The 72089-nt window shown below is 34.2% G+C and overlaps 5 protein-coding genes, 2 long non-coding RNA genes and 1 pseudogene across 15 annotated transcripts; 6 read left to right on the plus strand and 2 right to left on the minus strand.

Annotated features, from left to right (window-relative positions):
* Positions 1–7643: 7643 nt before the first annotated feature.
* Positions 7644–16447, minus strand: LOC147396015 (epoxide hydrolase 1-like). The gene is made up of 4 exons (XM_086450550.1): positions 16109–16447; positions 15240–15422; positions 9820–10058; positions 7644–8131 (listed from the first exon to the last, which is right to left on the minus strand). Exons 1-4 carry the CDS (start codon positions 16388–16390, stop codon positions 7885–7887), a joined length of 951 nt encoding a protein of 316 aa, XP_086306676.1. The 5' UTR covers positions 16391–16447; the 3' UTR covers positions 7644–7884.
* Positions 16448–26019: 9572 nt separating this feature from the next.
* On the plus strand, positions 26020–36758 carry LOC147396016 (uncharacterized). 5 transcript variants are annotated; one of them, XM_086451452.1, is made up of 11 exons: positions 29322–31583; positions 31662–31946; positions 32033–32760; positions 32850–32982; positions 33066–33235; positions 33331–33627; positions 33702–33776; positions 35577–35651; positions 35777–36013; positions 36092–36370; positions 36577–36758. In XM_086451452.1, exons 8-10 carry the CDS (start codon positions 35592–35594, stop codon positions 36362–36364), a joined length of 570 nt encoding a protein of 189 aa, XP_086307578.1. In that variant the 5' UTR covers positions 29322–31583; positions 31662–31946; positions 32033–32760; positions 32850–32982; positions 33066–33235; positions 33331–33627; positions 33702–33776; positions 35577–35591; the 3' UTR covers positions 36365–36370; positions 36577–36758. The 5 variants fall into 5 exon arrangements, 4 of the variants coding, with proteins under 4 accessions (XP_086307579.1, XP_086307580.1, XP_086307581.1 ...); XM_086451454.1 differs by lacking the exons at positions 29322–31583; positions 31662–31946; positions 32033–32760 and adding exons at positions 26021–26154; positions 29101–29198; XM_086451453.1 differs by lacking the exons at positions 29322–31583; positions 31662–31946; positions 32033–32760 and adding an exon at positions 26020–26154.
* LOC147396017 (uncharacterized) lies at positions 29174–30871 on the plus strand. Its single transcript, XM_086449759.1, has one exon. The coding sequence runs from the start codon at positions 29174–29176 to the stop codon at positions 30869–30871; it is 1698 nt and encodes a 565-aa protein (XP_086305885.1).
* Positions 36759–39276: 2518 nt separating the features above from the next.
* LOC147396018 (uncharacterized) lies at positions 39277–47373 on the plus strand. Its single transcript, XM_086451961.1, has 3 exons — positions 39277–41466; positions 46762–47019; positions 47123–47373. The coding sequence occupies exons 2-3, from the start codon at positions 46762–46764 to the stop codon at positions 47168–47170; spliced, it is 306 nt and encodes a 101-aa protein (XP_086308087.1). The 5' UTR covers positions 39277–41466; the 3' UTR covers positions 47171–47373.
* LOC147396019 (uncharacterized) lies at positions 43173–45876 on the minus strand. Of its 2 annotated transcripts, XR_015180688.1 has the most exons (6): positions 45110–45876; positions 44934–45011; positions 43891–44160; positions 43596–43799; positions 43392–43484; positions 43173–43286 (listed from the first exon to the last, which is right to left on the minus strand). It is a non-coding gene; the product is annotated as an uncharacterized LOC147396019 (long non-coding RNA). The 2 variants fall into 2 exon arrangements; XR_015180687.1 differs by having other exon boundaries at positions 43596–44160.
* Positions 47374–57224: 9851 nt separating the features above from the next.
* On the plus strand, positions 57225–58781 carry LOC147396020 (uncharacterized). Of its 3 annotated transcripts, XR_015180709.1 has the most exons (7): positions 57225–57264; positions 57457–57533; positions 57619–57672; positions 57766–57846; positions 57942–58053; positions 58504–58590; positions 58692–58781. It is a non-coding gene; the product is annotated as an uncharacterized LOC147396020 (long non-coding RNA). The 3 variants fall into 3 exon arrangements; XR_015180708.1 differs by lacking the exon at positions 57225–57264 and having other exon boundaries at positions 57338–57533; XR_015180710.1 differs by lacking the exon at positions 57225–57264 and having other exon boundaries at positions 57339–57533; positions 57659–57672.
* A 32-nt stretch (positions 58782–58813) lies between these two features.
* On the plus strand, positions 58814–60085 carry LOC147396021 (cytochrome b561 and DOMON domain-containing protein At4g12980-like; annotated as a pseudogene). Its single transcript, XR_015180640.1, has 3 exons — positions 58814–59063; positions 59170–59424; positions 59521–60085. The product of XR_015180640.1 is annotated as a cytochrome b561 and DOMON domain-containing protein At4g12980-like (transcript).
* Positions 60086–65447: 5362 nt separating this feature from the next.
* On the plus strand, positions 65448–67110 carry LOC147396022 (auxin transport protein BIG-like). Its single transcript, XM_086451947.1, has 2 exons — positions 65448–66354; positions 66626–67110. Exons 1-2 carry the CDS (start codon positions 66205–66207, stop codon positions 66953–66955), a joined length of 480 nt encoding a protein of 159 aa, XP_086308073.1. The 5' UTR covers positions 65448–66204; the 3' UTR covers positions 66956–67110.
* The last annotated feature ends 4979 nt before the right edge of the window (positions 67111–72089 follow it).

Raw genomic sequence — 72089 nt, forward strand, 5'->3', positions numbered from 1 at the left:
TCAAAGGATTGTATATCATATATTTATAGACTATCAAGTAATAATATGGATATGACCATATGTTATGAATGTTCATTGCATCAAGTAATAATGTGTATTTTCATTATATATATATATATATATATATATATATATATATATATATATATATATATATATATATATATATATATATATATATGGGAGCGGTTCAACAGCCCCTTATGGTGCCATGCATTTTTTGTAAATCACTTTTGATGGGGTTACAAGTTTTGGAATAGGCTGATTTTTTGTGAGGATGATCTCTACGGTGAAGAGATCATCCTCACAAAACATCAGTTCATTTTGAAACTTCTAACCCTAGTTTACAAGTTGAAGAATCATGGACCGTCCAATTTTTGTAATTCACTTTTGACGGGGTTAGAAGTTTTGGAATGAGCTGATTTTTTGTGAGGATGATCTCTATGATGTAGAGATCATCCTCACAAAAAATCAGCTCATTCCAAAGCCTGTAACCCATGTTTTGAAAAATGCATGGCACCATATGGGGCACCGTAATGGGGCTGCTGAACCGCTCCCTATATATATATATATATATATAATTTTTCACTTTATCAGTGTGTTGTCCTATCTATGCCATTCATAATTGTTTTTGTTTTGTTTTGTTGAGAAGGTAACCATATGGTGATGTTACCATTGCTTTTAGCACAATGTTAAGTCTTTTTTTTTTGGTGGTACTAGTAGTTGCATTGAATACAACTTTAATATTTCGTACTTCGTTGTTGATTCTTGGTGGAGATTTATATTGAAGGAATGAATTATATAAAGATTTGAAGGTAGAAACCATAGTATATGAGAAATTTTAGTTTCTTTAATGTAAAAACCCATTACTTGATGTAAGGAAGAAGGAATTTGATATTGTAAGATAAAAAAGCTATGTAAATTTATATATTTTAGTTTTTAAAATGTAAGGTTCTTTGTGTTCCACCTCCATTTTCATCTCATTTCAAATTATTTTTTTCCAATAAAGAAGATATGGGATCGGATTTGGGACCAATCTGATAATCCAATACCAAATACAGATACATCAAATATCAAATCATATTTGTGTTGAAACATAAAACATTTGATGTAATCAATCAATGATAGCATGAACTTGCCTATCAAGATAATAAGTTTTAGAAATTGAGCGAATTTTAAGTAAGTTAGTTAATTATTTAAATTAAAAAAAAGTGCATGCAGCCCTATATGATTTAACTCTAATAAATCATAATGGTAGACATCCCGATTTGAACAAGCCCCCACACGAGAAGGGCTCAAAAGAATGTATTTTTATAAAAAAAAATCATCAATGGGTCTAAGGGCCCAAAACCCTAGAAACAACGATTTTCTTCCAAATAATGAGCTAAGGCTCTTTTATCTGGCCCATGAGCTAAGAATGGACCACCTCTCACCGTAAACCTATACCTTCACCACCTCACCTCTCAACCCAACCCAATCCTATACATACCCTAACGTAATCAAAATCAACCTAACTCAAAACCACTATCTTATCTTAAGCCCAATTCTCAACCCAAGCTCAATGATCACCACTAATTACCACAATGATCCAAGATCATTACAATGAGACACATGTCACCACCACCATCTACCTCCTTAATCCATCTACTAACCCCATCACCTTTCTCTAAAAAATTAATCTACCCACATCTTAACCCACATCTATGTCATAATCTACCTCCATCATTCTTTTCAAATCCCTTAGCACAAGTTACTCCCATACCTCTTCTCCCTAATCAACTCACTTAACACACACCCCCAACACTCTTTGATACATGTCATTATCTTCTTCACCCTCCCAAAAAATCAACAACCACTCTCTTACATTACCATTCTTCTAATCAAAATCCACCTCATTTAACTCACATAACACTTAACCCAAATGGGTTGAGAGATCCTACCTATTTGTATCAAAAGAAACCTAGTTATACCCACTTCCACATATACCCTCCCATAACCTCAAATTTCATATGTCCCAATTATAAATCCCATGCCATTCTACATCTTCCCACACTTTCATCCCATTTACCTCTAAAAGTCCTCTCCAAAGTCTTATAAAACCCTTTACTCTCAACACAGTAGTCTTGAAATTCCTATAAAGTTTCAACCCCCAAGACTTAAACTCTTTATCAAACTTCACTCACTCTCAACTTTCAACTCTCTTTTTCATAATCTCCACCTACCCCTCTATTATTACTAATCCTACATATCTCACACATCAAGACTAAACTCATCACTTGAAGATCAAGAAGAAAGCAAAGAGGAAGAAGAACAATGTAGGAATGACTAAAATAAAAGAAAAGAAAATAATTCCCCCATCTCTCTCCCCTCCATAATTCTCCCTCCTACTTCCCCCATCTTATTCTTTTATTTTTATTTTTCTTTCTTTAGAACAATCTTAAGATGTAGTGTGAACCCTCATCTACTTCCAATAGATTGGGCTTCAGCTCGGTTGAAAGGGTAGATATTGAAAAACATTTAAAAAAATATTTCTTAAAAAAAATCCCTCCACTAATGCATTTACCACAAAACATTTTCAAGACTAAGGCCTTGAACCCTTTCTTTAAAAGTCTACATTTTCAAAATTGCCCAAAGTTATGGACCATAGAAGGGGCCCCTTCTTAGATAAGGAAGATTTCAATGATTCAAACCATAATCAAAGTCTCTCGCACTCAAGATTACAAACTGATTTTTCAACTTTTATTTTATTTTACAAAAATTGACTAAATTTGAGGTTACCACCAATGGTGTAGGGAGAAGGGTGCCTAGGTCCTTTCCTATCCCCTAATATAGACCTCTTTATCTAGATCTTGGGTGGGCCAATGGCCCTTATTTGTACAAGAGTCACTATTAATAAAACGATTTTTCAAAACTACTTTCAAGGTGCCATTCACACCATTTTATTTCAAAAAAAGGTGATCACTTCAAATCCAAATAGTAGAGATCTTTAGACTTGAAAATCTCATGTCTATAATAATAATAAATATAACATAATAAACGTCTAATGATGATACTACTTGTCTCGATTACAATCACTGTTCAATAACTCTCGAGCAATTTTTTTAGGTACGTTTTTTTATGGGTTACGCTTAGGTAAATCAATACCCAAATTCTTAGTAGGTGGAGACTAAAATGACTCAACAGACACAAATGATGGGTGCATAACATAATGGGGAGTCTGCAACTATTGCGTGTGATATCCATATATAGGTTGATATGACTCTACAGGAGAAAATTGTGAGTGCAATATCATAATGGAGAGTTTGTGGGTACTGTATATGATGTCCATGTGAGGATTCAACTGTGTGTGAAATATTATAAGGGGGATCCAACAAAGATGAAAAATAACTTGTCCCGAGATTTTCACGTATCATATCCTAATCCTGGTTAACGTGCACTGAAATATAATTACCCTGATTGGCTTAGACATGATCAGGCTCATCATCCTGCTGCTTATAATACTCATTACCCCCTCCTCATAAACAAACTCATTTTTTTCCTCATACACAAGCTTAGGTCGACAACGTCGATGTTGTGAAATTGTGTAGACTGGCTTACTCGGTCCAAGTATCCGAAGAGGCAATAGTGGTAGCAATCTCAAGTATATGACAACAACTTCTAATTGATCTATGACTCGTCCATGAATATTCATCTCACAGATCTAAGAACTCAAAACACCAATAATAGAGACTTGAAAAATAAATAAATATATTAAATATATATTTATGTTTCTAAGAATTTTAAAATTAACTAAAATAAATAGTACAACTTAACGTATTATAACATCTACTCCTGTATAACGCATACAAGTCATCCGTATAACCACGAGGTTATATCGTAGCTCAACAAAGTATAGTGCCGGATTATACATCCAAGGGCAACCATACCATCTCTAAAACACCTCGAATGGCCAATCAACTCAAATTTAAAAAAAATATTATTTATATTAGTTTATACAAAAATTTGATAAATTGAAATTCAATATTCAAAATTATCTCGTAAATTTGACATAATTGGCCATGTACATGAAATCTAACAAATCTTTCATTTTAATCTCTTATCATTGTAGTTTGTATTATTCCTCTCCTCCCACATACTGCGATAAGACTTGAGATAATCTGTTGTAAATTGAATTGTCTCATTCATTGATTTATAGAATGATAAAATACATTGTGCATAAAAATAATACAAGATCAGTGTAGGCTCAAATTATGGGTTATGTGCATAATCTCCATATTATCTATAATAAGAAGATGTGAGGTCCACACAACCTAAAAAAAGAAAAAAAGATATTTTAGTTAAATATAAAAGATAATAATAATAATAATAATATCTAAATTTTTTGTTAAACATATATAAATAAAAAGTGCTTATATTTATCATAAAAAGAAGAAGAAAATCTAGCTTGATCCAGTAAGATAGTATGTTATGATATGAATATCCAATATAGATTCTATTACGTGTCATCCACCAATAGGATATAAGGAATATATGATCCTGACTCGTAAGTATGGGTCTCCTTATTGTCAATCGTTCATGTGCCCATACTTGTAATAACGTCATATATTTAAGAAGCATCGATATTCAATTTCGCTCATTCCTTACAAATTTACCGAGAAAATAATAAAATTATTCTAGAATAACAGTACCTCAAACATAACAAGATACATAAAATAAATTCTAAAGAAATATAGTAAACTGGTATCAATAGTCTTACCCAATCCATCTAAAAATAATATAGCTCCACCTAGTGTCAATAAATTGGCATAAGTATAACGTTGTGTCTAATATAAAGGTAAAATATTAATAAATAATATCAAATTTATATGTATAAATATTTTAATAATAATAAATAATTAAATTTTACTTCATTCATAGACATCTGTCTATTTGACAATCTCCTAATATATCACATACTCGTGCAAAGCTAATAAAATTGAAGTAAGACTTTCTATCAACCTGAGGTAGAATTTCAAGACAGTTATAAATGAGATTGTGATAATTTTCTCTCATCTTATGTGACACAATAACAGGGTACTCGTCAATCCTCAGTCTTAAACAATGAATAGTGTCCTCAGAGTGATAGTCATCTCTTTAAATGGAAGGTGGAACATACAAGTTTATAACCAAAATCTCTCAACTAAATCATAACACATACATGGATCATGATGTAGCTATCTGATGCGTTGATATTGTTTAAAACCAATATGACATTAATGGCCACTCACGGATCACTAATGTTCCAATTTCTAAAAAATTACGAATGATATCGTACTCGTAGAGGATACTCATAATAGACCTATATTATTATAAAATTAACTATTAAAAAATCATAGAATTCTAATCAATTTGCATTATTAAATTTTAAATATAGAATTCTAACATGTCCCATCCAAATATCACTCGATATGTGACCTTGACGATTGTTTATAATATCGACTATCATCGAACCTATGGGAATACGTCCGTCACTAATTACCATTCGATACAACAAAAATAATTATATAAACACATTATTCAAATATTTAAAATTTTTTACTTATTAAATTATTTATTACAGCCCAATCATGATCTTGATGATCTCGTCCTCATTGAATTATGATTTTTTTCATCAAGATCAAGATTTTGATCATCAAAGAAAATATTACCATCAAAACAGATCCAACCAAGCAATCAATTAAATTTATGTAATCGATATATATTCAAATCTGTCATTTTCTTTTGTTGAGATGTAAAACATGTACAAAAACCTCTAGAAATAAAAATAAGTGATTTTTTGACTCCCCCACTAACACATGCCCCCATATGCCCCTAACGTGGCATGGGTTAGAACCATATATTGTTTTCCCTTAGGATACACAACTGTACATCCCTATAAATATGTGCAGTATTGTATTCTGAGGGAAAGAATCTACAGTTCTAGCACATACCATGTCATGGGCGCCACAAAATCATTATTCCTAGAAATATTCATTGAATCAATGGTAAACATACAAGAAAATTTTTGTGCCATTTTCCAACTTCTTGAGTTGTTTCTTTTGCTTTGTATTTATTTTATATTAATGTGAACGCTACAAGGAAAAAGTCTACCCAACTACGATGGTACCTCAAATTTAATTGGCTCATATGATTTCACGTGAAGCTGTGTTTTTGGATCACATTCCTATGGTTCCCATCACCATGGCATCGCAAGGAAAATGTAACTTTATTTTTTACAAAGTGTAAAAAAAGATGAAGATAAAGGATCCCACAGTAGCCAACCTTTTAATTCTTGCTTGATGGTTGATATTAAGGATTCTTCTTCTTCTTCTGCATCTTCAATCAAGTATGCAGAATGTGCCGTCTAAAATGTGTTGCAGGTTGCATTGAATGAGAAATGATATAAAGTCACACAAAGATGCATATTAGCTAGAGAGATGAAAAACAGATGATTTAATTGAACTAAACACGAAAAAATAAGTGGATCTATGTCTGAATTCTTATGCAACCTACAGCACACGAGACTCGAGGCTTATTATATATAGGGTGGCATTCGGCAGCCAAAGTTACGGAGCCAACATTGTCCTATATGACTTAAAAGTTTTGGATTAAGCTGAATTTTTGTGAGGAATTTTTGTAAGGATCATCCTCACAAAAATTCAGCCTAATCTGAGACTTCTAAATCCATCAAAAGTGGTTTACAAATTTTTAGTAAAAACTCGATGGCTTACAATTTTTAAACCATTTTTTATGGGTTTAGAAGTTTTGTTGTGAATGATGAATGGAGAATGATATACTTTTAATTTTAAATATTTAGGTGTATTTTTTATATATTTATTTTAATGATTTATAAAATATAAAAATAAAGAATGAAATTGAAATTCTAATTTTTTTGAAGATTTCATTGTAATTTTTGATCCAATTGTCCATTTCACAACTATAATATATCCTTTCTAGGTATTTCGAGAAGAACTATTCACTATCGTAGTCTAAAAAATGGGAAGGAAAAATGAAAAAATATAGATCACATTTACAGTGTCGAGTTTACCATTTTTATTGTTGAGTTCAAAATTTTTGAAAAATTGTCAAATTGAACAATAAAAAATATCGAGCTCGGCAATAAAACTGGTGAACTCGACACTAAATAAATCTTTTGAAATATATCTCGACTTCATTCTTCAATTTTTTATTATAAATCGTCGAAATAAATCAAAAAATACATCTAAATGTGCAAATTTAGAAGTATATCATTTCCATTCATCATTCAAGATTAAAAAAAAAAAAAAAATCATTAGAAATGATTGCAATCCCTGTTGAAAAACCGAAGTACGTGAAAGATGAGAAAAATGATGGCTTGGGTATTTCAAAAACATTATAACGTGAAAGAGGTTGAGGGACCATTAAGAAATAAAAAATTTACTAAATGGAATATCAAGCTATCCCCCAAAACTTAGGGATTATTGAGAAAGAAACCCCTCTGCCAGGGTCCTAGCCTTCAAATAAAATTTTCAATAATATATATATGCAGAATGTGTCGGCTAAAATATGAAATGTAACATTTTCTTAACTGTCGCAAATTTGAATAAGAAATGATACACAGACACGCACGGATGCATAGAGCAAGAGAGATGCGAAACAGGTCACATAATTGCACTAAAAATGAAAAACAAGAGGATCCATGTCTGAATATTCTTTTGCAACTTACAATCAAACTTATCATGAATTAAGGTGACAATAGTCTTAAGGGAAGTAACTGAAACGCTGCTGGTAGAAGAGATGAACACTCTGAGACTTGATAATAAGGGGGGGTTGTAAATGTCCCAATAGGACTATAGTGATGCTCCCAGAATGGACAAACAAAGAAGATCAAAACTTCTTGATGAAGTCGTAAATATGTGTGCTGATTTCATCAGCCTTTTCTTGCTGGATGAAGTGAGCAACTCCTTCCATTACAACTACTTCCTTCAGGAGCGGCACGTCTTTCTTGAATCCATCTCCATTTACATATTCTTTCATACCCGGGATACCATACATCAGGTCCAAGTCCCCTACAATGAACTTAGTTGGTACTTTTACTTGTGCCCCGGTCCATGGTGCTGTGTGCTCCCAAGTTCTGACAAAAGAAAAAAATATTACTATTCAAGTCGAGCTTATCAGCCCGCAACAAATACTCTAAAATGAAAGGAATAGTGCATAAAATAGAAATTGGATCTAGATTAAGCATAGAACAATTACATCAATAATATTAAATCACAAGAAACAGAACAAAGTTTTGGGGTTTATTCTTGGTCATTTTTTTGTTATGAGAAAAACGGTGCAAATGAAGATCTGAAGGATATAATAAAAATGGAAGGAAAAATAGAGCAATCACACAAGACAAAGATTTACGTGGTTTGGCAACAGAGCTTTCTTCTTCACTAAGATAGGGTGAAAATAATGTACACAGGTGTTTATAATATACTCCACACTCAATCTCTCACCAAATCCCACAATTTGGCTACCCAGCTGGAATAATGAATTAAAGATCACTACCCACAATACCCAAATTTATAATGAGGAAGACTACGATTAACTAAGATTCAAATTATAGGTGAAGTGAAACTCTAAGCATAGTGGCTGGTAGTAGAACTAGAAAATCACTTCGACAAGAAATCCAATCATAATATAATAAGAGTGCTGATTTTTGAACTCAACCTGACAGGGGGACTCAAAACTCACTGATGTGGCATGGGCAAAGAACCGTAGATTCTCTCTCAGGATAGACAACCGACTTGCCATCTGCAGTTGTGCATCCCGAGGTTACAATTGCTTATCCCGAGCAAAAAAATATACGGTTCTTTGCACATGACATGTCGGTGAGTTTTTGAGTCTAACTGTCAGGTTGAGTTCAAAAATCATTAGTCAAATAATAATAAGAGTTAGGATCCAAAACTATGTCCCGTTCCCATAATAAGGGTAAGGTGTCTGCATGACACATTTTTGTTGGAGTTTAGAACACCAATGGCTCTTAACCAAGGTTGTAGCCCAATGTGTTTGACCTCCAATAAAAATGTGTCACATAGACACCTAATGGTGTCATAGGAATTAGGAATGGGACACTATTTTGGATCGCAACTCTAATAATAATAGATTAGGGATCCAGTCAAGTGTCCCATTCTTAACCAAGGTCAAGTGGCCCCCCATTTTATGCCACATCATTTTTCGGGACCCACTGACCGTATGGAAATGTGGTTCATTCCTTGGTGAACCTATGTACCGAAAATCGAAGTGTTTGATAATCAACATTTTAAATTAGACAATGGATTCACATCACCAATTCTTGAAAAAAGAATTTAAATCCAATGATTATAATTCATTCTTAAGACAATGGATTCACATCACCAATCAAACTGATTTTTTGGGTGTAGATTTACCGGGGGATGGACCACATATCCATACGATTAGTGGGTACGGGAGACCTGACTGGATCATGGTTTTAAAACTCGGTTTCACATCTGGTCTTGTCCATGCCAAATACTGAGTCGTCTCGGACGAGTTTTTCGATACTTTTGAGACATCTCGTTCAACAATGAGAAAAATGAACGTGGGGTTTTAAATCTGGTCCAACACATTGACTTGTCCGTCTGTCTCGTCTATGCCTAATACTGAGACGACTCGGGCGATAAGCCACAGTTTCGGTCTCGGACCAGTTTTGAAACAATGGACTGAATCCCTACTCATAATAATAACCCATTCCCACTGTACAACATTTTTTCTTTTCCTTAAAGTAGGGATTTAAGCCAATCTTTGTAGCAAACATACATGTCCATAGCTCGGTAGTAATTTAATCCTCCAGTGAAGCCGCTTTGTTCAAAGTTGCTAGCGAAATAAGCAATGTCTTCTTCAGACAACCAAGAAGGCAAGGAAATTGGAGTAGTGAGTACTTCAAGTCCTGTTTCTTTGGGTATTATGAGTGGACTTGGATCACGCAAGGTTAGAAATTTCTTCACTACTGTTGCAGCACCAACACGAGCGAACTCCGCTTCCATCTCACCAGGCTCCTACAACAGCAGATTTAAGCAAAATATACTTAGTTATCATGAGCTGAGTATCACACTCATGTAAGGATTGGATGATGAGTAATCATTGAAGCAGCGAAAACATTTAACCAATTGGAGTTATAAAATAGTTCATGGAGTCATCACAACTTTAAAAAAAAAAAAAAAAAAAAAAATCGATTAAACCTGCAATATGAAAACTGAAGTCCAATTACAGTCCATGTAAAAATCAATGTCATCAATTTTATAGAATTGACGGTTCAACAATGGTTACAAATCTACCGATAAAATAAAAATCCATGATTTCAAATCTAGGTTAGGTTCCCTTGATTCATGGAAAAAATACATTATCCCTGCCATTTAAACACAAAATCCAATGGATGAGATTTATGGTATCTCCAAGATCCTATTTTATATTTAGAAAATAAATGTTTAAATCCTTAAAAATAATTATTTTAATAAAAATTACAAAACCTTTTTACTAACTCAACCAAGATTTTCAAAATATCATATGAGTCCTCCTGATTGTCAAACAAGACAACAAGTGAGAAAACTCAAAATGAATATCCGTATCGTCATGGAAGGATGCCGAGATGACTTGGGTCTTACTCTCAGACGAGATTGGATTATTTTGGACCAAAAAATTAAAATATCTCGATTCACGACCTTATAATCACATTAATTTATAAAATTACATAATCTTTTTTGACTGATGATAAAATGACGCGCTGAAACATACGTGGCTGATGTGGTAAGTGCACAGAGTCGTAGATCTTTTTTCCTTGTATATCCAGAAGAAAAATATATATGGTTTTGTTCCCTTGCCATGTCAGCTGCGTACATTTCAACACGTCCATTTATCACAACTCATCTTTTTATTTTTATGTTGTCTTCAAATTCTTCATAATCAACATTTTAAATTAAACAGTATAATAAATCGACATGGCAAAACATATGCAGTGTCGTGGCTGATGTGGTAAGGGCACATAACCGTTGATCTTTTTTTCTTTCTATATCCTTAAGAAAAAGATTTATGGTTTTGTGCCCTTGCCACGTCAACCACATACAGATCATGTATGTTTTGCCATGTCGATTTATCACTAATCTTTAAATTACAAAAGAGTTGTGATAAATGGATGCCCTAAAGCATACACAGTTTGAACGTGACGGACATGGCAAGTGCACAGAACCATAGATCTTTTTCTTCGGGATACACAAGAAACATGATCTACAATTATATGCATTTGCCATGTCAGCCACATACAGATGGCGTATATTTTAATACGTTGTTTTATATTAGTCCTTATAAATGGGCCTTCCTGATACGTTGGCACGTGCCACCCACTCATTTCATCAATGAGATCCTTTAATAACCAAGAATGCTGATAATATGAGGCGGTTTTGGCACACACACTTGACGCATTTGCTCACAACCCAATAAGTGTTTGACATGTAGCACGAATGACATCATTAATTGAGAGATTCTCTCTCTTGCTGGCTGCCTATATATTTATTTTTTAGATTTCAAATCATAAAAAAGTTGTTGGCCCACAGTGATTATCACATTACAATCCAACAACACATAGTCTTGGATGAGATTTAAAACCATGGCTGAAAATGACCGAAAGGCCCTCAATTTCATCCTCTTGCAACACAGACACTTTGAAGGAGAGGTGGAACGTTGAGTTCAAGATTAGGGTGCAATTTTTAAGGTAAGAAAAAATACTTCGGCAGATATTGAAAATAAGGGACGAATCGTCCAATACATCTCACTATCATCAATGAACGAGACGGATAGACAAGTCAAATGTATGACAAGATTTAAAATTACAGCTCATTTTTTCTCATTGTTGAATGAGACAACTCAAACATATCAGAAAACTCTTCCAAGACGACTCGGTCTCGTTCATGGATGATAGGATGAGACAACACGTCAAAAATGAGTTTTTAAACCATGCTTTCAGCTGGTTTCTCACGGAATAAGGCATTAAATGCATGTTGTTAGTGTCAGGTTATTGAATTTTGATGATATGACACAGTTTGTTGCTAACCACTTAACGCCATTTTCTCTCTCTTGCGCATAGTGAAATAAAGAAAACTTTCTAATCTGATCACCTCGTGACATTAAAAACATGATTTGATGCAATACACTTGTAGATGAAAAAAATATATGAACTTAAAAAAAATATATATATTATTTTTCACTGTGGACTTTTATTTTTAAATTTGGGTGTTCATTGGTTGTCCATTTTCGACACCTTAGATCAAGCTCAAAAAATAATATTATTTAATTTTTTTGTTTGAATATGAATATTTTCATGAAATCTAAAAGGTTTATCTATAAGTTTCACCAAAACTTGGAGGGATACATGAAAATTATTCTTTTTAAAATATTATAATAAATGTAAATTGACCCAACCAAATTGAACAAAGGTGCAATCACATTCAATCAATTTGATAAAGGCTTATTTGAGGCACCACAGCTACCATATTGTGTGGGAATAATCACAATGTTTACTATTATAATGAGACGTGGATATAGGATCGTTGATATCAAAATTTTCTTCCAAAAATGCTCCTAACATAATTTAAACTTAAATACTAATTATTAGTCTTTCAAGTCAGAACAAACATTAATGCAATATATTAAATTATTCTTTTACTCACTCTCTCTTCTTATTTGAAGGTATGAAGGTTTCAACAAGGAATTCGTGAAGTACAATACCCTTAGAACTTGCAAAATAGGTTAGAAATGATCATGAAAACCTCAACTCTTAATTTAGGGGTTGTTATAAAATCTTGACAACCAAAGACAAAAAGAACATCAAATGAAATTTAATTCAACAGGTTAGTATCGAATTATCTAATAGAGAATTGATGTATAGAATCTAATTGAATCTGCTTGAAAGGACTTAGTAAATTCCTAATGTTACACACTCTCATAGGTTATTATTAAGTCCTTTCAAGTAGATTCACTAAAGTGAAATCCTTTCCTTACTAATAGAGTTAAAAGAAAAAAAAAAATTTAAAACCTTACTAAGGATCATTTTTTCTAAATAGATTACCACATCATAAATCCAACACCACAACCCTCTAATTTTCATAAAAAAATTCATATAAAAAAAATTCAAAAAAGAATTTCTTTTGAACTCAATCTAATATTTTAAAAATGAACGGCTACTGAACTTTCACATAACTCCTAAACTAAAAAAATAAAATTTAATGATGAAAAATAAATTTTTTTTTTAAAATTATTAAAATCTCATCCTCTACAACCACAGAGCATCAAATCATGCTTTTGGATGCCACGAGGTGAGCCCAAGGAACCCTTAGTAAGGGTGAAATCCTTACTTAGTAAGACTAGGGACTCTTCAATAAAATCCCATTGAATCACAATGAAAATCTCCAATATAACTTTCATTCCAATAAAAGTTGGTTGTTTTTTTATTTATTTTAATTATGATAATTTCATCATTTTTTTAAGAGTCTTGATGAATGCATGTGGTTTTGGGTACGTGGTTCATTCGAGGCTGACGTGGTAAGGGCATAAAATCATAGATCTTTTTCTTGGGAATACATAAGAAAAATATATGTGGTCCAGTGCCCATGCCATTCATCCTTGTACTCAAAATCACGTGTATTCTTATCATTGCTCCTTTTTTTTTTTGTTAAATTTGGATCTTTAGTTTAATGTGATACATTGGGAAGAAACGGTGTGGGTCCCAATAGAGCGTCCCTTATTAGAAGAGACGGAGAGCTGAGGTAATTTGTGGTCCTATCATATTAAATACCACAAATAAAACAAGAGATAGTGTGAGAGTAGCGCCAAAACAAGGACAAAAATCTTTCTTGTTGTTGTTGTTGGAGTTGGGGATGGTGTAAAGAGCAGGAAACATTACCTGGACTCTGCACATGTAGTAATCGTCACCAAATAAGGCACGGAAGCCCTGTAGATATCTTACTGAAGGGTTTCGAGGCAAAAAAGGTACACTTAAGTTCACCAAGGCCTTAATCCGGTCCGGCCGAAACAAGCATAAATGCCAGCGATCAAGGCACCCCAATCATGCCCAACCACAAACACCTAAGGGTGTCAATGGATAGCCTAGGGGTGGTTATAAAATCTTGACAACCAAAAGAGAAAAAAGAACATCAAATGAAATTTAATTCAATAGGTCAGTATCGAATTCTCTAATAGAGAATTGATAGAATTATTGAATCTGCTTGAAAAGACTTAGTAAGTTACTAATGTTACACACTCAATATAGGTTCCTACTAAGTCCTTTTAAGTAAATTCAATAAAGTGATATCCTTTCCTTACTAACACGATAAGATTTTGAACCTTACCAAGGATCATTTTTTTAAAATAGACTACTGCATCAGAAATCCAACACCACAATCATTTAATTTTCATAAAAAAAAAAATCATTAAAAAAAATTCAAAAAAGAATTTCTTTTAAACTAAATCCAAGATTTTAAAAATGGACGGTTAGCGAACTCCCAAACTAAAAAAATAAAATTTAACGGTGAAAAATAACTTTTTTTTTTCAAAATTATTAGAATCTCATCCTCTACAACCCTAAAGCATCGTATCATGATTTTGGATGCCAAGAGGTGAGCCCACGGAACCCTTAGTAAGGGTGAAATCCTTACTTAGTAAGACTAGGGACTCTTCAATAAAATCCCACTGAATCACAATGAAAATCTTCAATATAACTTTCACTCCAATAAAAGTTGGTTTTTTTTTTATTTTTATTTTTTTAATTATGATAATTTCATCATTTTTTTTTAAAGAGTCTTGATGACTGCATGTGGTTTTAGGTACACGGTTGATAAGAGGTTAATGTGGCAAGGGCACAGAATCATAGATATTTTTCTTGTGATCTATGATTTTGTGCTCTTGTCATTTATCCTCATACCCAAAATCACGTGCATTCATCATTGTTCTTTTCTTAATTTGGATCTTTAGTTTAATATGATACATTGCGAAGAAATGGTAGGTCCCAATAGAGCGTCCCTTATTAGAATATACAAAAGGCCTTTTGTAGTAGGTATTTGTGGTCCTATTATATTAAATACTACAAATAAAACAAGAGATAGTGTGAGAGTAGTGCGAAAACAAGGACAAAAATCTTTCTTTTTCTTGTTGTTGGAGTTGGGGATGGTGTAAAGAGCAGGAAAGATTACCTGGAATCTGCACATGTAGTAGTCGTCACCAAATAAGGCACGGAAGCCCTGTAGATATCTTACGGAAGGGTTTCGAGGCAAAAAAGGTACACTTAAGTTCACCAAGGCCTTAATCCGGTCCGGCCGAAACAAGCATAAATGCCAAGCGATCAAGGCACCCCAATCATGCCCAACCACAAACACCTATTAAGTATTAACAATCAGATCACTTTTAATAATTTTGGACTGTCAGAGAATCACTTTTCGACTAGAGAGAAATTACTAAAAAAGTAGAAAAAAAAAAAAATGTAGAATTCCCATTTCAACGGACTAATCATTTTAATTATGAAAATGGTAACTTATCAATTTTTTTTGGAATTGATTTTTTACCAAATAAGAAAATTTGATTAAAATTACTAAAATGCCTCTTCGCGTTCATTTTTAAACAGCATATTTTTGGTAATGGTATTTTTGTAATTTAACTTCAAAATTTTCATGTTTGATAAACAAATTTATTTTCAAAAACGATAATCTACCGTCTTTGAAATTAAATTCTGATTCAAGATTTCAATTTTTGAATACCAGTTAGTGTTCATTATTAAACAACATATTTTGGTAAGAGTATTTCTGTAATTTAACATAAAACCTTTTTCTGTTTAGTAAAAATTTTAATTTTACCGTTTTCGAAATAAAATTCTGATTCCAGATTTCAATTTTTGAATATCTATCAAACAACATATTGTTTTTTTTTTGTAAATTAACTTAAAAAAATTTACTGTTAGATAAACCAATTTAATTTTGAAAAACTGTAATTTACCGTTTTCGAAATTAAATTCTGACTCCAAATTTCAGTTTTGAATTGTTAGATTCTAGAATCGTATTTTACTGACCTGGTCATGACCAAGGGAGTCGATGAGGGAGACTATATCGCCAATAATATGGTGAACAGAGTAGGCTTGGAAGCAAGGTGGAGCATCAGTTCCGCCATAGCCGCGCATATCAGGAGCCACAGCTCGGTAGCCATGAGAAGCGAGGGAGACTATCTGGTGACGCCAGGAGTACCAAAGCTCAGGAAAGCCGTGAAGTAGGAGAACAACTGGGCCTTGGCCTTTCTCTGCTATGTGCATGTTTATGCCATTAACTGCTATCGTTCTGTGCTCTATCCCCTCCATCTCTCTCTCTCTCTCTCTCTCTCTCTCCCACTCACTCACACAGACACACTCAAGACTGAACTTCCAAACGTGAGGTCTTCAAGAGTTCAAGGCGAACAATTTTCTCTTTATAACTTTTAGGGTAAATTACATTTTGACCCCTATGACTTGGCATAATTTTATGTCTACCCTTACCTTTTAATAATTTCACTTATCCCCTCGTTAAAAACTTTAGTTAATATTCCAATGTGATTTTACCATTTTATTTTTATATTTTTTATTGTAAAAAAATAAAATTGAATTTAAAAAAAAAATAATGTCCTAAATTATACTTATCTAGGTAATTCTTCCATTATCAACTCTTAATAGAATTTCGATGATTAAAAAGTAAAATTGTTTTTCTGAAAATTAAAAAGTATGTTAAAATTGTCACAATTGTTTTTCCAGGAGAAAAACTACTATTCCAAAGAGCAGGAGCTGGAGTACTCTGTGGAGGAGTTGGAAAAGTAATTCTGTGCAGAAAGGGCGTTTGACAATCAACTCTGTGAAGTATTGGCGGAAGTACTTTTGTGTTGGAAGTCTGTTTGGGAACCATACTGACTTCTCATGACTTCTAGAAAAAAGACCAGAATACCCTTATATTATATTAGTTACTATTTTTTATTTTTTAGTATCGTAATATGCCTTCAAACTATACTGTTTTTGACATTTTAACTATAAATATTAATATAATATAATATAATATAATAAATATTAATATAATGTGTTTAAAATGGGGTTATTTTCGTAGAAAATTAATAAAACGGGGTATTTCGGTAAAGTTAGGGGTATTTCGTAGAAAATTAATAAAGTTAGAGGTATTTCGGTAAAATGAGCCGTTAGAATATTACTCCCCGCAAGATGCGAAATTGAGAAGTAGGTTTAACGACTTTTTCATAAAGAGCAATTTTTTGCTCTTGCGCGGAATAATTCTTCGAAAGAGTTGTTTATCTAAATTATCCAAACGACTTCTAACTCCCCGCAAGAGTCAGAAGTAGCCAAGGAGTCCTATCCAAACGCCATCTTTATTGCCACACCTACTTTAGAGTACATCAAGTATACCTATGATAAATCTTTAGTAGTCTGACGTATTGGTTTGCTCTATGTGAAAGTTAATGTCGCGGTACAAGTTTTTTATTTTATTTTATAATAAAGATAAGACATTATTCAAACTTAAAGTTGAATCTGCAATTGATTACCAGAGATCCAGAAGTTATAAAAAAGGGGGAGTGAAAATAGAATATTTTAGGGGAATTTAGTCATACCCCTCCACTTTTAATTTGATGAATAGTTAGTAAAATTCTATAAGAACATCTCCAAGAATGCCCTTTATATTAAAGAGTATATTTTGTCAAAATCTAACAAATGTTATTTTAGCTAATCTAAAATTTGTTAGGTGTTCTAATTAACTTAACAAATCTTTCATTTGTTGAAAATTGACTCAAATCTTAATAAGAGTCGACCTCGCATTTTGGAATTCAAAAACATGATCCGATGTCACAGGTTTCTAGAGAATGAAATTCTAAGAACTTTGATATAAAAAAATAAAACATATAAAAAAATATTATTTTTTCCCGTTGATTTATTATTTTAAGTTTTGAGAGTTCGGTAGTTGTCCATTGTATAAAGCTTAAAAATTAAATGTGTGTTTGGTAACACTTCTGAAATCTGAATGGAGGTGGTCCACCATTAAAATTTAGACTTCAGATGTCTTAATCTTATTTTTTATTTTCAGATTTAAGAACAAGAAGATATTTTCAACCACAAAAAATCAGCCATAGAAAGTTGCTGGACGAAGTTCTGAAATCTGAAAAAATTATTTTATACCTAAAATACCCTCCTCAAAATATTCCATCACTTATCCCTCTTTTATAAAAATCTTTAAATCCTTACCTCTCCTTTCTCTTCTACATCTCCTTCTTGTCCAACTCGGCTGTCAAGATCCACAAAGGTATGTGCATCTACTACTTTTGTAAAACCTCGAGTTTTCGATTCGTATATTGAGAAAAAATAAATAATGGAATTTTGAAAAAAATCTTGAAAGTTGGACTTAGGGGTAAAATTTTAGGATGTTTCTGATCATTTTTAATGGAATCTGACCTCATCATTAGATTCAAAATGATCGAGAAACATAGTTTAGCTTGTAAGTACGCTCAAGTGTGAGTCTGAATAGAAAAATTACAAAATCCTCGATTATCAAGTTAGACCAGATTAAAATAAGGATGTTTTGCTAGAGAAAGAATTATTAAAATTTGATTAAACCATTAGGTTCGTAATAAAAAATTATTAAATATGGACTATTTATTTGTCATTTTTGGAGATTAAGAAGTCGAATTATCGTCAAAAACGAAAATGACGTCAATTTTAGGAGTCACCTCAGGTCAAAAATATAAATTTTTGTTAAAGATAGAATTTGTAGAAATTGACTATATCATTAGATTCGAAACAAAAAATTAGGCAAAATAGAGTATTCATTCGTCATTTTTGGAGTCCAGATGGTCAAGTTATCATCAAACGAAATAATAGGCGAAATACCGATTTCGTCCCAAATTTTATATAAATAAAATTTTAATTTTTTTTATATACTTCGTCTTCTCCAACCCGTCCAACAACCAACAATTTAAAAAAAAAAAATTATTATTATTATTTTTTTTAACTTCAACCTCAGATCCACGACAAATGGCTTACCGTCGTCGACCGACGCAGAAGGGAGAAACGTCCGCAGCCATGTTTTCTACAAAATCCACCCAAGCTCTTTTCATTTCACTTTCTTTTTCGTCCCGTATCGTAAAAAATTAGCCATATTTATATATGGGAATTTTGAAACTTTGACATCGAATTTCGTCAATTTCTGGATCAAACCATCATCCGTTGTAGAAGGGAGAAAGAACGACGACGTCGAAATCTTCAAAACCACCAGGCCAGATCCCAAAATCAGTCATCTCGAAGTACGAGTCATCTCGAATTTCGTGCTGATCGCCTCGATATCCGTGCACATGTTTCAATTCCGTCGCCTAGAGATTGTAAGGAATTCTCAATTTCTATTAGTAATCGTAGATTGTGAAAATTGCATTTATGATTTTATTAAAAATTTGTGATGAATTTCTAAAAATATCGAATTCAATTTGTTATTTCAAATTCACGTCAGAGCTTGCATGTTTGATATGTTTAATTGTATTTTATAACAAATTATACGTTGGTAGGATATTTCACTAGGTTATTTCCGTCAGTTGGGTCCTGTGCATCGCTTGGACCCCGTTTTGGTTTAAGTTTTGTACTTTTTCAATGTTATTGATAAAGATGAATTTCATAGTTGAAAAAATGATTTAATATTCAATGAACTCATATTGAGTTGATGAATATTAGAAAGTGAATATTTTATTTGAGAGATTGAAAACTGTAAAAAAATTGAAAAAATGAAAAAGGGTATGAAACTGTAAAATGTCAGAATCACACCTGAGGGGTGCATTTTACATTGTTGTGTTGTGTGTAGGTTGGTGAACGGATATCCAGGGATAATATTATTGGTTGCATGTTTATTTACTTTCTGTTAATGCGAGACGCTGCTAACGTTTTCGTTCCATTATTTATTTTAGGCCGACTGGCTACAGTTGCATGATAGGAAACTGGATATCAATTCTCAACCTTATATTGTTAATTTCTCTGTTATTTTCAAATGAAAATAATATATATATATATATAGGGGGCGGTTCAAGGGCCATATGAGAAAACATATGAAAAAACTTTCGTTTTTCAAAATAAGAGTTAGAGGTTTTGGATTGAGCTGATTTTTTGCAAGGATGGTCACTATGATGAAAAGATCATCTTCACAAAAAATCAGCTCAATCAGAAACTTCTAAATCCATCAAAAGTGATTTACAAATTAGTGATAAAAAGTGGTAAAAAATCGACGGTCCACATTCTAAATCACTTTTAATGGGGTTGGAAGTTTCAGATTGGGTTGATTTTTTTTTTTTTGGATGATCTTCCCATCATAGAGATCATCCTCACAAAAAATCAGCTCAATCCAAAATTTCTAACCCATATTTTAAAATTTTATAAAAAACGAAAGTTTTTACATATGTTTTCTCATATGGCCCTTGAACCTGACCCATATATATATATATATATATATATATATAGGGTCGGGTTCCTACGACCCTTATTACGACTCACATTGCGACACCGTGTTTTGTCTTATATGGGAAAAAATGTTTGGAATGGGCTGATTTTTTGTGAGGATGATCTCTATGGTGAGGAGATCATCCTTGCCAAAAATCAGCTCATTATGAAACTTCTAACCCCATGTTTACAAGTTGAAAAATTTTAGACCGTCCAATTTTTGTAAATCAATTTTGATGGGGTTAGAAGTTTTGGAATGGGATGATTTTTTTCAAGGATGTTCCCTTCATCACAGAGATCATCCTCACAAAAAATCAACCCATTCCAAACCTTTTTGCCCATATAAGACAAAAACGGTGTCGTAATGTGAGTCGTAATAAGGGTCGTAGGAACATGACATATATATATATATATGTAACTATTTTGTGAGCTGTTAAAGAGTTTATAAATGCCTGAAGGGATAGTGCGTCATATCATCCAGAGTGGTGTACTATCTTGGAATGTACGGTAGGGACCATCAAGCTTATACGTGGTATGGATGCGTATGATAGTGGAGTCACAACTGGAATCCGGGTTTATTCCTCTTTATCTTTACCAGTAAACTTATAATTTAAAGGTGGTCGTATATGAATGATTTGTATATTTGGGAATCACATGCACGTCTGATAGGCATAGAAGAAGATGAGTAGTCAGTGATCACTAACAATCTATAGTAGTCGAACATTCTGACACATCGAAAAGAGACCCATTGCTTACGGTCATGTCAAACGGCCAACCTGAGCCAGATAAATGGTCAACCAAGCGTGGTAAGTACAACGACTGACCACAAAATCAAGAACTAAAAGTCAGAGAAAAATTGTAACATCATGTCCCGACTGGGAGCAATCTAGTCGTGAATCCCAGCTCTCTAATTCCAATACTCCACCATTGTGTATTATGTACATGTTGTTTTATTTTGATATATAAAATGAAATGCATGTTTACTGTTTCCATTTGATCAATTAGATTTGTATAAAAAGAGAATGTTATAGTGAGTACTGCTGATCGATGTAATGTGAGTTTTAAAATGTTTAATTGCTCATCCTTGGCTATATGTACTAGTTAATCATAATTTTTTCTGTAAAACTTTGCATATTTTAAAATGATTCAGTATGTTTATTCGTTCATGTTAGGAGAGGTTATTGGCAGAAATTATTTTCTTTCTTACTGGGTAATCATTGTTACTCACCCTTTTCTTCACCATTTTTTTAGTTTTTGATTCGGAGCTTGGCGTAGTAGATATAGAACACATGTGAGGACTATCTGGTAGGTCAGATAAATAATTAGAGTCCGTTACCTGGTAAGTATTGGGATTATACCCCCTAGTGGTGTCAGTTCATCCAGGTAGTCTTATGATTTCGTCCTGAGCGTTAGGACTTTTGTTAGAGTGAGGAGTTTTGTATAATCTTATATATTAATTCCTTCTTCCGCACTCTGATCTATATTACGTTATTAGATGTATATAGGCTTCCGCTAGTATTATATTTTGTATGTATATATGCAGGATTGTACGTCGTTTATCAGGTGCAGGTTGAACGCTTTGGAATGCTAACATAAATAGAGGAGACCATGCTGAAATTTCGAGATGCCACCTAGTACCTCAAGATCTGACATGGGGATTTGTGTTAGCGTTTGGCGGGGCGCCACAACTTTATTGTTCTTCCTTGATCGATTAACAGCATGTGAATCTCGTATTGAGAAAATCCCAAAATCAAAATTTCAACAAATAACCAAATCAAAAATCAAAACTTCAACAAAAACCCAAAATCAAAACTTTAACAAACAACCAAATAAAAAATCAAAACTTCAACAAAAATCTCAAAATCTCAAATAACCAATCGAACTCATTATGGAGAAATCAAATAAAAATTAGAAATCGAACCCTTTTCAACGTCTTTCCTTATTTTTCTCTTTATCTTCTCTCTATCTCTTCTATCTTTTTTATTTTTTTTCTTGCATAAAGATGGGTCATTAGCCGAATATAGAGAGAGAGAAAAAAAAAGAGATGGATAGGTTTTGTTGGGTGTATGAGTTGTTTCCTTGGTCCTTAGGTGGACTCTTTAGGGTGTATGAGTTGTTTCCTTGGTCCTTGGGTGGACTCTTTAGAGTGTATGAGTTGTTTAATTGTGAAATCGCCTCGACCCTTTTCACTATATAGTGGGTAGGGGTCTGATTTATTAAATGGGGGACTTTAAAAGAAGGGAGTCGCCACCTAGTTTAGGTCTAGGAACCATAAATAACTCCAAATGAATAATGGGTCGATCCACGGATCAAAGGTATGGGTAAGGGGTCAGATTACGAGTTTCGGAAGGTGTTAGGCACCGAACCCGCCCAATCAATATGATCGGTCTCTACTACGATCCAAAATCATCCTAAGGTCAACATACAGAGACTACGGTCAAGGTCACAGTCCAGTCATCATCATCAATTCATGTTGGGTTTGCCAAACAAATCATATGGCTAAAATTGTCCCAACTGTTACATGATCATTCCGTAAATTCCATAAAATATGGAAGGGTTTGAAAAAACCCTGATTAGCTCCATGATCTAACATCAATTAAGAAATCCCACCTGCAAGTATTCCTCAAACTTATCCAAAATAGAAAATCATGAGAATGTCCTAAATAGGAAGATTACAAATAGAAACCTGTTAAATTGGGACTTAATATTTCCAAATTAGGAACGTAAAATTTCCCAAATTAGAATTGGAAGAATGTATGATGAACTCCAAATTAGCAGTTTTTTAAGAAAATGGAATTCTCCCAAAATAGAAGATTTTCGAAGGAATGAAATTTTGAATTAAAAATCCTCAAATCTATAAACATGAACTTTCTAATATGAAAGTGACGAATCTTCCAAATTGAGAATTGCTAAGATGTAGACTTTCTAAATTAGAAATTTACATACAAATGATTTTCCAAGATGAACGAAAATTAAAAAAAAAAAAATAATAATGAGAATTCCACATTACCATGCTCATCAAACCGAAGATCAACAAATACCGATGCCTACGAACTTTACAAATTTGGAGAAGAAATCCACATTCAATCAATTTTCAAAGTAACCAAACGTGCATGCAAGCATAATTTCCAATCTTTTCAAAACAATTAATCGACATGCATATTTATCAAGTCAAAGGGTACATTAATCACATGGAATAATTCTAGACTCACCACCAACTCATCCCAAAAATATATTTTTTATCCTCATTACAAGAAAATTGAATATCATCATGAGTCATACAAATCAAACTCGGGCACAATGATCATAGCACTTTAACAGTAACAATCTCCTAATACTAACATGCAAAAAATAAAATATAACAATATCGCCCTAATCCTATCAATATGCAAAAACAAATAAAACCCAGAAAAATGCCTAAGAAAATTATCCTATCCTATCAATATGCAAAAAGAATAAAATAGAAAATGACACCCACGTGAAACAAACATGTAAAACACGAAAAACATACAAAACAAAGGCATAAAAAAAATATTCTACCAACCTTATCAATATGCAAAAAAAATAAATAGAAACATAAAAAAAAAATAAAAAATTCTCCTAACCCTATTAAAAAGCAAACAAATAAGAACATAAAGAAACCTAAAAATGCTTTTCTAATCCTATTATCATACGATGAATTATGCCATAAAAAGAACAAGAATGAAAATAAAAATGAACCAAAATAAACTTACCTAATAGAGAAAGATGACGAGTTGATTCCTTCAGGGAGGACTCAAAGCTTGTGAGTGTTCGCTGTTGCGGGGGTGCGAGGGACGAAGACAGCGACAGAAGCGTTGTAGTAATGGTGTGAAAAGATTGGGTAGCCAAGGGGCTGTGTTACAGCGCTTTGAATAGTTGTGCTACAGCGCTGTGAATGCAGCAAGAGCGTTGGAAACGTTGCGGGCCGAGAGAGATGAGTGTGCCAAAAATGATGGTCAAGATGGGCAGAACGTCCCTGATGCAGCAGCTAGGTAAGGAGGAAAGGAGGCTGAAAGGGACGTTGGGCAGCAAGGGGACTGTTAGGAGATAGAGATAGAGAAGGGGGCGTTGCAGTGAGTTAACCAAAAGATGTGAAATGTTATGGGGGCTGTGTTGAACGTGAGAGAAAGGAGTTAGGGTTGAAAGCTATTGCAGGTTTATGGAGATGATGGAGAGGGCAGCAAGAGGACGTTAAAAGGAGACTGAAACCATATTAATGGGAGGCTAAACAGTGATTTTTTTATGCTGGTTTCAATGGTGGAGAAAAAACGGAGGTATGTGGGTGGTTTTAATGGCAGAAAATCGAAGAGGAGAGGAGGTATTTGGGGCTGTTGCTGGGGCAGTAGGTATGCACTGGTACGTCCTCTTCCTTCTATTCTTCTTCTTCTTCTCTTATTCTTCTGTTTGATCTCTTATCGTTCTTCACTTATTCGATTGTGTGGGTCATCCCAAAACTCAGGGAGGGAGATGCACTACGTCACAAACGGTTAAAAACGACTAAATAATGCGGAATAAACGACGGACTAAAGCCGTCGTTTATGTACGACGGTTTCCACCCATTGTTTAACCCCTAATGACGTTTATAATAGTCGATTATAAACGACTAATCTAATCCGTCATTTAATTAGTATAAGTGTCACTGTTGCCACACCAACGTTTACTAATATTACACCGATTGGTGTGGCGTTAATAAAAATAGAGTACCACTATTGCCGCACCAACTTTACCAAAGCTGATTTGCGATTTCTTCTCTCTATCTTCTTCTTCGAAAAAAAAACCCTAGCGTTTAGAACAAATCGCATATTTCTTCTCTCGTTTATATCTTCTTCTTCTTAAAAAAACCGTAGAGTTTTAAATCTCAGAGAACAAATCGAATTTCTTCTCTCCCGATTTCTTCTCTGTACCTTCTTCCTCGAAAAAAAACCCTAGAGTTTAGAACAAATCGCATTTTCGATTGCTTCTCTCATTCATATCTTCTTCCTCTTAAAAAAATCCGTAGAGTCTTAAATCTCTAAAGAACAAATCGCATTTTCGACTTGTTCTCGATTTCTTCTCTCGCGATTTCAGTTTTGGACTTGCGAAACCAGGCGTGGTTCGCGCGGTAGTTCTCTCTCTCTCGGGCATAATGTTTTCTACATCCATTTGGTAATCTTCTTTGATTATTGTTTAATGTTTAGTAATTTATTCGATTCCGTTGGAGAGCTTCTAATAGAAATCTGATTTGTTCTTCAATTATTTTATTGTTTTTTAATTTTAATATTTGCTTTGATTGATATTTGATACACCATTAGTCAAATTTTTAAAGAAAGTTTAATCGCCAGAGAACAAAATGCAGATAAGTTGAAAACAAATTAGGTCATCTGTTGTTTTCAGAAAGAAGATTTATTGGATTTCGTGTTTTATCTGAATAGATTGTCATTCCACAGATGTTGATTGATCACTTCTTAACCTTTATTTATTTGCAGATCTTGAAGTTCTATAACGGATTCTGCGATTTCAGTATTGATTCGAAGGTTCGCTCATCGTTGGTTCTACTCATCTCTTGAGGCTCAGTAGATTGAGCTTGTTTGTTTGATCTGGTTGGATATCTTCTCGATTTCTTGGTATGATTTTAACGATCCTCACTGATTTCTTTTAGTTTTTGAGACCTCAATTGATGAGGTCTAATCCCTGCTTATAAACAACATATAAGATAGAAAATCTTAAAGTAGACCATCCTTAGGATTCACCAAATGCAAAGTGAGGTAACAAAACATCAAACCATTTCAATAGTTCTAAATTTTTATACTTCGATTCATGTGCTCTTGAAAGTTGAGATGGCTCTTTCTATAATACTAATTTGTGTAGGTTTCCTCTGTAAGATAAAGAGTTGATGTCTCTTTATAAGGGTCCCCTTTTAGAGACTCAAACAAACTTCTAGTGTTCTAAAACAGTGCTCTTGACAGATTACACAAGTTCTAACTAATGAGCTGATGTCAGTCGATTCTGAATCTTCTTCTATTGTTACACAACCTGAGGTCTATGAAAGGCATTACTAACTCTGTTCATACTGTTGTTTTCAATTGTTTTATTTCTATACGTATTATAGCTAATAATTGATGTAACAAGTACCAACTGAAAATTGATTTATGATGAAAATAGTACTGTTTCAAAAGTTCTCACACGAGATCTCTAACAAATTAACACCCATATAAAATTTGATATCTTGTAAATTTGAACCAAGCTAATAATTGATGTACCGAGTAAGGAAAAAAAAAAACCCTTCTTTACCAATAAAACCACCATGAATGGGACTTGAATATATCTTAAACAGGACTATATCTCATCCAGAGAGTAATTCACCTTACACCAATTTTTATTGCAACGCAATGTGGTAATGAATCATGATACCATATAGAGTCCCTCGGGTAAAATTTAGATCCAAACTAAAGTGGCCGTGGCATCCATGGCTACTTAGGAGAAGTGGTGTATCTACTCTCTTATATTGTTAAAATTAAGTAAGAGACTGTTTAGTAGTTAATAAGTGTGGTTCTCTTGTCTATGACTCTTGTTAAAAGTTGGTTTGATCTCTCTTGAATGTTTTATTTAAGAGACTCTTATGTGTAATGTGAAAATTGATGATCAACAAATGCACCATGGAGAATGATTGATGACCAAAATATGTTGATTATCTAAAAATTAATTAATAAGTCAACTATTAATTGATAAATATCTAATCTGGGGAAGTGTATAGTATGCCTTAATAGGTGTCTGGTTTTAATTTTATTTATTTTTGGTCTGGGATATTCTGAATCGTAATAAAATTTTGGATGATTTTGAGATATTTGTTCTGTTCTAGTCGTTGGGGAGTGATACTTGTTAGCATCCATCAAAGTATGTGAGCTAAAAAAACAATTCTCTCCCAACACTTGGCATACTTTCTTGTTGGACAAGTAGGCTCTGCTTAAATTCTTCCGATCAATTAAACATGCGAATTGCGCATTTCACACCAAGCTATTAAACATAACAAATTAAATTTTAATTTGGTAAAGTAAGGTTTTGTGACATCTAATTAAGGTTCAATCTTGTTTATGTGAGATATTTTCCATAAATAGAATGTTGTTTTTACATACTATTGAAAAAAAACTTACTTGTTTCTAAATTATGACACTTACTCCAATCTTTGAAGTTGCGTGATTGTATCTTTTTACCTAATTTGTAAATATATTTAGTATTACCAAGTATACAACCTTTAATTCATTTTTTATTTTATTTGAAATTAAATGTTTTAGTTCTTTAATAATAGCTCACTTTTTGATTTTCTGATTATAATCTTCTGCACTATATTTTTGTTTTGGCTCTTTGGTTTTATGTTCTGTTAATTTCCAATTTTTCTCTTAATTTTAATGAACATTGATATTAGTCCTCTAAGGGAAGAATGATTTAGTAGTCCATGAATGCTTGACACGTGGACCTACAACCCCAAATCAGCCAGTTTGTAGATTTCTAACTCTTGGATTTGAGGTTTTGTAATGTAGTTTGAAACTTTTGTTATGATCCAACGGCTAGAAATCATCAATCATGAATAAAGTTTGGCTGTGATCCTACCTAAAGTTCTCCTAGACCAAAAAAGTCAACCTAATGGTATGATCAGAACCATCCAATCATGTGATGGGTCCATCAACCAAATAAGTTGACTTGGATTTTCAATATGTTTGTTAGAACACAAAGATATATTCAAACTCGACATATCTGTTTTGAATCTGAGATCAGGTACCCATATCATCCCTTGATCAGAAGACAATCAGCTTGTTTTTCTCAGCCAATTGGTGTAGGCCTTGTAAAGTCTTCACTCCTCAGTTGATGTAACTATTAGAAGGTATATCCAAATGGTATTTCATCCTAATATCAAACTCACTCATTACCAAATTAACACCCATAAAAAACATTAATCTGTGCCCAATTTACTCCAAATGGTTTCTGCTATAAATTTTATGTTGTAAGTTTACATTTTGAAGAAACAACATTATGCATTTGGACTGGCACCAAGGGTGTGGTATGGTTATTCATTCTTAGAAGCAACCACTTAGTTGTTTTGCAAGAATTTAGCACCACTTGATAAATTATTAGGATTGAGTCTTTGGCTCAATTGCACACTGCTTCAGGTCATAAATTTGCCTTATCATTCTTCTCCCGCAATTTTGTCCAAAGAAGTTAGTGTAGGACTAGTCTTATCTAAATATAAATAGAGGATAGTGGTCCAACCCATCATTGTTGACCAAACCCCAAATCTTTGGGATGAATGATGTGTTGAGGATAAAAATATATTAGAAATGTCTTATATAATTGTTATATACTGGTATACTGAACTTCATTTGGTTTCTTCTTTGGTCCCCATTTATTTATTATGTATAGTCTAGTTCTTGTAGTTAAGAGATTCAAATAAGACTACTATATGAATTCACTCCTATATGCACAATGTGAAAAGTTTTGTGCATGGATAAGGAGAAAGGATAATTAGTAGCAAAAATTTGAGATGAAGAATGATTTTATTTTATTTTGTTTAGCAGGGTGGGTAGAAAAATCCAGGATTTTCATATTTCAAAAAATACAACAAACGCGTCGTTATTGAATACCTAGAAGATGTCTTCGAAGCCCGTACCCCCAAGTAAGACATGGATGACTGCGCCAAGGCTTTCTGTTGAATACTTGGAAGGAATTAATTCATTTTTTGATTTCATAAAGGCTAATAAATATAAATTAGGGGATGATGATTGGTATTGTTGCCCTTGTGTGAAGTGTCGTAATTTGATCGGGGGGAAGAAAACGATAAACGATATTCGCACTCATTTGATTTGTGATGGTATAGATACATCTTACATTACATGGATCCATCATGGAGAAATTCATCCTAGAAGTTGTGCAAACATTGTGGACAATACACTTGCTAGTGATCATATTGAAGATGTAGTCCCGAACATGGCTGACATGGTAAATGATGCTCAAGCTTATATGGGATCTAGTACATCTATATATATGGATGAAATTGATGATGTAGATGATGTTCAAGTTGAGAATGATTCTTCAGAGAATATTCAGTACGAGAAGTTGATGGAAGAAGCGTTACAACCCTTATATCCATCGTGTCGAATTGGTGATACAAAATTATCGGTGAGAGTTGAATTACTGAGTATGAAGGTTAGACATCAATGGTCTAATAGGAGTTTCACAGAATTGTTACAATTAATCAAAAGAATTTTACCAAAGGAGAACACTTTACCTGATAGAACCTTCATTGCTAAGAAGATGATCAAGTCTTTGCGTATGAAGCACGAGATTATTCATGCATGTCGTAATGATTGTATGCTATACTGGAGAGAAAATGAAAATAAAGACAATTGTCCTACGTGTGGTGAAAGTAGATGGAAACCGATGAACCCATTAAAATCAAGAAGCTCACGTATACCTTGGAAAAAGTTGAGATATTTTCCGTTAACACCAAGGTTGCAAAAAATGTATAGTGTACCGTGGATTGCAGAAAACATGACATGGCATGCAAATCCTGACTTAGTATCGAACATATTAACCATGAATCACCCAAAAGATTCTTCTTGTTGGAAACAAGTAAATCGTAAATGGAGTAATTTTGGTGATGAGGCACGTAATATTCGGTTGGGGCTTGCAACTGATGGATTCAATCCTTTTGGAAACAATAATAACTCTTATAGTTGTTGGCCTGTTATGATTGTTCCATACAATCTTCCTCCATCGTTATGCATGCGAAAGGAGTTTACTATCTTAACATTATTGATTCCGGGAAAGAAAGGTCCAGGATACGATATTGATGTCTACTTGCAACCATTGATTGCAGAGTTGAAGGAATTATGGTCCACAGGAATTATAACGTATGACTCTTACACTAAGAGTATGTTCAACATGAAAGCAATTTTGTTATGGGCCATACACGATTTTCCAGCATATGGTCATTTGTCAGGTTGTAAGACCGCAGGAAAGTATGGTTGCCCTGTATGTAGTGAAAAAACAGAATCAATATGGCTAAAACATGGGAAAAAATTTGCTTACATGGGGCATAGAAGATTTTTATCAGATTCGAGACATCCATTCAGGAGCCAAAAATCACAATTTAATGGGCATGAGGAATATGGGAAACATCCTTTACGTTTGAGTGGTGTTGAAGTATTGAACAAAATGGAAACTATTCAGACTAACTTCGGAAAGGTAAAAGACAACAAAAAGAAAAGGTCCGCGAATCAGAATGAATCTACTGCATGGTCAAAGAGATCGATCCTTTTTGAATTGCCGTATTGGAAGGTGCGTTAGGATTATCTTTCTAAACATTAATGTAATGCGGTATAATATTAATTTATTCATGCTGACATATGTTTTGTCAATCTATAGGATCTACCTATTCGCCACAATTTGGATGTAATGCATGTGGAAAAAATGTGACAGAAAATCTCTTAGCAACAATCATGAATACAAAGAATAAGACGAAGGACGGTCTTCAAGCTCGTCAAGACCTAAAGGCTATGAAAATAAGGAAAAAGTTGTGGCCCGTAGAGATGAATGGCAAGTTGATTTATCCAGAAGCTCCTTTCTTATTGTCTCAATCGGAAAAAGAATTAATTTGTACAACTTTGTATCATTTGAAGGTTCCTATTGGATATAGTGCAAATTGGAAACATAATGTGAGTTTAGAGGACAACGAATTCAAGAACCTAAAGTCACATGATTATCACATCCTTATGCAACAATTGTTACCAGTGTTATTGATGTACGCATTCAAGGGTCATAAGCCATTGCGGGCTGCTATTCAACAATTATCAATATTTTTCAATGTCTTATGTTCGAAGATTATTAATCGTGTGGAACTTTCGAAGATGAAAGATCAAATTGTTGAAACACTATGTGTGTTTGAAAAGTACTTTCCTCCTTCTTTTTTTGTTTCCATGACACACCTTGTTGTACACTTGGCGGAGGAGGTGCAAGTTTGCGGACCCGTTAGATATCGATGGATGTATCCTTTTGAGCGGTAAATAAAATTTTAAATTAATGAGTTTATTTTTATAATTAAATTTTGCGTCAATCTAATATATGATTCATGTATTAGGAAGATGAAAACATATAAGCGATATGTGGTGAATCAGACATATCCAGAAGGATGTATTACAGAATGTTACCTTATGGATGAATCAATGATGTATGCCATGAATTACATATTCAATGGGGAAAGAGGAAGTCATATGAAAGCGAGGAATACGTTCATGGATGTTGATGGTGAATGTGCTTATCCTATTGATAAAAGAGGGAAGGTTTTTCTTCTTGAAAATGTACAGTACCAGCAAGCGCTCAAATGGGTACTACGTCAATCAATTGAAAATGTTGAGTGGGAAAAGTAAGGAAAATTATTATTTTACTACATACTTGTTTTGTTATGATGGTTTATAGTTCATAATGTATGAATGTTGCATTTATATGCAGAAATTACACTACCTACGTTCAAAGCCACGTATCTAGTTGTCAAACTCAAAGAAGTAATTCAAGAATAGAAAAGCCAATGGATTACATACCTTGGCTTAGACAACAATTACAGAATGAGGAGAACTTTACCTTGAAAAGGCTTGTTGATGGTCCAAAATTTGAAGCTATTTCATATAGTTCATACAAGGTAAATGGGTATGTATTTTGTACAGCGGATTCAGAAATGAACAAAACAACACAGAACAGTGGGGTCTCTATGAAGGCTGTGACTAGCTTCAGGTCAAGTGTCAGGGATAAGAACGTTGTTAATAAAGAAGTTACTTACTATGGAATTGTCAAACAAATCTTAGAGTTGGATTATCATGATTTTAGAATACCGATATTTTATTGTGATTGGGTTCGTATAGAAGACACAAACGGATATATAGTTGATCCAGAAACGAACTTGATTTATGTTAATTTAGGGAGATTACAGAGAACTACAAGAGAAGTTGATGAGCCATTTATTCTTGCTTCTCAAGCAACTCAAGTATTTTATTGCAAAGATTGTAGTAGGCCTACAGAAGATTGGCATGTTGTCTTGGAAGTTCCAAAGAGATTGGATCTAGATGTTGATTCTTATGAAGATCCCTTAGTATTTGAGGCAAGAATGAATGGAAATTCATCAGCATCATTACTACAAGAAGATATCATAGAATATGATAACATGGATGAAGATGAATGAAAATGTTTGTAAGCATGCATTTAATTTATTTATTTTTATTGTCATTGCCTTTATTTAAATTACTTGACTTGAAAATACTATTTGTGATTCCAGCACTATGTCATTTGGGCGATCATCATCCGCTCCTAATACGGCATCGGCATCAGCATCGGCATCAGTATCACATCCGCATCCGCATCCGCATCCGCATCAACATCCGCATCCGCATCTACATCTACGATTGAGAGTATGTATAAAGGGTGAATAGATTGTATTCATTTGTTCAATATTTGTTATCACGTTTTTGTTAATTCTTTTCATTTTTCATAGGTGGGCTTATCCAAGTTCAGTTTAATCTAAATGGGCAACCAATCGGTCCTAACTCATCTCAATTATGCACTACTATTGGGCGGGTAGCAAAGACACATGTGCCACTTATATATGATAGGTGGACTAATGTGCCTACTAAGCTCAAGGAACAAATTTGGGAGTCTATCAGTGTGAGTGCATGTGTATTAAATGATTTATTTTTATTTGTAAATTGTAACTATGACTTATTACAAATATAACACATCTTATTTAATTTTCTTTGTAGGGCACCTATCAAATTCAAAAATGGCATAAGGATTGGGTAATAAAAAAAGCGAACTTATGTTGGAAAGAATGGAAAAGTAATCTCCGTCGGAATGTATATGATAAATATCCAACGGATGCGGAAAGGAAAAAACATGTACCTCATTACGTGAGAAAAGAAGATTGGGAGAGGTTTGTCGACTTCAACTCGACACCTGAGGGCCAAGCTTTGAGGGCGACTGGGAAGCGTGTTAGACAAGAAAATAAAAATACTCATACCTCTGGTAGAAAGGGACAAGCCCGGCTTGCTGATGAATTGGTAAGTTTAATATCATGTTAGAAATGAAATATGTATATATTGTTCATTTACATATTTGACTGTTTCATTTATAGAGTAAAGAAGATCCTCATAAGGGGATTACCAGGACAGACATATACATTGCTAGCCATGCCAAAAGCCAACAAACGGTTAGAATAATTTATTTATTGGATTTTCGTGATTTTCATGAACACCTCTTTGTTCTAGTGTTTGATTGATCTGTTATATATATATATATATCTTGAATTCATCTTGTAATCTGAATGTGAACACTTCAGCATTGAAATTGACACTTCAGCATGATTGAAATTGACCCCAAGACTTGACTTGACTTTAATTATTGTTATGATACACTTCAGCATTATTGTTATTATTGTTGATTGGCAGAATTGGCTTGATTTACTGTTTTCTACAGAAACCAAAACTAATCTAGGGGTATGCCCCCCTAACACATTGTACACTATCTCTTTAGTGGAGCTATGGAATAAATGCTCTTAAATTCATCATTTGTTGGGGGAGGGTATGTAATTGGTGGAGGTTTATGGGTTGGGGGTCGGTATGTAATTGGTGGTGGCTGTATTGGTGTTGGTTTATGTGTTGGGGGAGGATATGTAATTGGTGGTAGTTTATGGGTTGGGGGAGGGTATGTAATTGGTGGCGGCTGTGTTGGTGGTGGTTTATGTGTTGGGGGAGGATACGTAATTGGTGGTGGTTTATGGGTTGGGGGAGGGTATGTAATTGGTGGCGGCTGTGTTGGTGGTGGTTTCTGTGTTGGGGGAGGATACGTAATTGGTGGTGGTTTATGGGTTGGGGGAGGGTATGTAATTGGTGGCGGCTGTGTTGGTGGTGGTTTCTGTGTTGGGGGAGGTTTGTGGTAATGAGAGTAGAATGGAATGTGTGTGTGTGTGTGTGTGTGTGTGTGTGTGTGTGTTGTGGGTGTAGTTAGAATAACCTCCAGCCCATTAAAAATCCAATTGATATGTAGGGCTGGACTAAGTCCTTTCTCCAAATATGTTACTAAGCAGTTTAAATAAATAGAATATGGAACAAAATGTCAAGGGCATACCTCATAGATTACACCTTCTGAAATCTGAAATTTGTGAGACCCATTAAATCCCCCATGAAAGTCTTGCATATTTTTCGGAAACAGAACTCATCGATCAAGGGAAAAAAAAAAACTTTTGACCAGGATGCAACAGAGGTTAGAGCATCTGATTGACCCCAAATCAAATCCTGAATTATTATTTTTTTCCATGACGTTACCATCGATGCTCAATTGACCACAAAATTAAGCACCTTGATCAGAATTAAGTATACAAGTATTAATATATGCCTCCCTCAATTTTTTGGTTTTTTAGTTGCCTTTAAGCCCATGATGAGTGGATTGGGAGTTTGGGCTATTTTGGGCTCATGAATGTTTGTTCCAACAATCTAGCATACTAAATTGTTATTTTGGAAATCTTAGAACTCTTAACAATTTCCAATTTCCTTATTTTTAAATTAATTTGTAGAACATCTTTCAAAAATAGATTGGACATACTGTTATACATAGTGACCTTATTTACTGTTTCGAAATTATATTTTAAACAATGATTTGCCATTGTACACTATTTACCACATTGTACACTATTTACCACTTGTTTTCTGTTACAATTGATTATAAGGACCTTCAACAGTTTATGGGTATCCAAGTCTAGCTATACCCATGTTGTCATATAGGGTATTACACACCATTGAAAATAGTTTGGTCATCAAAACACCGATTGGGTAAGAATGGCAGCTCTTACTCTAACAAACATTATAAAAACCAATTCTTACGTACAGAAAGTTGTATGTAATTATTGTAGTAAAAGAATTTCATATGATTGTAATACAACTAGAGCTAGTACACTATTTTTTTTTTAATAATTGTTATTCTTTATAATTCTTAATTATTATTTATTTTGCAGGAGGCCATCAATAGAATGATTGCTAATGACCCTTCTAATAAACATAACGATCTAGACCATGACCCTGTGGCTGTGGTATGTGCATTATTTTAATTAGGATATTTTGTAATTATGATATAATGTTGTGTAGTAGGCATTGATATTAGTAAGTATGATATCATATCGTTAGTAGGTATTGATATTAGAAACTTTTTGTACAGGTTTGTGGTCCTGATAGTCGGGGTCGTGTTCGGGGAATGGGTTCAGGTGTTTCCAAGACTTCCGTGCGTGCTTCAATTCCTTACAAGCAAGCCTTGGCGTATGAGACGACAATCCTTCATAATAGAGTGGATAAGTTGACGGAAGCGGTGCAAAAGATGAATGAGACTTTACAACAATCAAAATTTTCTACTAGAACACCAATGCGGTCTTCCACCAATCCCGGCAGTTTTTCACAGGTATAACATTGGCATTTTACTTTTGATAGATGAGTGAACTTCTATTGTTGCAATGATATTGTCTACATTATTTTATAGGTAAGGCCCGATTCTCCACATCATGAGTCACATTCTAATCCACCAAGGATACAGACAGGTCCTTGTAAGGTGAATCGCTTACAACGACCACATGATTGTGTTGCCGAAGGAAGAGTGATAGGTGCATCTAATGCAGATTCAGATAGCTACGATATTCTTATAGATGAGGTCCTTGATGGGAATGTGATTCTACAGAGTGGAGAAGGAACATTCGCTGATTTGACATGCGGTGATATTATTGATTGGCCCAAATTTCGAATAAAGTTTTACTGAACAGAGGTACTTTTCTTACTTTATATGGTAGATAGACACTAAACATAAAAAATTATAATAAAATAATTAAATGTTTGACAATGATAGTTATGAGAACTCTTTTATTTTGTAATTTGGTATATTCATCTTTCTTGTATAATTACTTGGATTGCTTTAGGTAGTCGGTGTCATTACTATATATCTGACAATGTTTTTTAATTTTTCAATCACAGATTTCGGCAAGGATCGAGAAAGACATGTTGGTTTTGATTTCTACAAGTGAAGTGAAGTAAAGTTGGTAGAAGATATTTTTTGAAAAACTTTTTTAAATATTGGGATGTATATTAAAATCGACACTATGAAAACGGGGCATGTTGGACTATGATTGCACATGTAAAATTTGAATGAACATGGTTTTCATTTGAAAAATGTAAAATTTTGTTTTTTTAGTATATTTATTTATTTTGTTAGATTTTAATTTTCTGTTCAATGAAAATTGTCATTTTCTTTTTAGGTGAAAAATAATAAAAATAACAAACAATACCGATTAAATGTTTTTAAAAAAAAAAAATTGACGGAAAAACGACGGCTCTAAGCCGTCGTTTATCTCTATTAATTAAATTTAAATTCGACAAATAAAATGACGGGTTTGGGCCGTCGTTTTATTTTGACAGGCTATGACCGTCGTTTTCTACAACATTTTGTTGACACGTGCCAACCGTCGTTCACCAAAAACAACTTCGATATTTACAACGGCTCTTGCGACGGCGGGGGCCGTCATTGTTCTTAAAAAACGACGGCTTTGGCCCGTCGTTTTTTGTGAAATATGACGTAGTGATGAAGTGGACGTGCAGCACAGAGAGAGGCTGGAGAAGTGTAGAGGGCGTGATGAAGTGTTGTTGCAGTAGTGGAGATGATGAAGGTGAGTGGAAGGGAGGAAGTATAGTGGAAGGGATGGCGTTGCAGTGGAACCATTGGAGAAGAAAATAAGGGAATATGAACAAGGAGAGAGAGAGGTCTGTGAGCCCAATGGAGAAGAAGCCGTGAAGGAAGAAGAAGCCGTAGATGAGAGAGAGCTCAGCCAAAACGAAGAGAAGAAGAAGATCACAGACGTCCCATGGAGAAGAAGATACGTTTCAGTCCCCAAGAGAGAAGACGTTCTCTCTTTTTTATAGCAAGTAACACTGCGTTTGGATAGAGCTTCTTGACGACTTCTGCTCTTGCGGGGAGCTAGCAAACGTTTGGATAGATTTTTGCTTTGGCATGGAGAGATTTTTGCTCTTGCGGGGAGAGGTTTTTTGCTCTTTGTGCAGAAGCTTCAAAGACCTGCTCTTCCGCGGAGAGGTTTTTTGCTCTTGCGGGGAGTGATTGAGCTTTTGCTCTTGCACGGAGAGGTGTATCCACACAGGCCCTAAGTTTCTAAATTTTTTTTCTTTCTAATTTTTTTCTCTTTCTTTTTCCCTCTTTTACACGTCCTTTCCTTTGGGAGAATGATAGTGGGGTGATCCCCCGCTACTCGTAGCACATAACCTCGAATTGTGATTGGTTTATTCTAGTTTTGATTAAAAATTTTGTTTTAAATTTTATTGATTTGAACTTAATTTTAATTTTGTTGGTTTAATTGTTTAACTTTTGATTTGATTTTAATTGTTTAATTTTGAATTGGATTTAAAATTTTTTAATTTTAAGTTTTAATTGTTCAATTTCAAATTATCACTACAAAATTATTAGTTTTTAGCGACACCATCATTGTGGCGGCCAAAAAATTCCCGTCGCTATAGAGCTCGTCTTATACTTACCACCGCTACTCCCCATCTACCAAATCACTTCTCCATACAACTATTCACAAAATTCTTCGCGCGAATTTACCAAATCGAAACATCTCTCTCTCGCTGCTCTCTCTGTATCTCCTCTTCTCCATTGCTAATGGCGGAAATTTGATAGAAGATGTATCATCTCTCTCTCTCTCTCTTTGTATCTTCTCATTCGACTTAATCAAATGGTTAAAACAAAATGGCCGAAATTATCTCACTCTCTTTGCTCTCTGTATCTTCTCCTCTCCTTTCCAGCTACGATTCTAGGGTTTTCGGAATTAATGGTGGAAATCTGCTCTTTCTAACATGTATCTTCTTCTTCGTCTCTTTCTTTATGCATCTTCTCTTTAGATTTAATCAAATGGTTAAGACTTTAGATAGATTTGAGATCAAATGGCGATTTCCACTTTGGTTTGATTGGAGATCAAATCGATCTCAATTATTCCATTTTACTGATTGATTTAAAGATCGAAATGCTTAAATTGGTTTTAGATTTGAGATCAAGTTATACCTTACACTTATCCCACCTTGGTAGATCTAAATTGTTCTTATTTTGGGTTGGTCGTAGCCCATGGTTTGAAGTTTCATTCTATTTTAGAATGTTTTGGTTGAGACATTTTGGTATCAATTTACAGATGATTCTCTGTTCCCAAATAGAGCCTCACATAGTGAAAACAAAATTTCAAGTTCAGAGTTGTTCACTTTCTTGTAGTTATTCCACTTTGGTGAGTTTATGAAACATTTCTTTCATTGCTGAATCCTTTTAAGTTCAGTTTCACATTATTTATGAAACATTTCTTTATATAGAATGGTTGTTGGTTGCTGTAGTTTATCTTCAACCCCAAAAGCCAGATCTTCGTGTCAAGGTCTAGACCATTAGATGGTTCTCACGTGTCATGTGTTGTCTATCTCAAGAATCGTCTAACATTCTAGATCTTGAGTGACATGGTCAGCCACAACAGCAACATAATTCTCCAACTATAGTTATATACTTAGTCAATCTTCATATCTTTTCTTATGATCTGTTCTATTATACGTTGATGGATGTATTTTCACACCATTCAACTACAACTTGGATCACTAATGTCTCAAGGACAGCCCAACAACGGAATAAATAAATTAAATCCCCCATTGTAGTCATCCGAAAAAAGATTCTTTAACTACAGAAAAAAGAAACCGAAATATTATATTATTGTTTTGGACATTATTATAAAAAATGGCCGACCCCAAATATTTGTGATAACTCTTCGATAGTGATCATGACATCATTGACAAAATGCGCGTAGCTTTAGATATGAGACAACATACAACTTGGAAGCTGTGATGTTATTAAATAGCAAAAATAAGTACAATCTTTCTCTATAGTTCATGTAGAAATTAAACACAAGTTTTAAGTAGACAAGAGTGGTGCATCATTGGATGATAAGGGCTCAGCCCATGGCATATTTCTGGGTCCAGCTGCGAGCCGTCCATTCGTACTTGGCTTTATCGGTCTTGTACATATGTGCAATCTCAGGTACCAGGATCATCTGGGTTTGGGTCAGTCAGCAGAGAACATATGGACAACAAAACCTGCATTATATAACCAATGTGATATTTAAAATGAGATTGAAATGTCCATGGTAAGAGTGTAAGACTATAAGTAGGTGTGTTTGGCTGCAATCATAACTCCATTCTGATAGAGTTTGTCAAGTGTGAACCATGTCGATCTTTTCGGAGAATACAGTTAAACCATCAAGTTTGGCTGCTTTTGTATATTATGATTGCACCCAAACACTCTCTAAAAGGAATTTGAGATATGGGGGCCTTGGAAATGGTGAGTGCAAGACTCCATTGCTCCTTCAATATGTCCAAACAGATATTCCCACTATTGTTTATATTTGGATGGAAGACATTGGTCCTGAATGCAACCTGCCAGTAGTTTTACAAGAAACAATTAAGTTCTAATATCAATAAACCTAAAATCACAACATGATCAATAAGTAGTGTTTGGGGAGCACTTTTGACGCTCAAAAAATGTTTCTGATCTAATGTATAATATATATAACATATTACATAATATCATGTATAATATATACATGTTTCTGATCAATAAGTAGTGCTTTATTTTAGAGTGCCTAAGTTAGTCTTTTTTTCATTATTTTTTTACCTTTTTTCCAATCAAGACCCATACATTGCTTAGAACAAAACAATGGTCAAAAAGTCCATCATCTTTAATTAGAGATTCTGTTATTGTGGTTTGTGCTTTAGAACCAAAAGTATAATCCAAAGCTGCTTTCCTTCCATTTGTCTCAGAGCATCTTCACTAAAAAACATAATTAACTTTGCAGATTTTTAAGTTCTCTCCACCACACAAAGTGATTGATTATGAGGGATGTATTGCACACTAGATAACTATTATTACACACTTATATTCAATTTGGGGGTTAGGGAAGAGTGAAATTAAACATGAAAGCTAGAGGTCTAAAAGAGGTACACAAGGAGAATCAAGAAATGTTTGTTGTGCCTTGTATTCTGTTGGTGGTGTTCTATAGGCAGAATGGACTGTACATCAGGGGCGATTTCGCGGGTCCATCAAGACCCACACCTTATCTTCTAGTGCTGAATGTTTTAAATTTAATTAGTGATTGATTATGAGGGATGTATTCCACACTAGAAAACTATTATTGCACACTTATACTCAATTTGGGCCAAGGGTCTCAAGACACACTTGTCTCACGTGGGTACATGATAGCCAATGTCCCCCATAGGGAGTCCCCAACGATACCATGCATATGACCCACGTATGGACTATAAGCAGGGGTATACAGATGATATGGATCGAGCCTTGAGGCCCTATGGGTGCTACAGTGCAGCTGTTGTACTGACATTGTCTCGAGGCGTTCATTGAGCTTTGAAGGTTGAAGGATCTTAAAGACAAAGATGAGGGTATACAGAATCTTGTATTAATCAAAGTTTTGTTAATGCATGTGTGTTTGCTCATGCCATACCAGGTACTAATTACTATTTAAATAGATGATGGTTGAATATTTTTTATGCAATTGAAGTTGGGCTTGGGTCAATCTTGTTTCATGGATCTCACCTTCTCTTTTTCCTAAATACTATCATATGGTTTCTTCCCTTTCTAACAAGGTATTTCTTTTGTTTTTTTTTCAATCTACCCTATTGCAACAGGGCTTGGGTCAATCTTGTTTCAGAATCAGAACGGTGGGACAATGCTGTAGCCTGCATTGGTGAGACAACTGCTTGGGCTACAAAAAGATATGGCTTGAAGAATGTATACTACCCCTCTAACCTTGGTCTTGAAGGGTATATCTCTCAATCATTGAAAGTCTATTAACTGAAAATTCTACCATCTATGAATATTATTCTAGCATTTACCACACTAACTGTATGCAAAATGTACAAATGCTAATGCATCTGGACATCTAGATGTGTCACACATACTTTCTTATGGATTTATATTTGCTACTAATGGGAGCATTTTCAAATACTAGATGGTACCGGTCAGGAAAGCTTACCTGTGTCCTTACCATTAATATGAAAATTAAAGTGTCCCTGTTTGCAACTGCCCTTTAATCTGGGCTTGGGACTGGCAATGTAGTGCAAAGGGGACAATACACAGGCGGAATTAATATAAATGCTAAGGGTAGAGATAAATTGACGTGTCATGTTTGTGGGTCTCCCCATGAATGTTAAGGCAGGAAGTGGTGTATATTTATGCAAGGATCTAAGTTCAGTTCAGAGCTTTTCTATGAAGCTGATTCATAGAATGCAACTCTGACTGCTATATCTTTTTCTTATGAATAGAAACTTGTCTATTGATGATCCTTCAACAGAGCCATGACTTCTGTTGGTTGAAGTACGTTTGTATTTTTCTTATTACATCAATCTACATTCTTCTTGTTCTTGCTCTATTAGACCCTTTGACTTACACATTCCTTCTAGTACTAGTCTTTGTTGCACATTACTTAGTCTTTGTTACAACATCTTCTCTGCTATATAATTGTAAAATTTTAATGCAGCATTCAAGTCTAGGCCATGAGACTTGAATGAATGCGTTAGATTATTCTCTTTTATTTAGGGATTGAATAGTTGCACACCATTAGTTGATGGTTGCACTCTTAACATTAAAAATAAAATATTTTTTTTTTAAATCTAGATTTCATTATGGTAATCTTATGATTTAGGGGTTTATGCATCTTCCCATGGCTTGTTCTATGTTCATGCTCTCATGTTCTCTTTGGAATCAATTTAAGTTACTAGTATTCCAATCTATATTTAGGCTTTATTTAGAAATTGATAAAAGGCTTCAATGGCCTTTTTCCCATTGTGAAAGAAGTGGAGCGTCGGCTGCAGTAAAATACACACGTCAATAGTAAGGGGGATCATCAATAATGGATCAGGAAACACTACAAAATTTTAGGCTTTTAGCGGGGGGTCAAAAACCATCGCAAATACCAAAAACCGCCGCTAATTGATTATATTACCGTCGCTATAGATATGAGTGAGACCTATAGTGACGGTCAAAAACCGCTAATATATTGTATTACCGTCGCTATAGATATAAGTGAGTCCTATAATGACAATCAGAAACCGCCGCTAATTAGTTTTTTACCATAGCTATAAATACAATTTTGAATGCTTATAGTGACGGTAATGGCCACCGCTAATAAGGTTTATTTATTTTTTAATTTCTTTTATTTTAAAATTATTTGTAATTAAATACCTATTTTTATACAACCTGTCAATTAAATACAATTACTTAGTAAATCAAATTAGTTAAGAGACAAGTACAACAAAATAATAAGTCGATTGAATTAAGAGTCAATGCTTATAAATTCATGTTTATCACTAAAAAAATAAATGATAATACATCATTTCGACTTGTAATATCTTGAGAGTCTTCTGGTAATAAACTCAAAAGTTCTTTTATCTTGTCCTTTAAAATATTTTAAACATTCTTAGTATCTTCAAATTCAGATATTAACATAATTGATTAATGCTTGATGAAAATTATCTAAAATTAAACTTACAATCTTCTTTGCCGTGGCCAAATCATTGGACTTGTGTGTCATGAGAAATAAGATTGCTCGACTTGGCTCAGTATTCGTTGAACTCTTTAATTTCTATGTGCATCACATTAAGACAATGACAACAAGATTAGTTTATAATATAAATAATTGGGCACGAAATTGATAGACAACATAATAAATAAATATATATATATATACCTCATCATATTTAATACAAGCTATACTCTTCGTCCCAATTGTATGGGTCATTGTCTGTTGAGCACGATTTGCCTTATTTCTATGACTTCGAGACTGTACATTAAATAATTTGTGAGAAGTTAAATATATGAGATATAGAGTATCTTATAATTTGTTTGCAACTTTTCATAATTCAATATGTATAAATTTCAAATATAAATGTACCTGCCCCTCCTCCGAATTCCAAAAGGCTACGAGAGAATACAATTGAGCCTCCAAAACATAGGATGGATGATTGGCACATCGAATTGCATCATCTTTGTATTTATCATAAAATTTGATTTTCAACTTACATTTATGATACCTCCACTTCTTGCCAATAGATTGTAACACAACTTGTTTAAGCGTGGGTGGGATATCAAATTTGGCCTGTATAAAAAATCAATTGAAAATTATGAGTCAAAATTGTTCAATGCTAAACTCATAAATTATCTAATATTATATTATAATTAATTGATACCAATGTTGTTTGTCATGCATTTTCCTTCATTGATTCTGGCATTGCATGCCAATCAAGGATGTCAAGGGGAAACATATGGCCATCTCGAGCCAATATACCCAAGTATCTTTGGAGCTTAGCCACATGCTTTCCCACAGACTATTCATGGTTATCTCGTATTATTTCAAACCTTTCTCCTGGCTTTAGATTCTGTAATGAGAGGCATTGAGTCCGGCCTCTTTTTCTCTTCGACTTTGTCCTCTCACCAAATGAACTTTGTCCAGGTTCCATCTGCAAATGTAAAGTGCAACAGAATGTTCAAAAGGGAGTATAATAATAATGCCACTTATAATGCCCCTTTCATGGTTACCTGACATGCTGCAGCTTGAAGACCACATGATTGGGTAGTAGTACTAGTAGTAGAGAAAAGGAACTCACAATATATGTTTCTCAAAAGAAATAATAATGGAAAGGAAGGGCAAACTGGTTTTCACCACAAAGGACACCCTCCAAAACAAGCATGCCAAAAACAAGCATTTCAAACATTTTTACCACAAACTCTCCTCACCATTACAACAAAGATTAGAACTTCAAAACAAAGTGTCATCAATGACCTCTAACAATAAACAGAGTAGTTCAACAAATTTAATTTAATTCATGAACAATGACTCAATTAAATTGTTCTCTATAATAACTTTTTCATCAAGGACATACCGATCCAATACCATAAATCACGATTCAATAAGATTAAATTCATTTAAGGACCAAATATATATTAACCACTCCATGAAAAACAATAAAAACAGAAACATAAAAGTTATTTGGAGAAAATGTACAGAAAATATAAGAATTCAAACAAAGAAAACCAAACTGAAATTGATTTTGATCTTTAATCAAAATCTGACAAATAATTTGGGATATTTAATCTTTAAATGATTAGAAATGTAATCTCAACCAATGTTGTAAACTAACCTATATAATCAGTCATTTAGGTTTTATGGATTTAGAATCCTAAAGTTGAAAACCCTAGGATTGATGCTTTGAAACTAAAGAGAGAGACTCACCAGGATTTTAAACCTTCAACCTTGGATCGAATACGCACAATTAAATCCAGAAGCTATGGAAGGCAAGGACGATTGACGCTTCAAAATAATAAAACCAGATTTGCTCAGAAAAATGAATAAAATCCACAATCAATGTTTCAAAACCAGATTTGCTAAAAATAAAGAAAAAAACTCACAATCTATGAGATCTGAAACATAAAGAAACCAAATTCGATGATAATTTCGAGTGGTCTATAGTTGTGTGAGATTTGAAACACGAAAAATCCTTTGAAACCCTCAAAGTGAGCGAGAGAGAGGGAGATGGTGGAAGCCTCGAAGACGACTTTGAGTAAGTCTCGAAGAAAACGATCGCAGCTTTGCAACTTGAAAGGGAGAGTTCGAGATCGCAGCTTCACAACTTCGCAGCTTAAAAGGGAGAGAGAGAGATGAAGGAAGTCTCGAAGACGATCGCAGCTTCGGGAGAGAGATATGGAGGAAGTCGAAAAACAGAGATGGCGCAAGTGACGATCGCAGGTTCGCGACTTCGCGGGCTTTTTAATTTTTTTTATTTTTTTACAAAAATTTTTGTTATTTATTTTTATTTTTATTTTTTTAACAAGATATATTGTGTAGAATTTCATTTTACTGTAGCGTATAGTGGCGCTTATTTTGGCTGCCACAAAAAACTTGTCACTAAAGATTGGTATTTTTGTAGTGAAAAAACTTGAAAATTTCAGCAATATGTAGTAAACTTCAGTTAGTTGTCTTGAGCTAATTATAAACTTTAGTCTAGATTCTCAAAAATAATCATAGGCAACAACCAAATGAAATGTGAATATAGTGATGAAGCATCTATGCTGAAGAGAAAGGGAAGAGTACAAAGAAAATTTACAAGATCTTCAGTTGTTGTAGAGGTCTTTATATTGATCTTGCCAAAAGTTTTTGCAACACTAAATGTTTTTAGTAGCACAATGTTTCTAGTTTACTTGATCCATACCATGGAGCGACAGTGTGCAGGAGGTATTTGTGGCCTTAAAGAGTGTATATAGCATTGTTGACATCATGCAAACTAAAGAGTCGTCTTTTTGGTCAACTTATATAATTTTATTTTCTTGCCTTAGGAGTTTCTTCTCACTAACTGATTTTCCAGCACCAAAGTAATATCAGATGTAGACATCCCATTCTGTAGCAGCCTAACCTGACAATTGGTCGCCCCTGGACCTTTGTGTTCACAAAAGGCAGGCTTGATCACACCAGATTTGTGGCAGAATTGGATGTAACACTGAGGTGCAAGGATTGATATTTGACTAGCTTACACAAATCATGATGCATAGAGCTGCAAACCATTGGCTTGTACGAGGACATTGTAAAATTGGAACGTTGGAATATATGTGCAGGTTTACAAATATCAAAAACAGAACCAAAGCAAGAGGAAGGCGAGGTGGGTGGTTAAATAGAGATGTAGTAAGATAATAGGACATGCCATGATTGAAGATTTAAGATAGAGTTGAGTGGTAAATATGATTCATGCTGCCAAACACTAGATTTGTGGGTCTCCCCATGAATGATAAGGGAGGAAGTGGTGTATATTTATACAAGGATCTAAATTCAGTTCAGAGCTTTTCTATGAAGCTGATTCATAGAATGCAACTCTGACTGCTATATCTTTTTCTTATGAATAGAAACTTGTCTATTGATGATCCTTCAACAAAGCCATGGCTTCTGTCGATTGAAGTACGTTCGTAGTAAATAAAGCATAATTTGTTGTATATGCTTTTCCACAATTAGTACATAAAACATAATTATTTGAATAAATAATTTATTTTTCTGTTGCACTTTACATTTGCAGATGGAACCTGGACAAAGTTCATCTGGTGAGAGGACAAAGTCGAAAAGAAAAAGAGGCCGCACTCAATGCCTCTCAGTACAGAATCTAAAGTCAGGAGAAAGGTTTGAAATAATGCGAGATAGTCATGGACAACCTGTGGGGAAGCATGTGGCTAAGCTCCAAAGATACTTGGGTATATTGGCTTTAGAGCAACAACAAATTGTGAGAGATGCTGACGTGGAGAGACTCAAGGAATTGATCATTACTCTAATGAGAAAGGTAAATTCTCACCGATAATAGAATATGTTGTGTTTTAAAATATTTTATTAATAAATAAATATTTATTTATATGACTAATTTGATTAATGTATATGAATTGTAGGTTGATGAGCAGCACAATCAACTCGACAATGATCAGTGTCCACAATAACAACCATGATAGATAGCTTTTGTTTTTTGAATGATAAACATGGATTTATAAGCATCACAATGGATTTATAAGCATTGGCTCTTAATTCAATCGACTTATTATTTTGTTGTACTTGTCTCTTAACTAATTTGATTTACTAAGTAATTGAGTTTGATTGACAGGTTGTATAAAAATAGGTATTTAATTACAAATAATTTTAAAATAAAAGAAATTTAAAAAAATATAAATAAATAAATCTTATTAGCGGTGGCCATTACCGCCACTATAAGCATTCAAAATTGTATTTATAAATATGGTAAAAAAACTAATTAGCGGCGGATTTTAACCATTACTATAGATCTCACTCATATCTATAGCGACAGTAATACACTATTAGCGGCGGTTTCTAACCGTCACTATAGGACTTACTTATATCTATAGCGACGGTAATACAATATATTAGGGCGGTTTTTGATCGTCACTATAAGTTCCACTCATAACTATAGCTACAGTAATACAATCTATTAGCGGCGGTTTTTGACCGCCACTATAGGGCTCATATGGCCTTTAGCGACACCACCTATAGTGCGCGTTACACGTGGCCATCACTATTACTAATAGCGACGGTTTTTTGGTATTTGCGGCGGTTTTTAACCCCCGCTAAAAACCTAAAATTTTGTAGTGTATATGTTAATTGTTTAATTTTAATTTTGAATTAGATATTAAATTTTAATTGTTTAGCTTTGAATTGGATTTTAATTGTTTAATTGTGAATTTTAAATTTTATTTGTTTAATTTTAAGTTTTAATTGTTTAATTTTGAATTAGATGTTAATTGTTGTACTTTTAAGTTTTAATTGTTTAATTTTTTATTTGATTTTAATCTTAAGTTTTAATTGTTTAATTTTTTATTTGATTTTAATTTTAAATTTTAAGTTTTAATTGTTTAATTTTATATTCGATTTTAATTTTTATCATAGTTTCCTAAGGATCGAGATCTCTAAGTTGAGTTTGGAGGTCAAGGGGTATTTCGGTCATTTTTATGATATTTCTTAAATTTCTCTGTTTTCATCGGTTTGGGTCTCGTTAGACTCGAAATCATAATCTGAGTGCAATGGAAGCACTTTCAAGGTCTTTTAGAGGTCCAAAATTTATTCGGGGTATTTTCGTCATTTTGTCGATTTTTGCAAATTTTTACGAATTCTGGCGTGAGGCTTCTTTTAGTCCCAACGTGATTATTTCTATGTTTCAAAGTCGTATTTTCCTAGCTTAGCGAGGTCTCTAGGTCATCGAACTATATAGCGAACCTAAGCGTACGTGCTTGCTAAATCGAATGTAACCTAAGCGTACGTGCTTGATAAATCGAATGTAACCTAAGCGTACGTGCTTGCTAAATCGAATGTAAGGTGTAGCGATCCTAGGCGTGCGTAAAATTCTATGTCGAGTCGTAACGAGTAGGGGAGATGAAAAGAGTGGAAACGAAGGGAATCAGAGACAGTACTCATAAGCCTTTGAGTTCTTCGCGATCATCATTAGGAATTCACGGTAACCGGTGACGAATTGTTGAATTAGGCAGATGCAAAAATGGGGTGTCTACAAATTGGTTATTGTGTTTTCTTGGTTATGATGAATTGGAGAGAGAGAGAGAGATATATATATATATATGAAAAAACAGAAAATTGGAAAAAAAAAATTATATTATTTTATATATTAATGATTTGTTTTTGTACTTTGAATGAGAATTCAATTTGAAAACAATACTTTTGGGTTGTTTGATTTGTTAGGAATTGAAATTAAATATGTGGATGGTTTCATTATGCATGTTTTTTGGTTAACAATTTATTAGAATTACAAAAGGGTAATATTGTCAAAATGACCATTATGTTTTAAAATTATATTTGTAATTAGAAGCTCTTATAAATTATAAACAAACAACTTTTCCAGATTTCAGATTTCAGACTTCAGAAGTGTTACCAAACTTACCCTAAAAAGAAATTAAATAGTTTTTTGTTAATATGAGTTTTTCCATAAAATCTAAAAGAATGTTGTGGTCGACTATCAATGTGATAATCCATGTGGGCGCAACGACCCTAATTAAGATTTGAAATCTTATTTAAGTTAATAAGAAAAGTATTTTTTAATATATATTTTTATATTATATCTTTAATAATAATGAGCCAAAGTAGTTCGCTAGATAGAGTGAGTCTTTGTCTTGATTTTCGTATTCATTAATTTAACATTTGACAGTAAAGAGTTTGTTGAACCCAACTTTTGTGGTCCATCCCTTTGATTACATATTTTTCTTAGAATTTAATTTTCATCCCGAATATGGTGCCTATTCACTCCCTTGCATCCAAGTAGTCCAGACAAAGGATGTTACATTCTATGATCAATACCATTCATTTCAATGGGATCTATAAGACCCTGAGTTTAGGCCTAAAACGTCTTATATAAATTAAAAGATTAAAATATCCCCATAAAACACTTCTAATGAAAATCTTTAAGAAAGCAACAAAAATTACACGAACATGGTGAATAATGAGACAAGATAAAACACATGACACGAATGAAAAATGAAAAAGTCATCAAGAAAATATGTTGATAGAGAGAATGAAACAATTCAAAAGGATTTGGATAGGAAGTGAATGACCAAAAAAGGAGCTTGCCAACGATGGTATCCACCACGATGGACACTCCCACACTACCTCCTCAATCTTTAGTGTCGAATAGTTCTGAATACTTGTATAGACTAATAAAAATTATTTAAATTCCCTCTTTTCCAAGATATAGCAAAAACTCCTAGTTTTCTGTTCCAAAAGTATATGTCTTCAAGCTCTATAACCATTATAGGAAATTATTTTTAGAGTTGTGTTGAAGTGACTTTAAAATTTGACATTGATTCACACTTGGTTGACTTGGAGGTGTGGTTGAAACCATAGATGATTTCCTCTTATATCTCAATGCAAAGCATTTATGGTTCCGTACACACATCCGCATCAGAAATGTGTGAATCAATGTGAATTTTGAAGTCACTCTAGTATTATTCTTATTTTTAACCAATTCAACATCAACTTCATTGTTTCCCAACTTTACTATGATATCTTATTAAAAGTTAAAGATGAGGAAATAATTTTTTATTCAAAAGGATGAAGATGTTTGATTTTGAGAAGAAAAATCAATGATTGTTTTTGCTAAACTTGATGACGAGAAGGCATTTTGATAATTTTCCATTAATGGATCAGATAAGACCAAGATCATTTGAAGTTCGCGCTTCAACCAACGAATGTTGGGTGTAGTAGTCAGGGCCACCCTCTACAAATTGGAGGTCTTGAGTTCAAGGACCCTCATCGGTAGGGTGGCAATGGGTCGGGTCATGTCATGTCGTGTCGTGTTGAGGTAAAGGTGTTATGAATAGTATACTTAACCCAACCCATATATAACCCGTTCAATAAAATTCGAATCTTTATTGGGAAAAATTAGTTTCGTTTTCACCACCAAAAATTAAATACCATTACTAAAAAAAAAGTCGCATAACACATAAACAATGTTCAATGGTGAAAAATAATGTTTTTTTGAATTTTGTCTTTAACAATCATGTGGCTTCATATCATGTTTTTGGATTTCATAAGGTGATGTGGTAAAAAAAAAAAAAAATCCTTACTAACTTAGAGATGAAAGTGTTTATTATTATTATTATTATTGGCCAAGTAAAATCTATTTCATTATCACATAAGAGATAAGGTTTTGCCCAAGCACTAGACGAAAATTGACAAATAGCAATGGCATTTAGTGACAGCCCATTTTTTTCGATAATTGTAGAACAATTTAGCTACGAAAAGTGGATCGTTGTTGAGTTTTTTTTTTTTCCTCGTGGTTGACCAAAACCTCTTCCTTCTCTCTCTCTCTCTCTCTCTCTCTCTCTCTCTCTCTCTCTCTCTCTATATATATATATATGTATTGATCTCTTCTGGTTCTTCTTAGACTAATCAAACTTGCTAAGATCTAGGATTTCCCATCAAGGTAACTGTGTGTGTGTGTGTGGTGGTGGATCCCGCATTTGTTGAAGAGGAGAAGGGTTGATTTTATTGTTCCTACTTGATTCAATCGATCTAGGGTATTCAATTCCACAAACCCTAAGATCGAAATTTGCTTCTTCAACAGGTGCTACTGTTACGAGGGTTTTCTACTTCGATCATCTGCTGCAATCACCAATCACCTTCAGGCATAGATCGATTCTTCTCACACTTAAATTGATTGAGAGACAAAAAATTTGATCCTCTTGTTCTTTTTTTTCTTGTCTTCTCTGCAATAAAACATATTTAGTGTTTGATGGTCTGATGAACACCATTCAATTAATTATATTGGGACAAAAATCAATAGTCCAATTTGTAGCTAGCCTTTTAAATTGAAAAATGGAACACCAACTAAAGTTGTAAAAAATCATAAGAGGCGTACACTGTGGCCAATGAATTAATTTCATTTCCACCTTACCCATAAAAATTGGATGAAAGACAATCTGCAGAAGATACCATAAATACAATTTAAAATTAGATATGTTTGATCACTGATTATTGAATGATTTTCCTGTTTCTGTGCCAGTGCCTAACTGTCATGGTACAGGCCAGTGAACTATCTTCAAGAAATAGCATTTTTAATATTGGGCCATTGGAAGATGCATTTATATATATAGACTGAAAGCTGATTTTCAAAAATAATTCACTTATCCACACTTTTCATTTTAGGAGGAACCCAATTATGTGTTTTTATAAATTATTTGGTGCATGGAAATATCTCTGATTTAAATTCCCAATAACTCTGTTAAAAAAAAAAAATTGGACAAGCATTGTCACTATTACGTAGGAAAAGGAAGTATGTAGATAAGAGTAGAGGGTCCTAAGGAAATAGGTAGAAATTTAATATTGTTTCTTAAAAATGATGCAATGGTCGTAATCACTAACCAATGTTAATTTCTGTTTAGAGGATATTGAAGGTGAAAATATCCATCAAAGTGCATGCAATTAGTGATATTATTTCAGATATCCCTTCTAATGAGTATTTATGGAGAAAATGTTGACATAAGCAAATCAAGGGTTCTCCACACCCTAGGTATATATATTCGGAACCAATCTTCCATTATCGTTCCTATTTCTACCAAGATAATGATTGTTGCAAGCAAGTTTGGTTGTCAATTGTTAAGGTCCTAGTTATTAGCTATAGATTAAAGTTTGATGAATTTTTGGTCAAGTCTTTCAAAAATGATCTTCTATGTATTATTAGGGGGGCAACTTGGTCCAGTGCAAATCGAGAATCGAACCAAACTGATAGCTTTGGGGTGGTTTGGAACAAGTTGTAGTTTGATTATAGGTTAAGAAAATGGAGAACTGATCAATTTGGTTTGGTTCTCAGATCAAGCTTGTATAGAACTGAATCAAACCGAGAACCAAATATATTAGGAGTTAGTACATCAATTAATGATCTTTTTATTCGTAACTACAAGTTAGCTATTCTGAATTGATATGACTTTGGGATAAATAATTTATTTTCAAAATTTTCTAATGGAATCTGCCTTTGGGTTTTTACATCTCCCCACAGGTGTTTTAGTATGACCCACTGGTGTGCTACATAGGCCATTCATTCTCTTAATTTGAGTTTTTTCTTTGAGGGCTTTTCATAGGTTCAGCCTTCCAGAATTTGAACCTCAGAGAAGTGTGCAAAGGTCTTTTCCCCTTATTTTTCTTTCTACGGAAGTAGGAAAAAAAAGGGAAAAATGGACTTCCATTCTTAGAAATTTGGAGGAAAAACAGATTTCATTTTTTGAGAAGTGGAGTCTTGGGGTTGGCCCCAGATCAGTGATGTTGTGTGGTGGAATGCATGCATAGTTTCTGAAATGCTAATGCATCAAGTTAGGCTAGATTGGACTTTTACATCTCTTTACATAAATTATTCCAAATAATCAAAATTTATCACGATCTTGTAAAAGTGAAGCATACTTACATGTTTTATGGATAGAACAGATTTAAGTCACTCTTCTACATATAAGCATTTTCTAATATATTCTAATTTCCACTCCAATAATACTAGATAAGTTTTATTGATACAGGCTTTGGTGTTTCTTTTAAGCAGGTTGGTTTCAAGATGTTTTTAGGTTTCATAGCATCTGTGACCAATTGGGACTTCGATGGAATGAGTTGCAGCCTTGTTTGGAGGATAACCCACTAGTAAACTTTGTCGAGCTTCCTAATACATGCCAAGGCCTATGTTATTGCAATATGTTGTGCTACGTGCAGCTATTATGATGAATAGTACGGAAAAGAGAAAATAAGAAAATAAAAATAATAATAAATCACACAGATTTAACCTGGTTCGACGGTGTGCCTACATCCATAGGAGTGAGGGATTGAATTTTCACTATATATCAAATTAGGGTTACATCATATGAATTTATAGTAAATCCTAGCCGTACAAGAGGTATTAAAAAGTTTCAATAATACTCCTGTACCGTACTGCGGGGCGTTGCCCCCATACCCCACTACGTGAAAATCTCCTATTTTAACTAAAAAATTTGTTGGGCCTGGCCCGTCAAATTTTGATACCCAAATTCCGCGGCCTACGGACCACGTTTCCAAATCTCAAGCTCGATCTCACTCTCAATCAACCGATCTCATCTCTCTCTCATTCTCTGTGTCTCTTTCTCACTGTCTCTTTCTCTCTGCGTCTCTCTCACAATCATCGATCTCTCTCTCTCTCTCTCTCGATCGACATCGCTCTTTATCTCTCTCTCTCTCCCGATCGACCTCCCCATCTCTTTCTCACAGTCGCTCTCTTGATCGATCGACCTCTCCATCTCTCTCTCTCGATCGATCTTTCTTTCGATCTGTCTCCCTCAATCGATCTCATCTCCCACTTTATTTGATCGATCGATCTTGATCGAGAACTTCTTTCGAACACTAGTTATCAGATTTGTTTCTAGAACTTCTTTCCAACCCTAGAAATCAGTAGATCTAGTTCTGAAAATCGAAATATTTTTTATCAATCAAGGCGTGAATGAGGGGCATCTGAAGATCGACTACAAAAGACAAACGATATGCTGAGTCGGGGATCGAATAACCGATTAAATAGTTTGGTTATCCGATCCCAAGTTTCTCATGCTCTCTATGTTCGCTACAATGGCTGTGATTTATGTCGCCAGCCGGTGAGTTTCCAATCTTATTCGCATTTCTGTTCGATCGATTTCACTTTTTGTTGTTATGGTTTTTATATATCGGTGTTCAAATGAAATCTGTTTAATTTAGGCATATCTGAATCTTAAGTTAAATTATTTTTTGAAAATTTGAATTGGCTATTATGTAATTTTAGGCCTTGTTTGATTTCCACTTTTCGATGCCAAATTGATGATCCAAACTCGTTTGAAATCTCTTATCTGTTCTTCTAAACAAAGTCAGATCATGTCAGTCCTAAGCTATTTGCTGTTAGTACCCAGCACTTGTACACTATCCATCTCAAGCTGCAAAAACTCTCTAATCAAATATGTTGGTTCCTAGATTGCTATTTAGCCTTCAGTTATGGCCAAGATAGTTTTCCTAACACTTCAAAGTTGTGTTCTACACCCACGATGTACCTGCATATATTTGCCATACATAGGCAACATAATTATCAAGTCTCAGTCCATCAGAATGCAGTCTCATTTTATATTCATGACATAGTAACTAATGTTGAAATAGTTGGTGATGAGTATATAGCGTTATTAAGGACATATATGATATAATTTGTAAGTGATGTTGGAATAGTTGGTGACAAGACAGGGGTCTTTTTGGTTACAGTAGGTTTGCATTAGAGTTCAGTCCCAATTTCATACCATTTTGCACTAGTTATGAGTCAATTAACTACTTATATTTATGGGGAGGTCCCTTATGTTTTCTTTGTAGATGATGCATTGTTGGTTAATGAAACTGGAGGGGGTTAAATTTAAAACAAGAATCGTGGAGGGATAGCATATAAACTAACGGTTCTAAGATAACAAGGTCTAAGACAATATATACGCAACACAACTTTGGTAAGAACTCTCTTGGGGATTAGGCATTAGTTAAAATTGATGACAAAAAATACCCTAAAGGGACCACTTTTCTATTTCGGTTATTGTACTTGGAAATAGAGATACTGATGAGAATTAGTGCTACGTAAATCAAGGTGAGAAGCACTTCTAGAGTCTTATGTGATCTCAGTGTACTGACCAAACTACAGGAATAATAATACGAGACACCTGTATGACTAGCTGTGCAGCATGGAGTTGAGTATTGGGAAGTTAAGAAATGTGTTCATAGAATAGATGAGGATAAAGAATTTTAGATTGGTGAGTGGTAAGTATAGGAAAAGACTAAATTAAAAAAAAAAAAAAAAAAACTAAATAAAGTTAGTATATTTGAAGGAATTCATGAATAGCCCCAAATATAATAACAGCCCAATGAAAGTAGCCCTATGGTGAAGGTTAATAAAAATATTGTGCTTGGCCCTCCTAGTGCGCCTTTGAATCAGAAATCTGTGATTGTACACATTCGTCACTATTATCTTTTTAGTTTATGATACATTAATTATTTCAGTGATTCACGATCCTCGTAAATGCATAAAAATGACCTGAGACTAAGTTCAATTGTCCCAATCCCACGCACCTTGCTTGGGTCAAACATCACTCTAAAAAATCATGAATAAGCAAACCAAGAAACAATGTATAAAAGTAGTTTGAGCTTACTTTTGAGGCCTATAAGCCGGGGAGTGGTGTTGGAATGTTTCCACCCTTTCCTTTAGTAGCATCTTTCCATTTCTATAGTGGGCATGGTTTCAAGAGATCGTTGTTGATTAGCTTTCAAACTCAATTTGGGTTAAGAAGTAATACTCACAAGCAAGAGAGTAAAAACCTTTTGCCTGCCTTTAATTTTATTTATTATTTAATTCTTTGTAACGTACGGGTTCTTCTCTCATAGCTAAAGAGGGTAAGATAAAGTCTTACTTGAAGTATAAATTAAGAGGATGTTTTGGGGAGAGGTGGCATGGTTTAATGTTAATGATGCAACTGTAATTTTATTATTACAATGTTAATGATGCAACTGTATAGTTATATTTTATTCTATTTTGAAGTACCAACTTGGCTAAAGGGTAAGATGTGTAGAGTGTTGTTCCCACGTACTAGGTTCAAACCCTCTTGAACCCAACTTCATTTGCTAACCTCTAACTTTACACAACTATATTAAAAAAAAAAAAAAAATCTTATTCTATCTAAATGTTAATTCACTTGCATCCAATATCTATCTTTTGTGAACAGATAATATTCCCTTAGGTTGAGTAATATCTTTTCTTGGATATTCTTTTTGTAGGTATGAACGCTTTCTTAAAATCATGATTCTAAGCGTTCTTAAAAACACACATCAGCCAGTAAAGTTTTGGTTCATAAAGAACTATCTTTCTCCTCAGTTTAAGGTTTTGTTCTTCTTTAGTCGATCTTTGGTTTTGTTAAAATTTTCATTAAGGCATGCAATCAGAGTATTGTCTTATTTATGATATTCATACTAAAAAAATGGCTAAGTTGTCTAATGAGTAGTCATTCTCTGGTTTCATTCAGAATGTCATACCGTATATGGCATGAGAAGATCGATTTGAATATGAGCTCATCACCTACAAGTGGCCTACATGGCTGCATAAGCAGAAAGAAAAGCAGTGGATTATCTGGGCATATAAAATCCTGTTTCTTGATGTTACAGAAGAACTTTGCTTGGACATCAGGGATAGCAAATTAACAAGATTATTGAGGGATTCTTTGGGAGGGTAAACAAAGACGTGCATAATTGCCACTATATCCCCTTCTATTTACTGTTTGGAAGAGACACTCAGCACCTTAGATTATGCATACCACGCTAAAAATATCAAGAACAAGCCTGAGGTCAGTTTATTTGATTGGCATTGGTTGGTAGTGGTACCATTCTTTCTTTTTTGCTCTTGAACTGTCTTTCCTTGGATCCACCTCTACTGTTCTGACCTATTCGCACTATTTCCAAGTTAATCAGAAGATGATGAAATCTACGATGATCAAGGATTTGTGCACTGAGATTGATCGCCTTAAGCAAGGTGAGTGCTTCCTTGTTCGGGTGATTGATTATAGTTTCATTTGATCTTTTCTCTTGTTTATCTCTCAAATTATAAAGAGTATTATGTAAGTGCTTTAATTAACAATTATTCTTAAGCAATTGAATGCTTAGGTAAGGTTTTATCAAAACTAGGATCTCATTTATACAATTATGCTTTACGTTTTCTAATCAGAGGTGTATGCTGCAAGAGAGAAGAATGGCATCTATATACCACGAGATCGTTATCTACAAGAAGAAGCTGAAAAGAAGGTTTGATTCTTACCATGTAATTCATCTTTAATGTATTCTCTCTCGAAGTTCCTAATGAGAGGGACATTTCAACTTTGTTCTCCAGGCTATGTCTGAGAAAATAGAATGCATGGAACTTGATTCAGAGTCCAAGGACAAGGTACAATCCACAATCTCTGTATTTGGTTTTTTTATTTGTCTTTTTGGTTACTATATGTATAGATTTAACCAGCTAATTGTATATCGTGAGCAGCAAGTAATGGGACTTCAAGAACTTTACAACTCTTAGCAACTGTTGACCGCAGAATTAAGTGAAAAACTTCAAAAGACTCAGGTGACTTGTTGTATAGTCATTCTCTTGACCTTCTTTTAAGCTTTGCCTCAATGCAAGAAATTAAAGTCTTTGCTGTTGCCTGTATGTGTCCATAGAAAAAACTCGAGAACACTGAACATGCATTGTTCGATCTAGAGGATAGATATAGACAGGCCAACTCAACGATTAAAGAAAAGGAATTCTTAATCTTTAATCTCCTCAGATCAGGTGAGTAAAGTTCCATCACTTTCCTTCAGCACCCTTTCCTAATTGTTTTATGAAATGGTGTTTCTTTTTTGTTTCCTTCGAGAACTTCCATGTTAGGCTTGAATTTTGGAAAAAAATATTTTGAGATGTTTTGGCATTGATATTTTTATCTGTCACTCATTATTTGGATTGGATGAAGGGTGCGTGAAAAGGTTGTAATCGATTGGAACATTTAGTTAACAACTTAGTTTAGCTTTAAGTACATGTTGACCATTCCATTGGTTTTTCACACTCATCACATCTGTATCTACTTTACATAGTTTGAACCAGTACCCTTAATTCAAATAGCTTCCATCTTGCTAGGGGTGTTGGACAGTTGCCATCTTGCTAGGGGTGTTGGACAGTTGCCATCTTGCATTGGTCCTCACTCTGTCTTTCCTCCCTCAGTGACATTTATTGTTTATTTTTCAGAGAAAGCACTCATGGAGCGGGCATTTGAGCTTCGATCAGAGCTAGAGAATGCAACATCTGATGTGTCTGGATTGTTTGCCAAAATTGGTTTGTGTCCATGTTTTGAAGTACACAATTTTGGGTATATCTTACTAAAAGATAAGGCATGAAGATTGCCTATAAACTTTTGCAATGTGATTGGTGTGTAGAACGCAAGGATAAAATAGAAGATGGAAACAGAACTCTTGTTCAGAAATTCCAGTCTCAATTGACTCAACAACTTGAGGTCTTGCATAAGATTGTTGTAGCTCCATAATGCCGCATGAACACCAATTAAAAGAAATGGAAGAAGATATGCAGTCGTTCGTTTCCACAAAAGCAGATGTAAGATGTAAATTATGAAGCGGAGTATGTAGATGGTGTGATGAGGCTGTATGCTACGGTGGTGTTGTCGAAGAACATGGCGGGGGCAACGGTGAATCAAGTGTGGCAGGTGTTCGAAAGGAACACTTGATTTAATGAGTGGGCAAAGCAATAGTACCCAAAGTAGAGGAGGAAATTCAAATCTCAAAAAGAGGAATGTAAGTTGTTTTTTTTATGCTTAATTTTGTTTATTTGTGGTTTTTGTTACTTATTGGTTCCCTTGTTATATGATCTTAAAAAAAAAAAAAAACTAATTTGTGGCAGATTCATGGAATTCTGAATGCAGTGAGTAGGGGAATTTTGTTTCCAATTGGAGCCATATTTGCTAGGTATCTCTGGACATTCAAGTCAGCAGATCCAGCTTGGTTTTATCTTCATATCTTTTGTCAGAGTTCTTCCTATGTTATTGGAGTTGCCGGATGGGCTACTGGTCTTCAGCTCGGGGCCAATTCGAAGGGTTTGGTATACAAATCTCATCGGAATATTGGGATCACTCTCTTTTGTTTCGCAACATTGCAGGTAATTATAATTGTTCCTAATTTGTTCATTGTTTCTTATTTTAAGCACATTTTCTTAATCAATCATAACGAGTTTATCATTCTTTGTGTTGTGCAGATTTTCGCATTGTTCCTAAGGTCAAAGAAGGAGCACAAGTACAGGATTTACTGGAATTTTTATCACCATATTGTTGGATACTCCATCCTTGTTCTTGGTATCGTCAACGTGTTTAAAGGTCTAGACATGTTGGATCCAACTAAAATGTAGAAAACAGCTTATATTGTGGTATTGTGTGTATTGGGTGGGATTGCATTAGTGTTGGAAGTTACGACATGGATCGTTGTTTCGAAGAGGAAATCCGATGCATCCACCGAACCTTATGATGGGAATGGCAAGCAACAACCACTCACAGTTTGATCAACAACAAGATTGCAGGGCCACATATAGTATTGAGGAGAGTTGGTTCTCTTACAGTTTGTCTATAAAGTTACTTCTTAGGCTTTCTCTTAGGTATCTCTTAGAATCTATTATTGCTTCTTCAATTGTTTGTGTTTTGTGTTCTAAATTAAATCAGGAGTGTGACATAAATAGTTGTATATATATCATATACTGCTTTATTGTCAGTTATTTGTAGCTTCGACAGAATTTTCGATCTTAATAAAGAGGTTTACATGTATATTAATTTTGGGTTATTTAGTTTAGTTTGGAGCTTGTTTTATGATTTTTCTTTTGTTTTTTCTTTTTCTGATTTTTTTTTAAATATATTATTTCGTTCATTGTGATTGGTGAATTAGAGGACCGTGTTCTTGTTTGTTAAACCTCTAAATTTGACGGTTATACTCTATAGATTTTTTTTTGTTTTTTTTAATTCCATTCTCCAATAATTTGATAGTCCAGGGCCATCAAAAAAAAAATTTCTACAAGAGAATATTTGACGGGCATATTTGACAGGAGGGTCCGTCAAATTTCTCAAAATTTGACGGGCTAAGACCGTCAAATATGAGCTTTTTTCACATAGTGCCCCCAACCTATTAATCATCCCTAACAATAAAACAATAAATTACATTCCAAAAAAGTAGATGCCATCATTCCACTTCATTCTCAACATCAGCTTGCTTTTTCTATATACATATTTCATTCAATATGAGCTACATACTACAACAATCTCCACCTTGCCAATTATCCACCCCTTCAGAGGGAAAAAAAAAAACATAACTTGGAATTCCACATAGGACAATATGTTGGGACATCTCCCATCTACCACCTGGAAACATTAATCAAGTCCAAGCAATGCTTGAACTTATCTGTGGTAACAGACTTTGTCGACATGTCTGCTACATTCTTAAAAGTGTGAACTTTCTCAAGCAATAGTTCACCAGAAGAAACCAATTCCTTGATTTTGTGAAACCTCACATCTATGTGCTTGGTCCTTGCTTGATACACTTGGTTCTTTACCAAATAAATGACACTCAGATTATCAAAATGCAACTAAACTCCACTTTTCTAAAAATCCAACTCCTTGAACAACCTTATAAGTCACAAGACTTCCTTGGCAACCTTAGCCACTACTCTATATTCTGACTTAGTAGTAGATAGTGCAACTAGAGACTAAATCATGGATCTCTAACAAATAGGCCCCCCTCCCCACAAAAGAATGAATACATAACCTATGGTAGACTTCCTGTCATTCAAATCCCTTGCAAAGTCTGCATCCACATATCCCACAATTGAAGGATCACCCTGTTGTCTGTTAAACATGATGTCATAGTATAGACACCATATTTTTACATATGCCTAATTCAACAATTCGTCATCCCGTTGTTGTGGATTTCTAATGATGAGCGGAAATGTCTAGAAGGTTTGTGAGTACTAATTCTAATTTTTGATTCCTCCATCTCCCTTACTCATTACAACTCGACATAGAAAATAACGCACGCTTAGGATCGCTATACTTCACATCTAATTTAGCTAGTACGTACGCTTAGGTTTGCTATACAGTTCGATAACTTAGAGATCTCGCTACGTTAAGAAAATATGATCTCAAAACTTAGAAATAATCATGTTAGGACTAAAAGAAACCTCATAGTAAAATTCATAAAAATCTGCAAAAAATAACAAAACGATGAAATAACCTTTCATGAATTTTGGATTTTCAAAAAATCTCTAAAGTACCGCCATTGCACTTAGAATATGATTTTGAGTCTAATGAAACCCAAATTGACGAAAACAAAGAAATTTATGAAAAATCACAAAAATAACTGAAATACCCCTCAATGTCCGACTTTGACCTAGAGACCCTGATTCTTAGAAAAACATGATAAAATTTTGAAAAATCCTCGACCAAAATGAAAATTTAATCAAAATCAAATTAAAAATTAATCAAACAATTTAAACTAAAATAAAAAACAAATTAAAACTCAAATTAAAAATTAATCAAACAATTTAAATTCAAATCAAAATCAAATTAAAATTTTAAATTTAATCAAGATCAATCAAAGAAATTTCAATCTAAAATTCAAAATCAAATAAAAAATAAATTTAAAGTCAAACCAAAATTTAATCAAAACAACAAAATTCAAATTAAAAATCGATCGATCAATAAGGTCCAAATTAAAATTTAACCGACCAATCAAATTTCAAATCAAAATTTAATCAACCAATTAAAAATCAAATTAAAATTAAAATCCAATCAAACAACAAATCAATATCAATTAAAATCCAATCATCCAATCAAATTGAAATCCAAATCCAATCGAATAAAAATCAAATTCCAACCGACCAATTGAATTAAAATTCAATCAATTAATTGAATTAAAATCCAATTGACAAAATCAAAATTGATCAATCAAATAAAAATAAAAATTAAAGCTAACTTATCAAATTAAAAACTGAAAATCCAATTAATCGCAGGAGGACTACCAAGAGGTGAATAGTGTAGGATCATCACTTACATTCTAAAAAAAACGAAACAAAAGCAAAAAGAAAGGAAATAAATGTGGGAAGTTCTCACTTAAAATCAAAGAGAGAAAAACTTGGAAAAAATCGAGGAAATATCTCAATATCCAACGTCCCATTCTTTGAGAAGGATTAAAATCTAAGAGATCTAAAAAATCCAAGAAATTTCTCAAATATCCAACGCCCCATGATTTTTAGAAACAAAAGAATAAGAAAAAAAAAATAAATAAAAAACATCTTAAAGAGGACGTCCTCTTGTTAAAATAAATTGAAAATTAGAAAAAAGGAAAATAGAAAGAAAGCTCAATAAAAGATCAGCCCTTCAAAGATCAACTTCTTCTCTCTCAGATTCTCGCATCTCTAGCTTTTCTTTTCCCCACGTTTTGGAGCAAGAGAACAGCTCTCCCTCTTTCCCACTTTCTTCTTTTCCAACTCTCAAACCAGCAGCCCTCCCTCTCTCCCACGTCCTTCTCTTCCAACTCTCAGACCAACAGCTCTCCCTCTCTCCCACGTCCTTCTTTTCCAATTCTCAAACTTGCATCTTCTCCCCCTCCCTCCATCTTTAGCTCTTCTTTTCTCCCACGTTTTGGAGCAAAAGAATAGACTGTTCTCTCCCTTTCAGCCCTTCTCTGCCTTCTCTCTCAGAATCTACTCTTCTCACGTTTCTTCCTTCTTGAACCAGCAGCCACAGCAGTAGCAACTACTAGTAGAAGCCACGTTTTTTTTCAGCCCAACCAATAGCCTCCCTCTCTGTCTTATTCCTTCTTTCCTAACTCCCAAACCAACAGCCCCCTCTGCCTTATTCCTTTTTTTCAACTTTCAAACCAACAGCCCCCAGCCAGCCATTTTATTTTATTTCTTTTATTTGGATCAACGCACAGCAGCAGTTTGCCCCTCTCAGTCGTAGCCGCAGTAGTGGCCATACATTTGCAGCAATCGCAATTTTCCTTCAACTATTACAGCACTCACGAGTTCTCGATTCATCTCTGAAGGAACAAAACAGCCGCTACTTCATTCTACAGGTTCTTCTTGTCTATAGCATCACATCTCTATTTTTCTTTTCTTTTCACGTCATCTTCGGCCCTCATCGATATTTCACAGTATTTTTTATACTTTTCTAGCTATCTGGGTTACCTATCATGTCACTTTTTTGCAATAACCCCATGATCATTATGTTTGGACCAATTGATGATAGGAGAGGTTCATTCACCCATTATTTTTAATAAAATCTTAAATGCAATTTTCACAATCTACGATTACTAATAGAAATTGAGAGTTCTTTACAAGCTCTGTTCGAAATGATCAAAGTCCGTGTGCGGAAATCAAGACTGATCGAATTTTGAATTAATTGATTTTTGAATCTGACCTGGTGATTTTGAAGATTTCGATGCCGTTGTCCTTTCTCCCTTCTGTGGCGGAAGACGGTTTGACCCCGAAATAGGCAAAATCCAAGGTCGAAGTTTCGAAATCCCCATATATATATAGGGTCCCGTTCAGCAACAAACATTTTGACAAACATTTTGGCAAAACATTTTTCAAAACATGGGTTAGAAGTTTTGGAATGGGCTGATTTTTGGTGAGGATGATCTCTACGGTGAGGAGATCATCCTCACCAAAAATCAGTCCATTCCAAAAATTCTAGCCCCAATTTACAAGTTGAAAAATCATGGACCGTCCATTTTTTGTAAACCATTTTTGATGGGGTTAGAGGTTTTGGAATGGGCTGATTTTTGGTGAGGATGATCTCCTCACCGTAGAGATCATCATCACCAAAAATCAGCCCATTCCAAAACTTCTAACCCATGTTTTGAAAAATGTTTTGCCAAAATGTTTGTTGCTGAACATTTCCCATATATATATATATATATATATATATATATATATATATATGGGTCCCGTTCGCTGGCTAATGGTTTGGCGAATTTTTTGGCAAACATTTTTGAATCGTTGGATACAACGCGATCTAACGGACGAGATTAAATCTCGGCGTAATTTAATTTAAACTTCAAAACTTATATATATTACAGCGCCATCCCTCTAAATATATATATATTAGTGCTTACTCCCTCTTCTCTTTAAACCTCGTAGAACAGAGCTGAGAGTTCTCTTCGAACTCTCTCTCCCTTTTCTCTGTCGTTTTCTTCTCTCGTTGAAACCCTCGCTGTCGCTCTCTCTCGTGAACTCTTTCATTCACTCCCGGTCTCGCTCTCGCCTGAAACACTCCCTCTCTTGCTTCACTGCGATTGAGAGCTCTTCAGCCATGATTCCTCTCTTCTGCAAAACCTCTATCTCATCTCCTAAAACCCTAACCCTAAATCTCCATGGATATCAATCTCTATTGTCTCCATGTTCTTCATCTGGTAGTTGTCTTTCTTCATCTTTGCGAACACGGATTCAAAAATCACTGAGTATGCTACGGAGTTTTAAAAAGGATGATTGATATTCCGGTAACTCCGTTGAGTTTCGAAGCAACTGCGATGACACCAGTGGTGGCGGAGTTGGAGGTGGAGCGAGAAAACTTTTTTGTTTATTGTAAGAAAGGAAGATAGGAGACGATGGAGGATTGGTATTCGGCGGTCGTGGATCTTCAAGGAGGTCCTAAACAGGTTTGTTCAACCTTCAAATTAATTAAGTTGTCTACGTTTTGTTTCCATTTTTTCTTTATGTTTGGTTGAATGATGGTGAGTTTTCTAAGTAATGGGAATACTTGAGATTGTCTGGAACAGGTCAGAAATTATGAAAATGTTGGGGAATTATTATTGGTTTGGTTGTTTGTTTTATAAAAAAATAGAGATGAAATATTTTCATAATTTTTTTTAAAATAAAAATTGTAAGGAATTGTGATCCGAAAGCCTTTTTTTGTGTTGGAACATAGAGAATGCCTTGATGTATCACAGTGAGAGGCTCGCCATTGGTTACGGGCTTATTAGTGCACCACTAGGGACCACCTTGAGAATCATCTATAATCTATGGATTTGCAGAGATTGTATGCAGTCAAGATTATATGGAAGATTGTAGAGAGAGAGAGAGAGACAATAAAATGTTTCATCATTTCAAGAATGGTAAGTACTCTTGCGGAGATTATTGGTAGTTAGAATTGATTCAAACTTGGCTTGCTTTATTATGTATAGATATGTACATCATCATCGTCACCCCAAAAACTTGTTTCCAAAAATTTGGGGTTTGTGTAACAACTATTGTTCCTCTAAAGTTTTTTTGAAGTCACATTTTTCTGTTACTTCATGAGAATTCAATAGGTACTTGGTTTAGCATATATAGAAATGTAGGACAAGATATCAACAAAGAAGACCAAAAGAAGATGGGTAGGACTGAAGGGTTAAATGAGCATTTTAAATTTGAGTTAGAAATTTGTTAATTTTGTCTTTTTGAGTCCTAATTGTTGTAGAAGTTTTTTAGCAATTATTCTAAGGTTAGTAGAAGAGTTTTAGTTGAATTAGAAATTTATTATTCTTGAAAAGTTTTTATTTCGAGAAAATTAGTTACTTGAAATAAAATGTAGAATCAAATTAGAAGTCTAGAGTCTATTTGAACCTATGTAAGGGTCAATTTTCATTATGTTTTTTAGATTTTATTATTCAGTTCAGGGTTATTTCTCTTGTTTTGCCCTATGGATTCAAGGTTACTCTATCCAAGGAGGAAGATGTTGATCTTCTCATTCTTCTCACCATGATTCCACAGTGTCACACATGCATACACACAACCTCGCCCACTATGACATAACAATAAGAGAAGATGTGCAAAAAACATTCTCTAAACACAAATGATGATGAAAGAAAACATTATCTATTGTAAAATTTTCTTATATTTATTTTTTGTAATTTTTCAATGCAGACACCTTTACAGACTCCCATTCAATCAACCTTGCCGGGCACTGCAGACCACTCATATTACATTCCCACACCTAGTGAATATTCTACTGTAAATGATAATGACGGTGTAACTGAAGTGAAACCTGGAAGGCCTACTTCATATATGGTAATTTTCTATCTTTAATGAATATTTGCTCTCTTATATGAAGCAAAATATATGTTTAGTTGTGGAATTAATGATGAAGTAAATGTTGATATCTGTACCTTGATTTCACAGCAACCATCTTCTCCTTGGATAGACCAAAGATGTCTTGGTGTTGATGTTAATGTCCTTGAGTATAATAGACTTGAATAAAGAAATTACAATGGTTTAATTTTTTTAAAATATAGTTGGAGACAACCAAAGTTTTTGTAATAATTGGGTTTGAATATTGTAGCTTATGTGGAGGGGCGGGATGAGGTGGACAGAGGAAGACGGTGCCCTTGGCCTGCTTCTTGAGACTGCAAGATGTGCTTTCTCAATGGACGCCATGGAGCCAGTTGAAGGCATTCTTTTGATTGTTGAGAGTCTAACAATGGAGGCAAACGAGAGTGACATTAGCATCATTGAGAGCGTGCTCAGAGTCACTAATGAAGAAAATATTACTAGGGAACAGGCCAAGAAAATAGTCCTCATGTTCTTGGAAAGATTGTGCCATCCATCAGGCCTGAAGAAGTTCAACAAGCAACAGAGAAACACTGAAATGTTGAAAATTTTCTATTGGTGATATTTCATCTAAAGACTCACATAATACATATCCCGAAGTTTGGTCTCTTTGAAGGAAACCGATAGCATATTTTTGTAATCTTAAATGTCTACCAACTCTTTCCAAGACTAGATCCTGAATGGACTCATTCTTGTATCGTGTATGATCTATATTTTTCATCCCATAAGGAATTGCAAATGAATTTGTTAATTTGCTTTTTAACATGTCTAGAGATGAAGAATAGGGAAAGAAAATAAACAATGATGCTAGAGAGCATGCACTTGACCTGAATTGATTTCCTTCCATACAAGAACATCAATTTCTTTCTAGTTTGGTGACAGATTCCCAACACTGAATACTTTGCTTTGCTTTTTGAGAAGTCGACAGCTAAACACACCAACCACAAAATAACGCAATAAACCTCTTATGAATTTCAATTAATAGGAAGATACATCAACAAACATATGGGTGTCATTGGAAAATTGAATGTGGGACTTTCCTTGACCATAAAACCTTGCATTACTCATTGCCTTAGCTACAAGGCAATAAAGGGCTTCAACCACAATGTTGAAAAGGAAGGAGATAACGGGTCAGCATTAATCTTCAAGAGCTCTGGAAAAAACAAGTCGAACTTTCATTCACCCTAATTGAAAAATATGATGAAAGAACACATTTTAAGATCCATTTGTTCCACACAGCCAAAATCCACATGTCCCAACTTCTATTTGAACTAAAATTTAGCTTCTCCAAATTGACCTAGCAAATAACTTTAAAGCACCTTAGTCGATCCTATAATCAATGCACTAGTAAAGATCATAACACCATATTTTCCCTAATGATGCTCCCTCTTAAGGGCCAATCATTGATGAGAGAACTAATTTCAGTCTCAATGGCAGCATTTTGCCATGATTCTATATGTAGCCTACTAGAATAATCAATCAAAGGTACCATATGTCTTCTACCCCCTTTTCTTTGAAATCAAAGACACAAAAGCATTATTTGAACATTAATTAAAGAAGGCCACTTCCTCAAAGTCACCGACATAAGATCATTTCTTATGATGTCCCAATGGAAAACTCTTGTAATATATACTGCAATGCCTTTCTAGTAATCCCCAAAAATACATGCAAAGAATGTAATAGATTCCAAAAGAAATCCAAAAACAAGTGTCATTTGTAATTTGACGAATAAGAAAGATACACAGTGAATAGAATTACATATTTCACCAAGTAAATAACTCAGGGTCATTGTTCTTTCTTTTCTCATGTACACTGTCCATCTATTAAGGAACCAATCATCATATTATCTGCCTTTGTGCCTTTCACCATTCTATAGAAAGTATCAAGAGCACTAAGGAGGCCCCTTTATGAATTCACTCTTCCCATAGTTATCCAAGATTTGTGGGTTGAAAGTGAGTTGTCCTCTTGCTAATAAAATCGGAATTAAAATTCTCCATTGACCTACAAAAAGTGGGCATTAAGAGAAGAGCTCTCAAAACATTGAAATCCACAAAAATTCAGCCAAAGATCTCTAATTAATAATATAATAAGCAGAGACATGAATCATATTGAAAGATCTATCCCTTGAAACAAACCTTGGAGAAAAGAACATCCTTATTGTCAATGCATATAAAGCCATTCTTGAGTGTGCATTTCCATCTGTTTTTGGTCCGTGTAACCTATTTGACCAAATTTGTAATATAACAAGGAGGTTATTAACAAGAATAACCCTAATTAAATCTTACCCTTTGTCTGCATAAGAACAGTTTACCTTCTCAAATTGAGCTAGAACTAAATGACGTGCGTTCCGCTCCTCTCCTTCATCAACATCATCTAAATCATCATCATCATTTTCACTCAAAGGTGGCTCATCATCATCATCTCCAACTTCAATTTGTGGGCCAGTAGAAGTGCCTGCTTGTAGATATAAGAAATTGATAAGGAAAGATGCACCAGTGTCAATGTTTATCGGAGAAACAAACTGTCAATGTGAGAATTGTTAAACTGCACATTGATTATATTTACCAAAAGGGTCCATATACTTGATCAGAGGATCTATCCACACTTACCATGGCCAGCTAAAGTGTTTACTATGTTGTAGTCGTCATTGATAACTCCTTTATAAGGGTATAACTTCAAAAAGAATAACAAAAGCAGCAATATGAGAATCATAATGTTGAATTCAGTAAACCATATAAGTATAATAATTGTCAATTCAATCTATCCAAATACTAGGTCAACCCTTCAACAAGGCAAAGCCCAAAATTTACAACACAGGAAATTTTCCTAAATACTCAACCAAGAGCCTCCTTTTGGACCAATGTTATTGAATTGCACATGCAATGCCGATTATGCATGTGTAATCAAGCAATAGCATACACCGTTGTATATGAGGAGAATCTATTCTAAAAAGAAGAATAAGAAAAAATGAAAGAAAGCATATGCAATCGCATAATGACCTAATGGTAATAAATTTACATGCACGATTGTATTAACCAAAAATAGCATATGCAATCACACATGGCAACTATCAAACTTTTTGGCCACATTTTCCCTATATACACCCATCATCATCATTTATCCCAAAGAATTGGGCACTGTCTTTCCCTATAAAACTACATGTAAATATTTATTGATAGGATAAGTCATAGCATATGACAGCACAAACCAATTAGGTGATCTTAAACACTTGACCAACATTTTTCTTCTAGATAGTAAATAAAACTGTGTCCTTTTTCCACATACACACCGAAAAAAAAAACATCATTAAACCATAGGATTCATCTTGTTAACCCAAATTTCAGGCTCATTCAGGAAGCTGCCCACTTACGTGAAAGGCCAAATCTAATACACTCTTGGCCCGGCCATTCCCCACGAAAGAAATCAATCAGAATCTAATGTTGTATTAAGAAGAGAAAAAATGCCGAAAAATATGCATCCAGAGATTGAATATTATAAGTCAAGAAGAAGAAAAAGAAGAAGAAAATGCTGTAATATTTTAATTATTCAACTTTTCTACTTAATCCTAATAATTCTGAATTTTCACTACAAGTCTGACCATCTAGCACAGACTAATTCTCCCAATACAATTTTTGTTCTCATTTGTTTATGATTTCTCATATTTTTCTCCTTAAAATTCTGATGACCTTCAATATTTCAACACAAATAACGGGCTGAGCGATCACAAATTTCCCCCTTTTAAAAAAATCATAAGCTCACAACCATACCTATTCTCCTAAAATATAACTTCCTTATCATGAAAATATTCCCTCTCTGTTTTTTTATAAAACAAACAACCAAACCAATATTAATTCCCCAACATTTTCATAATTTCTGACCTATTCCAGACAATCTCAAGTATTCCCATTACTTAGAAAACTCACCATCATTCAACCAAACATAAAGAAAAAACGGAAACAAAACGTAGACAACTTAATTAATTTGAAGGTTGAACAAACCTGTTTAGGATCTCCTTGAAGATCCACGACCGCCGAATACCAATCCTCCATCGTCTCCTATCTTCCTTTCTTACAATAAACAAAAAGGTTTTCTTGCTCCACCTCCAACTCTGCCACCACCAGCGTCATCGTACTTGCTTCTAAACTCAACGGCGTTACCAGAATATCAATCATCCTTTTTAAAACTCCGTAGCATACTCGGTGATTTTTGAATCCGTGTCCGCAAAGATGAAGAAAGACAACTACCAGATGAAGAACATGGAGACAATAGAGATGGAGATCCATGGAGATTTAGGGTTAGGGTTTTAGGAGAGGTTTTGCAGAAGAGAGGAATCATGGCTGAAGAGCTCTCAATCGCAGCGAAGCAAGAGAGGAAGTGTTTCAGGCGAGAGCCAGACCGGGAGTGAATGACAGAGTTCACGAGAGAGAGCGACGGCGAGGGTTTCACGAGAGAAGATAACGACAAAGAAAAGGGAGAGAGAGTTCGAAGAGAACTCTCTACTCTGTTCTACGGGGTTTAAAGAGAAGAGGGAGTAAGCACTAATATATATATATTTAGAAGGATGGCGCTGTAATATATATAAGTTTCGAAGTTTAAATTAAATTACGCCGAGATTTAATCTCGTCCGTTAGATCGCGTTGTATCCAACGATTCAAAAATGTTTGCCAAACAGTTCGCCAAACCGTTAGCCAGTGAACGGGACCATATATATATGGGAAATGTTCAGCAACAAACATTTTGACAAACATTTTGGCAAAACATTTTTCAAAACATAGGTTAGAGGTTTTGGAATGAGCTGATTTTTGGTGAGGATGATCTCTACGGTGAGGAGATCATCATCACCAAAAATCAGCCCATTTCGAACCTTCTAACCCCATCAAAAATGGTTTACAAAAAATGGACGGTCCACGATTTTTCAACTTGTAAACTTGGGCTAGAAGTTTCGGAATTGGCTGATTTTTGGTGAGGATGATCTCCTCACCGTAGAGATCATCCTCACCAAAAATCAGCCAATTCCGAAACTTCTAGCCCCAGTTTACAAGTTGAAAAATCGTGGACCGTCCATTTTTTGTAAACCATTTTTGATGGGGTTAGAAGTTTCGGAATGGGCTGATTTTTGATGATGATGATCTCCTCACCGTAGAGATCATCCTCACCAAAAATCAGCCCATTCCAAAACCTCTAACCCATGTTTTGAAAAATGTTTTGCCAAAATGTTTGTTGCTGAACATTTCCCCATATATATATATATATATATATATATATATATATATATATATATATATATATATACACGGCTGATTTTTGACGATATAGGGTGAAAGAAAAAATGAAACGAAGGGATCTTGGGTTGATTTTGTAGATGTCAAGGCTGCGGACCTTTTTCCCTTCTGCGACAGAAGTCAACAGCGAACGGTTTGCGACGAATCTAAGGTTGAAAATCGAAGAAAAAAATGAATTTTTTTTTAAAAAAAATGGGTTAGCTGGTTTGGACGGGTTGGACAAGACGAATAATAAAAAAAAAATTAAAAATTTTATTTATATAAAATTGGGGAGGAAATCGGTATTTTGCCTATTGTTTTGATCGATGATAACTTAACCATTCGGACTCCAAAACTGATAAATGAATATTCTATTTTATCTAATTTTTTTTCTAAATCTAATGGTATGGTAAATTTCTACAAATTTTATTTCTA

Source organism: Akebia trifoliata, chromosome 8, assembly GCF_017979445.1.
Source record: "Akebia trifoliata isolate Shusen 1 chromosome 8, ASM1797944v1, whole genome shotgun sequence".
Lineage (NCBI taxonomy): Eukaryota > Viridiplantae > Streptophyta > Magnoliopsida > Ranunculales > Lardizabalaceae > Akebia > Akebia trifoliata.

What these genes read in the sequence shown, in the direction of transcription:
- LOC147396016 (XM_086451453.1), top strand. Translation starts at nt 35,592, where the DNA reads ATGATTGCTAATGACCCTTCTAATAAACATAACGATCTAGACCATGAC. An exon ending in ACCATGACCCTGTGGCTGTG is followed by an intron (nt 35,652 to 35,776) that starts GTATGTGCATTA and finishes CTTTTTGTACAG; the next exon opens with GTTTGTGGTCCTGATAGTCG. An exon ending in ATCCCGGCAGTTTTTCACAG is followed by an intron (nt 36,014 to 36,091) that starts GTATAACATTGG and finishes ATTATTTTATAG; the next exon opens with GTAAGGCCCGATTCTCCACA.
- LOC147396017 (XM_086449759.1), top strand. Translation starts at nt 29,174, where the DNA reads ATGTCTTCGAAGCCCGTACCCCCAAGTAAGACATGGATGACTGCGCCA.
- LOC147396015 (XM_086450550.1), bottom strand. Translation starts at nt 16,390, where the DNA reads ATGGAGGGGATAGAGCACAGAACGATAGCAGTTAATGGCATAAACATG. An exon ending in ACTCCCTTGGTCATGACCAG is followed by an intron (nt 15,423 to 16,108) that starts GTCAGTAAAATA and finishes AATACTTAATAG; the next exon opens with GTGTTTGTGGTTGGGCATGA. An exon ending in TACTACCGAGCTATGGACAT is followed by an intron (nt 8,132 to 9,819) that starts GTATGTTTGCTA and finishes TTCTTTTGTCAG; the next exon opens with AACTTGGGAGCACACAGCAC.
- LOC147396022 (XM_086451947.1), top strand. Translation starts at nt 66,205, where the DNA reads ATGCAGACACCTTTACAGACTCCCATTCAATCAACCTTGCCGGGCACT. An exon ending in GAAGGCCTACTTCATATATG is followed by an intron (nt 66,355 to 66,625) that starts GTAATTTTCTAT and finishes TGAATATTGTAG; the next exon opens with CTTATGTGGAGGGGCGGGAT.
- LOC147396018 (XM_086451961.1), top strand. Translation starts at nt 46,762, where the DNA reads ATGGAACCTGGACAAAGTTCATCTGGTGAGAGGACAAAGTCGAAAAGA. An exon ending in TCATTACTCTAATGAGAAAG is followed by an intron (nt 47,020 to 47,122) that starts GTAAATTCTCAC and finishes TATGAATTGTAG; the next exon opens with GTTGATGAGCAGCACAATCA.